Here is a 69,336-nt window from a genome sequence, read left to right as displayed (position 1 = left end):
GAGAAAGTGGGAGGTGGGCCTGGGCCGTTTCGTGCTGGGAAGTGAGGACGTGCTTGGGCAGCCCTGGCCCGCCGTCCAGTGGCCGTGGGGGCCTCAGGGCTTGCCCCATTTTACAGAGGCTCCCCTCCTACCCATCACACCCACAGCTCTGCCCTTCTGGGGCCCCACCTCGACGTGCGGCCAGTGGGGACTGAAGGCTGGACCTTCTGTTGGCTCAGGGCTCCCCTGGGAGGGGACGGGGGGAGGGTGAACAGGGAGGCACTTCCTTTGGTGGTGTAGTGACCCTGAGAGCATGCCTGAGGAGTCCTTGGGACACAGCGAGGCACGGGGTGCCCTGCTCAGAGAGGGATGCAGAGGGAGCCTTGGGAGCCAGCGGCCTGTGACCCCTTGGCCTGGGCTGGGTCTCCGGCGGGGCAGCCTGGCCAGTCGGGGGTCAGCTTACACTCTGAGCCCCGGGTGCACTGCAAGCCACTCTGACCCTCGGGCTCCTCCACCAAGCAGGATGCGGTGCCCTGTGCCTCACAGGCACCAGGTGAGGTGGCATCTGGGCAGCACTTGACAGGAGGCTCCTCTGCACACAGGTGCCCCCCACCGGGTAAAGTCATCCATTTGCAAACGAATGTCCAGCACCTCCTGGGTCTCAGCGCCGGGAACACGGGAGTGACCCCAACGGACAGAAGCCCTGCTCCCCGAGGCTGTGGGGCTGGGGACCTGGGTGCATTTGTGGGTGGAATTCTGTTCTTCCGTGACTGCTTGGTTCTTTGGCCAACACTGAGGCCAGGGTCCCCTCCCGTAAGTCAGTCTATGGTCAGTCACCCCAAGGTGGCTTCGGGGGACCGAGGCTCAGGGCTGTGCTGTGATGAGGCCTCTGTAGACTCCACACTCGCTGACTGCTGCCCCTCCCCGCTTGCCCCAGTGGCAGAGCCCTGTCCAAGCCCCGCTTCCCAGGCCTGCCTGCATCCCCCGCCCACCCACGACTCCGATGGCTGCAGCAGGCACCCCGACCCCAGACCCCCACCCCAGGCCGCTGTAGCTCAAATGAGTGCACAGCGCAGGACGAGCCGCTGACACTGTCCTCCCAGGGGCTGGCGGTCTTCTAGCTGAGTGTTGCTCATGGTGCACTTGGGGCAGGGTCTGGGCTGCCCCAACTGGCCCCGGTGGGGTGTGGAGTTAGCAGGAGTTCCTGTGTGAGCCGCTGAGGATGGGCCAGGCACACGGGATGCCGGGGATGCAGTGGTCACGTCCGTGCCCCGGGCTGGGGCCCTGCCACGGCCCAGAACCCAAGGGGCCTGAGGGGCATTGGGCTCCAGTGGGACCTTCCATTTGTATTCTGGCCAAGGGGCTCTTGAGGCTGGGGCAACAAGAGCTCTTTCAGGTGGGGCCCAGTGTGTGGGGACGCCCATCTCCTTGGGAGCACCCAGACCTGGCGTGGAGTCTGGCTCCTCAGGGGCTGGCCGGCTGACAGGCACGCGTTTGTTTGCTGGTCTGTACCCTCACCAGACGTTGACTGAGGGCCAAGTTCCTGACAGACGCCACAACCCGCACACAGGGGCTTCCCATGTCTCTGAGCTGAGCCCTGCCAGAGCCCTGCTGGCCCCTTGCCCGCCCGCCCTCCTGTCCCAGCACCTCCTCCCCGTGTGCCCCAGGGCCTTTGCACTGCGGCTCCCTCTATCTGGAGAGCTCTTTCCAGGCCAGCCTCTTCCGGTCTCAGGTCTCAGGGAGAGCCCCTCCTGACGGGGCCCCGGAAGGCCTGGTCGGCCCTGCCTTGTTTACAGTCTTGGCTCCTGCAGAGAAGTAATTCTGCCCCAGCAGACAGGGATTTGCCCCGGGAGTCCTGCAGCCCAGAGTCTGAGGAACGCAGCTGTGAGCTGCTGCCCACCTGCCCGGAGACCTCGCTCCCTCCCTCCTTCTCACCTCACTCCATCCTGGGTTCAGGTCTCTTAGCACTTCTGATTGGTGGGGCCTGAGTCAGGTCAGGGAACCCTGGGTCCGGGAGGCACTAGGATGTGTGCTGGGCGAGCTGAGGCCCCCAACGGCACCCGGCTCCCCGCGCTCATGCAGGGAGGCCCAGTGGGGGGGCCTTGCTGCTGGCTCGGCCTCTGGGGGTGTCACCCCTGCGAGCAAGCCTGGCTTGCAGAAGGGCCAGGGGAGCCAGGGCTCTCGCCAAGCCTCACCTTCACAGAGGAGGCCTCCATGGCCGCCGACCGCAGGCCTGGGGGGAGATATGCCTCCACCTGGCTGTAAACATGAACGTTCCCTCCTCTGCTTAGCAGCCGGCTTCCAGAAACACAGGACTGTCTGTGCAGCAAAATTTGCCGTGTCTCCATCCCAGTTAAGATGCCAGGACCTCAGCAAAAATGGCAGAATGAGGACCTCTGAAAACACTGTCTGTTGTAATAGCAACAAGAAAATAGGCAAAAAAGGTCAGAACCAACTTTTTCTGTACTCTGGAAATTAACCAGAAGCTTGCAGCAGTCCTTGGAGAGCTGTTTTTTGTTTTCTGTTTTTCAATCAAGAAAATTAGCTGAATCTTGGTAAGGGCAGCTGTGAGGTTTTTTTTACCATCTTAACCATTTTTCAGTGACAGCTCAGTGGCATTAAGCATATTCACATTGTGCCGCCATCACCACCATCCGTCCACAGAACTCTTCATCTTCTGAATCTGAAACTCTGTCCCTTTCCAGCAATAGCTCCTGGTCCCCTCCTCTCAGCCCCGGAAACCCTCACTCTACGTTTTGTCTCTGTCATTTTGATGACTCTAGGGACATGATCTGAGTGGAATCATACGGTGTTTGTCCTTTTGTATCTGGCTTATTTACTCAGCATGATGTTCTTAGGTTCATCTGTGTTGTAGCAGGTGTCAGAATTCCTTTGTTTTTTTAATGTCCCTGTAATTTTTTTTTCTTGTAAGTCAATGATTACAAAGTGTAATGTACATAAAGAAAATTATATTTTTCCTTGCATATAGCTCAGTGGATTTTCAGAAATGGAAGGCATTCATGTAATCAGTAATTGGATCAAGGAATAGAAATTTAAGAACACATGAAACCTCCTCTTTTGTTACCTTCCAGTCACTACCATCCCCAAAGTGAACACTGTCCTAATTTCCAACTTTATCAGTTATTTTTGCCTCCTTTTATGCTTGATACAAATAGTCACATAATGTACTGTTGGTGTTTGACTTCCTTCATAGAATTCTCTTCCTTTTTAAGGCTGAATAATAGTCCACTGTACGTACTTACCACATTTTGCTTATTCATTCATCTGACACTGGACACCTCCACATCTTGGCTATTCTGACTAATGCTGCCGAACAAGATGACACAAATATCTCTTCAGGACCCTGCTTTCAAGTCTTTTGGGTAGAAGTAGAATTGCTGAATCATATGGAAATTCTTTTTTAAAATTTTTTTTGTTGAAGTATAGTTGGTAGCTCTGTTTTTAATGTTTTGAGGGACAGCCACATTGTTTTCCACAGCTGCTGCACCATTTCACATTCCTGTTAACAGTGCACAGGGTTCCAGGTTCCCCGCATCCTCTCCAAGCTGTGAGGTGTTTTAATTTGCCCTAGGCCCATGCCCCACCCTCCAGCTCTGTAGTAGCCTTGAAAATTGACAACCCAGATTCATGGTGAAAACCAACAACTCAGCGCCACTGGAGAGATCAGAATGGAGCCGAGCACTTTCAAAGCAGTGTCCCCCAGAAACTTGTCATTATTTCACCTGTCTGGTGGTTTCCTGGAAGACCCCTACTTGCAAGGCTGTCTGTATTTGACTTGATTCAGAGCCCACCCAGGATGAAAAGCCTTTTCCCCAGGGCTGATTGTTGAAAACGGTTACAGACGATTAATGAACTTTGCAGCAGCCGAGGTGATGGATAACCATGGGGTCAAATAAGAGACTAACCAAGGAGCTTAGAAGGAAAACCTGAGGATGCAGACTGCCTGGCTGCATGTTGAAAATGTGGCCCAAGACCCACAGAGTCCCGCAATAAAGACTGGGAGACTCTTTGGTTCCAGGCATTTAAGGAAATCTCTGTCCAGTCATTGACCACTAAGCTGACGAAGCTGAGACTTAGTGACCACACATGGCAAAGAATACCGATTCAACAGAATTAATTCAGAAATGTCACTAATCAAACTACAGCAGGCAGCAACAGCAACAAATCCCAGGGAAACCACTAGGAAAATAACCGAAAAACATGGTAAAAGAAACAAGTGGGGACTTCCCTCGTGGCGCAGTGGTTAAGAATTTGCCTGCCCATGCAGGGGACACGGGTTCGAGCCCTGGTTCTGGAAGACCACACATGCCGCAGAGCAACTAAGCCTGTGCGCCACAACTACTGAGCCTGCACCCTAGAACCCATGAGCCTGCGCACCTAGAGCCCGTGCTCCACAACAAGAGAAACCACCGCAATGAAAAGCCTGTGCACTGCAACAAAGAGTAGCCCCCGCTCACCACAACTAGAGAAAGCCCGCGTGCAGCAATGAAGACCCAACGCAGCGATAAATAAATAAATAAATAAATAAATAAATAAATAAATAAAATTTAAAAAGAAAAGAAACAACAGTGAATTAAAATGAGATACTAGAAAATATCCCTTTAACACAAAGGGAGGCAGCATAGAGGAATAGAGGAACAAAAAAATATAATACAGGTGAAAACAAGTAGCAAATGGCAGATCCTACCTTACAGTTAAAGATTCAATATGAATTAAATATCAATTAACTGATAGTGAATGGCAGAGTGGACAAAAACAAAACCTGATCTTACTACATGCTGTCTGCAAAAGACCGGCATTCTATTCAAAGACAGAAAGAGGTGGAAATAAAAGGATGAACCAGATGAACCAAACGGTAAACAAAATCAAGTGAGAGTGACTCTACCATATGAGGCAAAAGAGGCTTCAGGGCAAATATGGTTACAAGAGACAGAGAAGGGCGTTTTATAATGATAGCAGGCAAATCCATTAAGAAGATATAACCATTATAAAGTATATGCATCTCACAATAGAGCCCCAAAATGCGTGTAGCAAACCAGACAAATGAAGGGTGAATTGGACAATTCAACAGTAATCATTGGGGACTGTCAACTTTCAACAGCTGTTTTGAATGACGGATAAAGCAACAAGACAGCAGATCAAAAGGAAACAGAGGACGTGAGCTACTCTGTAGAGCCGGTGTAGACTCGGCCCGGCAGGTGTCTGAGAAGACTCCACCTAGCAGCAGTGTACTTCAGCACATGGAGCGTCTCCAGAATAGACCATGTGACAAGACGTCTCAGTAAACTTAAAATGATTAACATCATGCAAAATATGTTCTCTTGCCACAACAGAATGAAATTAAAATCAGTAACAGGAAGACATTTGGGAAGTTAAAAAATACATTGAAATTAAACCTTATACTCCTTAGTAACCAATGGGTCAAAGAAAAAAATCACATTATAATTTAGAAAATACTTTTGAGATAAATGAAAATGAAAACACAACATATGGAAACTTATGGGATGAAGCAAAGCAGTACTTAGAAGGAAATAAATAAGATCTCAAATCAGTAACCTAACCGTCCACCTAAAGAAACTAGAAAAAGGAGAGCAAACTAAATCCAAATCAAGCAGAAGGAAATAATAAATATTAGAGCAGAAATATATGAAATGGAGAATTTCAAAAATTGAGAAAAATCAATGAAAACAAAAGTTGGTTCTTTGAAAAGATCAAGAAAATTGACCCGCTAGACCAAAAAAAAAAAAAAAAAGAGGAGATTCAAATTACTAAAATCAGGAGTGAAATAGGAGACATTACTAATGACCTTACAGACACAAAAAAGAATTATAAGAGAATCCTATGAACAACAGTATGCCAATAAATTAGATAACCTACATGAAATGGATAAATTCCTAGAAAGACACAAACTACCAATGCTGACTGAAGAAGAAATAGAAAATCTGAATAGACCTATAATAAAGAGATTGAATTAGTAATAAAAAAAACTTACCATAAAGAAAAGTCCAGGATCATATGGCTTCACCAGTGAATTTCACAAAATATTTAAAGGAGAATTAACACCAATCTTTCTCTAAATCTTCTGAAAAAATAGAAGAGGGAACACTTCCCAACTCATTCTACAAGGCTAGTATTACCCTGATGCCAAAACTAGATAAAGTCATTGCAAGAAAAGAAAAAGGAAGGCTTTCCCCCTAAAATTAGGAACAAGACAAGGTTGCCCACTCCTGTTACTTCTATTCAACATTGTGTTGGAGGTTCTAGCCAGGAAAATTAGGCAAGAAAATGAAACAAAAGGCAACCGGTTGACAAAGTAGAAGTAAAACTATCTCTGTTTGCAGATGACATGATTTTGTATACAAAAATCAAAAGAAATCCATACAAAAAATATTGGAGCTAATAAATGAGCTTAGCAAGATTGCAGATATAAGATCAATACACAAAAATCAGTTGTATTTCTGTACACTAGCAAGAAACAATCTGAAAGTGAAATGAAGAAAACAATTCCATTCACAATAGCATCAAAAATGATAAAAAACTTAGGAATCAATTTAAGCGAAGAAGTATAAGAGTCGTACACTGAAAACTATAGAACGTTGTTGGAAGAAATTAAAGAAGACGTACAGACATCTCACATTCATTGATTGGGAGAGTTAGTATTGTTAAGATGGAAACATTCCCTAAATTCATCTACATATTCATTACAATCCCTATCAAAATTCCAACAGCTTTTTTTTCCCCTCCAGAAATGGAAAGGCTGATATTAAAACTCATTTGGATTTGCAAAGGGCCCTAGATAACTAAAATAACCTTATAAAAGAGGCACTAAGTGGGAGAACTCACACTTAGCAATTTCAAAACTTATTACAAAGCTACAGGAATCAAGACAATGTGTCACTGGCATGAGAATAGACATAGAAGCCAATGGAACATTACTGATAGTTCAAAAATGAACCCTCACATTTATGGTCAATTGATCTTTGTTTGACAAGGGTGTCAAAACCATGTGCTAGAGGAATAGAACAGTGTCTTCACAGATGGTGCCGAGGCAAATGGACGTCCACATGCAGAAGAGAGAACTTGGTTCCCACCTCACACCATATACAAAAATTAGGTCAAAACAGATCAAAGACCCAAACGTAAAACTAAAACTATAAAACAATAAAAGGAATCTTAGGTATAAATTTTGTGACCGTGGATTTAGGCAATGATTTCTTAGCTTTGACACCTGAAGCACAAACAACCAAAGGAAAAATAAATTATGCTTCATCAAAATGAAAAACCTTTGTTCTTCAAAAGACACCATCAAAAGACACCATCAAGAAAAGACAGTCAAGGATTTCCCTGGTGATGCAGTGGTTAAGAATCCACCTGCCAATGCAGGGGACACGGGTTTAAGCCCTGGTCCGGGAAGATCCCACATGCCGCGGAGCAACTAAGCCCTTGCACCACAACTACTGAGCCTGTGCTCTAGATCCCGCAAGCCACAACTACAGAGCCCACATGCCACAACTACTGAAGCCCCTGTGCCTAGAGCCCGTGCTCCACAACAAGAGAAGCCACCGCAATGAGAAGCCTGCACACAGCAACAAAGAGTAACTCCCACTCGCTGCAGCTAGAAAAAGCCCACGCACAGCAACGAAGACCCAACGCAGCCAAAAACAAATAAATAAAATAAATAAATTTATTTTAAAAAAAAAAAGAAGAAAAGACAGTCAAAACAATCAGTGACTCCTGTGTGCCAGGCACAGTCCTCAGCACCAGACATGTCAAGGGGTAGAGCAAAGATGCCAGCCCGGGTGGAGCCTGGTATTCAAGACGAGATGCAAAGGAGAAAAAACAGAGGAAACCAGACAAGCACACGTGTTCACAATAAACTGCTGGTATTTTCAGAGAGAATAAGACAGGGAAATTTGTCTCAAAGATACAGTATAGTAAGTTCCCTACGTACGAACAAGTTCTGTTCCAAGAGTGTGTTCGTAAGTCCAGTTTATTCGTACGTCCAGCAAAGTTAGCCTAGGTACCCAACTAACACAATCGGCTATATAGTACTGTACTGTAATAGGTTTATACTTTTCACACATATAATACATAAAAAAGAAAAAATAAATAAAACATTTTTAATCTTACAGTACAGCACGTTGAAAAGTACAGTAGTACCAGCTACATCACTGCTGCTTTTACTCTTGCTACCGGCCATCCTGGCCCTGAAATAAAGATACTTTACTACCATACTCTATACAGTGCTATACAGTAAAGTACACAAAAGCACAACCACTGGCAAAGGATGAACACACGTGACAATGTATGCCAGGCACGTGACCAACTTGCGTGATTGGACATGGGAACACATGTTCGCATCTTTGAAAGTTCACAACTTGAAGGTTGGTAGGTAGGGGACTTAGTGTAGAAGAAAATGCTCCTTCAGCGAAGGAAGTTCTGGATGGGCAGATTCACACAGTGGTGCCCGCCAGGAGTAACCGAGAGTCTGGACATCTCAGGGGTGGGGGAGTTGGTGGATACGTGGACCCCGAGGAGAAGGAACCCAATAGACCCGTGAGCAACAGTCCTGGGGGAAGGCCCGACTGCCTATACCATCCCTGCAGAGTGTTCTGGAAGATGCAGTCATGGGGCTTTGGATTCAGGGCAGGAAGACTTTTGGGGCTCCCGTGAGCACTCAGACCCCCAGCGCTGCAGGGACCACGTGCCTCAGAAGGGTCTGGAAGGAGCCCCGCTGCCAGCAGGCAGCACCCAGGGCCCCGCGTGGTGTCTGCTCTGGTCATTGGCCGGCGCTTAACCAGCCAGCCCAGGACCAAGTGCCTGGAAACCACCGCACCGTCTGTTTTGCCCACAAGCCTGCATGTGGGCAGGGCTCAGTGGGAAGCTGGTCCCTGCTCCTGTTGGTGTCACTGGGTGGCTGGAAGGCCACGGCCGAAGTCATCCAGAGGCTCTTGCGCTCACTGCCAGGGGTTTCATGCTGGGCTAGGACCTTGGCGGGGCCTGGAGCTCCTGCACGTGGCTTCTGCGTGCCCCGTGCTTCCTCTCAGCGCGGTGGCTGGTTCCCGGGCAGGTGCCCTGGGAACACGAGCCAGGGGGAAGCTGCACGGCCATTCCCAACCTGCCCTCGTGAGTCATGGAGCCACAGGCCCGGGTCACGGGACAGGCAGCAGACCCCACCTCTCATGGGGAGTGGTGCCGTTCTGGAAGATGTGAGGCTGGAGGGCTTGTGGACATTCGTGGGACCTACGAGCTGCCCTTGGGTCTTTGCTGTGGCTCATGCCTCTCAGGAGCTTCTAGGTCTCTGCAGGGACACACCAGTTACAGGGTCATCGCACCCAGGGGCCAAAGCGTGGCGTATTGAAGAGGATCAAGTGCCCCAGGTTTCTTTGCAGACCCCGGTCCCAATGCAACCCACCAATCAGAGGCGGGCTCCAAAGGTGACACTGAGTGACCAGCTGACCAGCGTCGAGCAGGGAAGCAGCTGCAGAGCGGCCGAAGGTCAGGTGCTCAGAGAGCAGGTGAGAGCCTTGTAGGAAGTTTACCCAAAGGGGGCGGGGCTGAGATACAGAGGAGGGCTGGGACCCCACCCCATGCTCCCTTCATGCCCAGGCCCACGACAAGGGGGCCCAATGTGAGCTCCCACCCAGCAGGATATGGGGCGGGTAGAGGCTGTGCTTCCCCATCTGCTCTGGGTCTCGGCCACGAGTGTAGACAGACAGTGCTTAATGGTCGCACACGGGAAGGACCCAGCAGGGCCAGGAGGGTCCTCACTGCTCTCACCCGACACCTGGCCCGATGGCCTCTTCCCGGGCCGTGTGCTCCGCTACCTCTTACACCCTCTCTGGGATCCTGTCTAGCAGAGCTCGGCCTTGGCAAGGGCTCTGAGATCTGCAGGGACGGCCTGGGGGTCGGGGGAGGGGAGCACTGGCTGGAGTGGGCAGCAGGGGACGGTGCTTGAATGTGTGTACAGCCCAGAGGGGATGCTGAACCCATGGGCAGGACCCCAACACACACTCCCGATGGGGTTTGGACCAGGGCAGGTGGAGGGGGCGGGGCCCCCAGGACAGCAGCCCCTGCCTCTGGGCCTGGGCGCCCAGCACCAGGGTGGTGGCCCTGGGCTTCTGGGCTCTGATGGGGTGGCGGACGCTCCGCACCTGGGGGTAAGCTGGGCTGAGGGATCCCCGAGCCAGAGTTGCCTCGGTGTCTCTGCAGAGTGTGGGGTGTGACCAGCTCCCTGATGGCCCTCCAGCCCCTCTGGCGCCCAGTGCTTTCCCACAGAGACGACCCCTGTCCTCATGACCCCACAGGCCAGCACAGCGGCTGTGCAGGAATGGAGCTCCGTACAAGCCCTGAGTCAGAGGCCCTCCCTGGCAGCCAGGCTGGCCGTGGATCCTGCAGAGAGTTTTGGGATTTGGGGATTTACGCTTTAATTTTCACATTTTCTTCCGCCCCCTGGATTTTCCTCTGTTGCTCTCCACGGGGTTGTGAAGTCATCTGCTATATCTGAACCTGGAAGCCAAGTTCTGATGGTCTCAGGGAGCTGAGTCTCCACAGGAAAAGCATCTTTCCTTGGAAGGACATGTGAGGAGAGGGGCAGCTTTGGAGAGAGACAGCAGAGGGGTGCTCTCAGCAGAGGGGGTGCTCCTAGCAGAGGGCTGCTCTCTGGCCAAGCAGGGGGCCCCAGGAGGCGCCTCACCCCTGGGGCAGAGAGCACCTCCGTCGTCGCCTCCCTCCTTGTCTGCCAGGTTCACAGGACTCACAGTCTGGGTTACAGGCTGGGGAGGGATGGGACGTAGAGGGGGAGGCACAGCCTGTTGCTGCTAAAAGCCTGGGCGTGTCCCGCTGTCCAGGGTGCCCCGACCCCAGGGCATTTGCCTCAGCGCTCCCTGTGCCGCAGCCTCACCTGGTCCAGCAGGTTCCCAGGAGCCACGCCACACACTGATCCTGTCAGCAAGGAGACAGAGCCACGGGGAAGGGGCTGGCTGAAGCCGCAGACCGTGGGTGACAGCCGGGGCTGAACCCTCGGGCTGGGCTCTTCTGCGGAGCAGAGCCGGCCCAGCACCGGGGGAGGGAGGCAGGGGGCCGAGGTGTCCGGGGAAAGAATCCGCAGGCCGCAGGCCTCAGTGTCTGGCGGGACAGGGGCTGCCGGGGCTCTGCTTCACTCCCCCTGCGCCGGGGCACGGGGCGGCACACGCGTACACACTCCACGCACAGCCCTGCGCCCCCGCAATCGCAGCCCGCATCCCAGGCTGACCCTGCAGCTGTGTTCGAGGACGCACCTGCCCCACGCCCCCTCTCCCCTGTCACCTTGCTGGGGTAGCTGTCCTGAGATGGGTCCACCCGTCTGTCCAGTGGGGAGAGACCACACTGCAGCTCAGGGACCTGGCCCTTCTCCCCAGAGCCCCTGCAGTGCCAGCGACCCCAGCCTTGGAGCCGGCAAGTGAAGCCGTGACACCCCTGGTGGCCTCACTCGCTGTGGCCCTGAGCATTGCTGGGGGGTCCTGGGGGGAAGCGACAGTTAGGGCTCCCCATCGTGGGGGAGACACACTGCCTGGGCTTTGAGCACAGCAGGCAGGGCTACCGGAGGGCAAAGAACCCTCCCCAAGCCGTGCCCCCTGGCCTCCATCCACCCCTCCCTCAAGATGGGGAATGGCCCCTCTTGGGGTCTGTGTTGCAGCATCCAGACCTGTCCTGCCTAGTCAGGGTGTCAGGTTCAACCAGAGGGAGTCCGGTCAAGGGGCCGCCTTCAGACGGGGGACATCACCGGAGGAGCCAACCCCAGGGTGGGGGCCCCCGGACCAGCCCTGCTGGGGAGGGGTTGCCGGGGCGGAGTGCGAGAGCACCAGGCTCTGTCCCTTTCCCCCTGCCCGGGCGGCCTCCCCGCTTCGCCCCACAAGCCTGGCGGGGCCGGCACCCCGAGGACTAGGGGAGGCCTCCCTCCTCCTCGGGACCCACTTCCCAGCCTAGAAATTCTGAGCCCACAGCCTTGCGGCCAGACGCCCCGGCTCCAGCCTCGCGGTGGCCTGCTTTCTGCCGGGCGCGGTGGAAATGTGGGTCAGCGTCAGCTCACGTGGCTGGGGGCCAGAGCCACTGTCAGGAAAAACATGCGGCGCAGCCCTGGCCGCCGGCGGGGCCCCTGCCCTGTGCATTCCTGCTGCCGTTGCTCAGACTGGGTCAGGCTGCGTGTTGGGGGTCAGGCTGGCCCGTTGCCAAAAGAAGGTGCTGCATCCCGCCCTGGGGCCCACTCCTCCCCCAGGGGCACCTGACGGGGCCTGCCCGCCCCGTGGGTGCCCCTACCGCCCCTGCAGGGGGTCTGCAGCACCTACTACAGGGCCCCGATCCTCCAAATAGCTCTGCTCGCGGGGAGAGGAGTACCCCAAGTTGGGAGGGCGCCCCTGGCATGGCGCCTGCTGTGGCCCCTACAGACCGTGGACAGCAGAGACGGTGGGGGGCTCGGAGGATCACGTGCACCTTGTGCAATGCCCCCCTCCTTCTGGGACTTCCCAAAGGACGTCTTACAAACGTGGAAAGTGGGCCTTGTTCTTAGTGATTTAAAGAAAGCATCAGCTGCCCCCGCCCCCAGCCACAGAGGAGAGGAATGGGCAGGGGCCCAGCAGACGCTCATCGGCTGTGGGGGCACAGAGCCCGCCTCGGTCGGGTGACAGGACGGGGGTGGGGACGAACGTCCACCCTCTGGGGAGCCAGCATGCGCTGCGGGCTTCCGCAGGCAGACCACGAGCCCTTGCCCCGCACCACCCCGACTGCAGAGACACTTGTGAAGGAAACGTTTGTTTCTGAACTGACTTTAGGCTGACAGAAAAGTTGCCGAGACAGTCTAGTTGCTTGTCCCGTCCACCGTTAAGGCTTTAAGTGTCCCAGAGAGCGGTCAGAACCAGGACACTAACACTTAACACCTGTTGCTAGCCAAGCCGCAGACCCGCCCAAACGTCAGCAGCTTTCTGCTGGCGTTCCTCCGTGCAGGACCCCCTCCCGGACCCTGTGCTGCCCTGCGGACCTGTGAGTCCTGGGCGGTTCGAAGGGCGTGATCGGGCGTCGGAGGCTGGCTTGGGCAGGAGTCCCATGGGGGCGGCAGGGCGGTCGTCCCCCTCAGGGGTCAGGTCAGGGTGCTAATGTGTAGATCCCTGTGTTCAGGCCGGGGCGAGAGTCCCCAGGGGTCGGCATCTGGGCCCCAAGTTGCTGGGGTGAGGCCCCCAGCCAGGCACAGGCCCTGCGGGTGCAGATGGGATTTGTGGGGAGACAGACGGTGGCTCTGGCCAACCTTCCCCAGGTTCTCTGCAGGGCGACCCTGTCCTGTCTCCATACTCCTGGCTCCCCCTGTCCTGGGGGTCCTGCCCTCTGTGGGGGAGGGGCTGGCAACCAGACCCCTGATGTCCTGGACGTCCTGACCGCAGTGGGCCTGGGAGGGTGCCAAGCAGTGTGGGCTTTGGCTCGGCCCCTCGTCAGCTGTCTGGGGGGCAGCCCACCCTGGGGGACGCAGTGCAGGGAAGTGGGTACACCTGGGTCCTGCAGGGCCTGGCGGGAGCTGTCCACCCCTCCCCTCTTAAGGCAGTAAGTTTCCCCTTTGCTGTGGTGATCTGAGCTGGGGTCCTGTGACTGCTGTGAGAGGGGGCTAATTTGGGGAGTTCTTGGCACCCTGGCCTCTTAGGAGGCGTGTGGAGGCTGGAGGCTGCCTGCCCTCCCACCGACCTTCCCCCTTCAACCCCAGTGGGCCGGGAAGCCGCACCCAGAGGGAGCCCAGGCCAGGGGACGTGCCCAGGGAAGGAGCAGCCTCTCCCACTTCCCCATTGGGCCATGCCCGCAGGAGGCCCTGAGCTCCGGGGAGGGGAGGCCATGGAGAGCCTTTACTCACTAGCCATGAGCCCCCAGGGAGGTTCTGTGCCTCTCAGGGCCTCGCCTCTCTCCGTCTGAGCACAGGGTCTGCAAGGCACTGAAGGGCTGCGGGGCTCTGTCTTGATCTCTCACCTCTGCCACTGTACTGGGCAAACCCACAGGTGTCCAACGGGGTCGCCAACGGAAAGCACAGAGGCGGGGGTGGCGGCAGCACAGCGGGCGCAGGCAGGGCCTCGCAGAAGCTGCTGCCATGATCACGGCCGCAGCAGCCCCAGCGCCCTCCTCGCCCTCCCAGACCCTCGCGGGCGGGGAAGGTTCCGTGCTTGCTGTCAGAACGAACACGTTACTTCAAGGGAGAAAATGCTAAGGAGGGCTGCAGTTCTCATTGGCAACCCTGGAAGTGGAGGACAGTGAAATGTCATCCCTGGGTCTCAGAGGGAGGAGGACACCGGCCAGCATTGCACACTAGCCCAGAAGTAGTGGCTGTGAGCGTGGCATCCACACATCTCCCCCCAGGAGAATTCCAGAAACAGACCAGCACTGACCATGGATCAGAATAGAGGGTACAAGCTGATGTCCAGACGCGGCCAAGGACAGGAAGCAGGTTGGGCACGGAGGCTGACGTAAGCACTGGACACACTAACACAGGCGTTCGACGAGCAAGCAGATGGCAGGAAGCCGTAAACATATGTGCCAGATAACACAGGGGCTAAACACATAAAGCCAGCTGAAAGGTAAAACAAGGACTGTGGAGGCAGACACGGGACTTCTCCCCGGACCTCTTCAGAGTTAGGTCTCGTGGCAACTGAAAAACAAGCAGATGTGGGTGTAGACACGGATCTTCATGTTCCTCAGAGAGAAAACATTATACTTTCTATGAGGCCGTGACGTGGACTCACCCACAAAGGAAACCTCAATGAGCAAAAAGTAGGTTAACAAACATGATCTTATTATAATCCAACAAAATTTAAAATAAATTTTAAAAGGTGTCACATACATAGCCCCAATCTTGACCACTCAGAAACTAAGACATTCCTAGGTAACACTTAGATAAAAGTGGGAAGTCAAATCTGAACGTGCAGGCTCTCTGGAAAGCCCAGCATCTCAGCTGAGCTCACAGACTCAACCGACCAGTGCTCAGGCGCTCCAAGGAAAGAATAACAGTGAGGGATTTCGTGCCCATCTTAGGAAATTAGAATGAGAGCAATAAGATACAGTTTAGAAAGTAGAGAGGAAATTATGAAGGTAAAACCAGAAATTAGTTGAGTAGAACACAAATAAGAAAAAAAGAGAAATGATAAAAGTGTTTTTTTCTAAAAGAAAATGGAGCTGCCTGGCCCTGCCCAAAAGCCTGATGAAGGAATGGCAGTCTTGATTTAGAATTTACATATGAAATGTAGAAACCTGCCTATAATTAGGAACGAGGAAGGAGACTCAGGGACAGAAAAGGTGGGAAGTATGACACACACCACAACTTTCAAATCTGGGACAACTGTTCAGAAACCTGAAGCAAACTGGTAATTTTCTAGTGAATGTAAGTCACCAAAATAACTTAAAATAGGGAAAACATGAGCAGACGAATACAAGAACCTGGGAAGGTGATTTAAAATGAACAAATAGGGAAAAGCACCAGGGACAGATGTTCACAGCTGAGTAAGATCTAACCTTAAGTTACAAGAAAAGTTATTCCAGTGTTATTTTAACTTTTCCGAGACACATAAAAAGATGGAAAACTCTGTAATTCACTTCATGAAACCAGTATAATTTAATACAAAAACCTTATGTAGTACAAAAAAAGAAAACTATAGACAAATATTACTTACAAATGAAGATGAGGAAAATATCTAAATAAGAGAGTAGCAAAGAGAACCCAGTAAAAAGTCTGCAGAATTATGTACTACGACTGGTCTAGGCCAGGCTTCCAAGGGTGGCTCAATGATTCACCTAAATAATTTAATGGACAAATTAGCACAGAAAATTCATAAAACCAAATCAATAAGTACTGAAAAGAAATGTGACAAAATTCAGCAATTATTAATAGCAACAACATTAATTAAAATAGAAGGAGAAAGTGAATACTTTGCCCACAACAGAGGCCAAGATCATGCTACATGGAAATCACAAAACTGTCTCAAAAATGCAGGAAAGAGCAGTGGCACTCCCCTTTGTCTGTTGTAATTCACCATTTTCTTGGAGGTTCTAGCAAATGTAACAAGAGAAGAAAAATAAATGACATCAACCTTAGAAAAAATAGATAAATTTTTTAGTGTTGGTGATGTGATCATAAATCTAAAGACTCCCCCATAGCCCCTAGTTTAAAAAATTAAAAATGAATAAGAGAATGATACTAGATAAATGTACAAAAGCGAGTAACTTCTCGAGCAATGAGCACCTAGAAGCCAAGGCAGCAGAGATTCTGTTCAAAGCAGTAACTGTGGTCAAGCGGCCCCAAGAGTAGAGGTGACGTTAATGGCCAAAGGCATTCACAGCTCTCCCCCTGACGGCCGCTCTGCTCCCGCAGGCCTAGGAACCCTCCCCTCCACCATGTCTCCCCACTGGCCTCCGGGGGCTGCCTTCTGGGCTGCGGGATCCAGCCTGCGGGAGGAAGCAGCTGCCACCTCTTCCGAGGCCATATCTGGAGGTCCACGTCAGCCCACCTGCTCTGCGTGGCCACTGCTCGGCCAGGCCTTGCCTGGCTGCCAGGGGCCCGCGTGCAGCCTCGCCGTGTGTGTGGTGAGGGCACGATGCCGCGCAGGGGCACCAAGCGTGTCAAGCAGCAGTCTCCCCACGAGAACAAAACGGCAGGAGCAGAACCACACCGCTGAGTGCAGAGCAAACAAGACCTAAACAGATGGAAAAACTCCAGGCTCTCGGAGGGCTTGAAACCCAGATGCAGCAGGTGCACATGCTCCCGGTGGGATCCCAGCTTTTCCCGTGACGGACACTTACAGTTGCCGTGGAGGGCACATGTAGAACACATGGAGAGATGGAGGTCGAGGGGCAGGGGCGGCCACTGCGCCTCCAGAGCCCGGGCTCCATGGCTGTTGAGGGGGGTGTGGCGGTGGGCTGTTCCACGTGAAGTATGGGGACCCGCGAGAGCACATGGCTCCTGCCAAGCGCTGGGCGAAGGTCAGCTCGTCTTGGTAGCGGTATTTGCACGACTCAGAACATACCTACCACCACGGAAGCCCCGTCCGTGCGCTAGTGAGACGCAGAGTAAGTCGTCTGCTGCCCAGAATGGAGCCCAGAATAGGATTCTGGAATATGTGAGCAAAACCAGGTAGATAGTCGGTGCAGAAAACGGTGGTCTGATCAAGTCATAAAGAACCTCTTGGTGAAGTAGCCCAGAGCAGTCCTGCAGCAACAGGGCTGGGGTGCTGAAGGGGCCCCGGATGAGGGGCCGAGGCCACCGAGAGGAGGTGTGGCCTCAGAAAAACCAGCCCCGGCTGTGCCAGGGCCCCGGTCTGAGGAGGAGGCTCTGGGGGCGTGCGCTGGCTCAGCACCCCGGGACCCGTCCCCTCCCAAGACATCTCATTGGTCTGCGGAGAACGTGTAGCCACGAGCTAACTGCCAGGGGAGTGTGCTTCCTGCTGGGCCCGGGGCTGACAGCTGCTCCCCACCAGCCCCCCAGCAGGAAGCCCGGGGCCCCACGGCTGCGGGCCGGGTGTGGACGCCCCTCCTGCCACTGCCCTGCTCCAAGCAGCCCTGTGGGGAGGATAGACAGGGCCCCGGTGAGGGGGTGAGCAGGCCTGGGCCCCACAGTCCAGGCAGAGTATGGGATGACCTAGCAAAACCACAGGGGAGGATGGAGGCCCTAAAAGAAAAGAGGGGGAGCCCTGACGGGCAGAAGGGCAGAGGGCTCACACAGCTTCAGGGGAAGCCACCCTCCACGCCATCCTCACGGAAGGGGGGCCACACTCGGGACGCAGCGCGGCTTCCTGCTGACCCAGCTCGGGCCCCACCATTGCCCCCGAAGACAGATGGAGGAAGCACGCTGGATTTTCTAAAAACGAGACCTTTCCTGAGACATAATTCACGTGACATAAATTCACCCTTTTAAAGGGTGCAATTCAGTGGTTTTTAGTTTCTTCACAAGGTTGTGCAACCGTCACCTCTAATTCCAGAACATTCCGCCACTCTCCAGAGAAACCCTGTGCCCATTAGCAGTCACCCATTCCCTCCAGCTGCCCCCGGAGTCCACCTCTGCCTCTTGGAATCTGTCTGTGCTGGGTGTTTGCACGCAAGGAACCTGCAGGTGTGGCCTTCAGGAGCCGCCCCTTCACGTCACGTCACGTCTTCAAGGTTCATCCCTGTCCCTACAGGTGTGAGGACTGGCTTCCTTCTGGGGGCTGAACAGTCCTCCCTGTGTGGATGGACCGCGTTTTGTTCATCGCTTCATCCAACGTTTATCGCTTCATCCATCAACGCCACTGGGCTGTCTCTACCTTCCAGCTGCTGTGAACACCTGTGTGAACATCTGTGTACTAGCGTGCACATCTGCTTGTGTGGACAGGTGTTCAGACTCTCTCGGGTTTGTGCCGGGGAGTGGAACTGGTGGGCTGGGTAGCGACCATCTAACATTCTGAAGTGCCCACCTGGGCCCCCAGAGGCCGTGTCCAGGTGGGCGTGAAGCCCTGACTCACTGATTTGCTTTCCTTGATGACCACAGACGCTGAGCATCTTTTCACGTGTTTGTTGGCATTCCTATAAATTATCAGGAACCCGTGTGCACGTGTGCTTCGCCCGCTCCCTCTCTCAGCTGTTCATCTTTTGACCGTTGACTTGTAGGAGGTTGTTAGCACGTCGGTTTATAACTGCCTCACCCTGGGGTGACAAACATTGCCTCCGTCCAGAAATAGTCACATGACCTCTTGAACCCAGCTCGAAGGGGGCGCAGGGCATGTTTTAGGGGTGTCGACTGGGTTAGAGCCCGGGAAGGGGGTCGCCTGCCCCCCACCGGGTGGAGAAGCTGCCCCGCCGCCCAAGTCCCTTGTGTATCAGGTCCACCTCCTCTCCCGGGCCAGGAATGGGCGTTAACATCTGACAGAGGCAGAGTCCCCAGTGCCCTGTCCCTCCAGATTCTTCTCACCTACTCTCCCTTTGTTTTCCAGCAACTGAGAAGTTCTTTGGTGATCTCAATGGCCCGAGTCACGTTTTAGATGAGCTCAGGGTGAAATGTCATCTCAGGGATGCTGGGACTCCCCACCTCGGGCAGTGTGGGTGCGGGTGGAGGGGTGGTGCTGCCTGCCGCCTTCCAGGGGTTTTCCATGGAGACCGGGAGTGAAGTTTGAGCTTAGACAATGACAGCTTTTATCGCTGTCGTAAATGCCGTGTTCTCCTTATCATCTCTTCTAACTGGAAGCTGCTCTGCTTTCTGAACATTGGTTTTGTGCACAGCTGCCCTCCTGAATTCACCTGTGGCTTCTGTGGTTTCTGCTTGTTCCAGGGCTGGCACGAAGTTGCAGCGGGGCCTGTGTGTGTGCGTGTGCATGCGCGTGGTCTGGGGGGCACATGGACGGGGCATGGTGGGCTCTGGAGGACAGGCCAGGTGAGGCCTGGGCCCGAGCTGTCATCACTGGGGGAGGGGCCGCCAGGCGGGGGCCCCATTCATCCTGCTCCTCATCCCTCGTTCTGAGGAGAACTGCGTCTGTCTGTGCGTCTGTCTGTGCGTCTGTGCGTCTCTGCCGTCTCTGCCGTCTTTGCCGTCATCTGTGCGTCTGTGGCTGTTGCCGAGAGTGCCTGGCACTTGGGGGCACTGGATGGGTGTCAGGATTTGGGGTCACTAAGAGGAACTTGAGTCTCCCTTGGCGAAGCCAGGACACAGCCCAGGGCCCCCACCAGCACCTGCTGGGTTCACCCTGCCTGGCCAGGCATCCTGAGGTGTCACCTGCAGGGATGGTGGCCTCAGAGAGGGTGGGGTGGCCGCAGGGGGCCGTGCATCCTCACTCACCCAGATGCCTCCTCCGTAAGAGCCCCAGGCTGCCCACCACCCAGGCCCCCGCGAGGTGCCCCCTCCCCCTGTCACCACGGGTCCAGCAGGGCAGCTCCCACCTCTGAAGCCAGGTAGCCTTTCACAGGCTGGGGAGGCTCGGGGCTCAGCGGCCAGCAGGAGTGGTGTCCGCAGGCCCCAGGAGGCAGGGTAGCAGGAAGCAGCCTGGTCCCTGGCCCCACCTTGAGCTTTCCCGGGGGCACCAGGTGGACTTGAAGGTCCTCCCCGGCCCCTCTCTCCTTCCAAACCCCGCGCCCCGGCCAGGGAGGGGTTGGGAGCAGGAATGCAGCACGGGGATGGCCTGGGGGACGGCCAGGCCCCAGCGTGTGGTTTTGATGTCAGGTGATGGTGCCTCCCGCCAGAGTCTTCCTCCCCCAGTCCCTAGACTGGGGGCCACCAGGGTGACCCTGCTCTGCCCAGGGCCGGCACAGGGCCCTGAGTGGGAGGTGTCCCTCTCTGGTGTCCCCGTGTCCCACCATGCAAGCTGGCAAGCAGCTCCCAACCTCGGCCATCTCTCAGGGTGCCTGCCTGAGGGCCGGTCCAGTCCAGCCTCTGGAACTAAAAGGGCCCAGCACAGGGTGGATCGGCACTGCCCACCCACTTATCCCATGGAGGGCCCAGCCGCAGACTGCGGCGTGTCCACCAACGCCAGGCCCCAGATCCCCTGGGCTGACCATGGGCCCACGTGGAGCTGCTACAGCTCTGCCAGGGCAGAGGGGCCGGTAGCCAAGGTCACCTGGCTAGTGTGTGACCCTGGCCAGTGTGTCACACAGCCACCGCCCACCCCTCCGACTGCTGGGCGTCCCCATCTGTCCATTCACACTTGCCACCCAGGGTGACCTCAGTGGGGACCACATCCCAGGGGCAGAGACCAACGATGAGAGTCAGCAGGTGACGAGGGGCCTGAGGCCTGGGACCCACAGCAGGCACCTTAGCCCTGCACCTGGGTGGGGGCCAGTCTGCCCAGTGGAGGGCTGCTGGCCTCCTGGGGGAGGGGGCACCTGTTGCCGACAGGGGTCTCGGAGTAAGAGGGGTCTCCTTCAGAGACGGACCCCAGCAGCGTTCACGGCGGCTCAGGATAGAAGGAGCCCCCCAGCAGCCCCGCCTCTGGGCTCAGTGCTTGGCCTAGCTCTGCGGAGAGCAGGGGAGGGTCCCTTGAAGGGGAGCAGGCCTGGCCTGGGGGGCTCTTGGTCACGGGGCAGAAGGGCTGGGGCATCCCACGAGGTGGGTGGTTGGAACTCCGCCAGGAGCACAGTGGGTGCACAAACTGACGCCCAGCCCTGGGTGTGGGGGTGAGAGCAGGTGGCTGGGCCACTGGTGGAGAGTGAGGGGGGGAGGGGAGGGGGAGGGGAGGAGGGGCACTGTTGGCCAAGGTCAGTTGGGGGAGGGCCCGAGAGAGGACGTGAAGGTCTGTAGGGTCATCGTTGCTGGCCTGGGGCAGGTGGGCCCTGAGCGTCGGGCACAGCTGAGGAGCAGCACAGACCTGCTTATCCCAGGCTCCCTGAATGGGGCCCCAGGGGGAACGGCTGCACCAGCCCCACTCCTGGCTCCAGCTGGGGGCGTCCAGGGTCCGAGCTTGCCGGGCCCAGGGATTCCATTCCAAAGAAAACCAGTGTCCACAACGTGGCCTGGGGTAGGGGCAAGGGCCAGCCCCGTCCTATCTGCGGCCATCTGCTCACCCCTCTTCTCCTGTGAGTCCAGGGAGCCCAGGGCGGCTGCTCCTCTCCGTGGTTGTCCCAGCCAAGCCTGATGGGCCCAAGGACTGGTTTTTTCCTCAGCAATTTCCAGGACCTTCCATTTGTCAAAACACTCACTGCTTTTACTGGAAAGCTGGCCCCCAGCCCTGAGCTCGGGCTGCCACCCCTGGCCTGCCCCCACCTGGGTACCAGGTCCCCCGGGGACGGTGCACTGGGCAGCCTGCCACGGCCCTGAGGGGGCAGTGACCACCCACTGCTCAGATGGGGACACCGAGACTTGCGGGAGGTGGGGGTGGACGTGGGCGGGTCTGGCTCCTGGAAATCCATGTGTCCCAAGAGCAGGATGGAGGTGGCCTCTCTCCCCAGCCTCGCGTCCCCAAGGGCCCGGCCTGGCCCTCACCAGAGGGACCTCCTCTGCCTGCCCTCTGCCCACCTAGCCCCAGGCCTCCTTCCTGTGCCTGGGTGGGAGGGGACAGGACTAACTCCGGTTCTGTCCCCCCCACCCAGCTGCAGCTCCGCACCCAGGGGACAGGCTCAGCTCACACCAGATGGGACGCACCGGGGTCAGCTGTGGGCCAGGGGCAGGCGAGGAAGAGTGTCTGGGAAGAGCTACTTCCTGAAGCAGGGCCATGGGGCAGGGGCAGGCTGCTCTAGAACGATCAGAGGCTGTGGGTGTGGGTTTGGAGGAAATGCCCTGGGACAGCCAGGAGATACAAGGCAGATGGGGACCTCCAGTGCCCTGTGAGACTGGACATTTGCCGAAAACAATGCATTTCATCCTCAAAGACAGGAAGGAGGGGGTCTGCCCCGTCCCCACCTCCAGGACGGAGGGCTCTGTGCTCTGGGCACCACACACCAGCTCTGACCCTGATGTTGATTTGGGGTTGTTCTCCGTGGGAAATCTTAGTTTCTGGACCCAGTTAGGACCATCAGACATCAGCTGCCCTGGACCGAAGGCCTTTATCAGAGTGAGGAGGGTCTGTCCTCCCGAGTGGGGGCCTCCTAGGGGGTGCACTTCTCTCCTGACCCCCAAGGGGCCCGCCAGCCTCTCGATCTGGGCCCTGCCCTGGCCTCCACTCCTGGCAAAGTCCAGGGCACTGGGTAAGGAGAGTCTCACCTGAGCCTGGGCACCAGGTCTGGGTAGGCCAGGCTTCCGGGTGAAGAGGACATGGTGCCGGGGCAGCCAAGACACTCCCCCCCAGGGCTGACCTTCCCAAGGAAAGTCAGGAAATATGTATGTAAACAGACAACAAATGAGGAAAGTATTTACAACTCATGTTGTAGATAAGTCTAATTCCTTAATATATAAAGAGCTCTTACAAATCAATAAGAAAAAGGCCAGCCATAATTTCCCAAATAGAAAATGAACAAGGATACCTTCCAGGACATGGAGCCATGGGCAGTGTGCAATTTCACTAGTACCAGGAGACAAGCACACACAGAGGTGCCATTTCTCACTGTGACATTGACGTGAATTGTGAAGTTTGATAACCAGAGTGTCTGGGTGGCTGTGGGGAAGTAGCTCTCGTATACGCAGTTGGGAGTGTAAATTGGCCAGTTTGGGAATATCTCCCCAGATTACACAGGGGCGTATCTTGCAGGAGCTATTCCACTCCTAGGAATCACCCAGGACAATGACCGAGGACAACCCCAGGCTGAGCCACTGTTTGTAAGAGCAAAAGAGGGGAAGGCACGTGGATGGGGAATAAACAGTGACTCATCCCCACGCTGGAGTCCCATACAGACATCACCAGATCCCTGGCCGTGTGAGAGGGACGCAGGAAGCATGGGTGCCCTGGTGGGGGGGTGGCTGCTGGGCTGGGGGTCTTGTGCCCCTCCCTTCTCTCTCTCTGAGCCTCTCGGAGATGGTTCCAAGCCGTCTGGGATGCCTGCCAGAGACATCCCTTAATTCTATGACGAAGCCCCTCTGGCTTCTGTCGGAGGTAGCCCGCGGGGGCCGGGAGCCTGGAGCAGAGGTAGACTCGTGCTTGGGCCTCGGTGCTTCAGGTCTGAGGCCAGAGGGTCAGGGACACAGATGGGGTCAGTGTGTCCCTGCCAGAGCCACTGGGCGAGGCGGACTGGGCTCCGTGCCATGACCAGGGCAGGCCTGGATGCCGTGTGCCAGGGGAGAGGCCGGCAGGGCAGCCCGGGGAGCAGGGCTGGTCACGGGGGACTGAGGTCCTCCTCCGGGTGCCGGGCGCCGGCCCAGAGGACCAGATGGTTCTCTTTACGAGGGGAGCGCTGGCGGCCGGGGGCAGAGAGCCCGGAAAAGCCTGCAGCTGGCCCTCGTCTCCATGCTTCTCCCTGATGTTGTTTTTTGCTGGAAAATCAATTCTGCAAATCCAGCTGGGCCCTGGCCCAGAGCAGCTGGGGGTGGTGCAGCCGGTGCTTTGGCAGATGCGGACCCAATGCCTCTTCCTGCCTCCTCTGAGCCCTTTCTGGGCCCAAAGCGGGGAGGCGGGGCACGGGGGGGCCAGCTGGGCATAGACTCAGAGGCCGCAGGGAGAGAGCCTGCCCCCCACCCCGTGTCCTACTCAGGCCACCCCCAGGACAAATGTCCCCTGAGCTCTGGCCCAGGGCCCGGCGCATCCACAGACCCTGGCAACGGGCGCCCACTCACTGTCCCCATGGCCCTGAGCCCCAGATCCAGGGCAGAGGCCTGAGGGTGGCCACCACTGGGTTCCTCGAAGGCCCACAGTGGGGGCAGCCCTGATGGAGGGGAGGCCAGATGGCCGGGCCTGCAGATGGACGGGCAGTCTGACCTTGGCCCCCACTCCTGCGCCAGGTTCTGCTTTGCTCTGCAAATCACAGGACCACCAGCGGGGTGTGCCCTGACCCCCCGTTGTCTCGGCCCCTCCTTGGATGGAGCCCACGACGGGGACACGCAGATCCAGCCGTTTTCTCCCTCGTGGGCTGTGCTTTTGCAGTCCTGATGTTTAAGAAGCCATTCCACCCCCATTCCGGCCACAGGGAGATGCCGTCCATAAAAGGGTGTCCTTTCCCCTTGACTGGTGTCCCCATGACATCTCAAGGTTCCACGCACACACACACAAGCACACACAAGCACATGCACCCCGAGCCAGCTCTCTCTGGGTTCTCTTCTGTTTGGCCCCATCTCTGTCTCTGTCTCTTTAAAGTGCCTTCAAGTTTTATAATCCCAAATTCACAGACCCTTGTTAGTCCATATACATTTGGAGATAAGAATTTGCTGACAATAAACAGCTGGCATTTTGACCAGGTTGCAGTGAACCTGTGTTCCTATGCAGAGAATGTGTGTTTCACTGTTACTCCCCTGACGCCACCCACCAACAGAGACTGGTGGTCGTCCTGATGGGTCAGTGTCTCCCCAAAGGCCGGTGGCCTTTGCTAATTCCCAGGCTGCTCATCAAGCTTCTTTCTTCTGGAGTCAGCGCAGTGTGTCACACACACTCTGGATTTTAAGATCGGGGAGGTTGTTGAAGAACCTTTGCTCACATGTCTTTCCGTGGGTTCATCAAAGCCATTTGTGAGTCGCCGGCAGAGCTCTTGGTGTGAAATGGCCCTGCCGTCTTCTGATGGGTCCTGGTGGAGTCGGGATTTCTGTGCCGAGGCCTATTGGCAAACATCGGCAGGCTTGTGTCTTCCTTTCCCGTAGCCCGACCCCTTCCTTCATGTTCCCGCCTCGCAGCTGCGGCTGTGACTGCCAGTCTCAACCCTGCGACCTCCATTCCCAGAGGGAAACCCTGGCTGCCAGGGTGGGACCCGCTGAGGTCACAGGGCAGCGCAGGGCAGCGCAGGGCGCTGGGTGTGCAGAGGAGCTGTCCTGGGCGCTGAGGGGCAGCTGGGGCCCACGGGGGCCCGAGGTCAGAGGGGAGCTCCTCGTCTCCCCACCGCCCTCCCTGCAGCCCCCAGCCCCTTCCAGCCTGTGCCCGAGACCCTGGAGTCACCCTGACCGCCCCCTTCTCTAGCCCACACCCCGAACCGGCAAGGCCGGCGGCTGTTTTCTCCAAACACATCTGGAAGCCACCCCCTTTCCCACTGCGGTCAGCCACCTTTGGGCTCTCGGGTCCCTCAGTAGCCTGGGCAGCCAGGCAGGGCTGGAAAGGGGCTCCTGTGGCTGCTGGTGATGAGGTGAGGGACCCCTGCTCCAGGGTGCGGGCCTGTGGGAGGGGATCCCAGGACTTGGTGCAGGGCCTGAGGACATGGGGCCTGGTGACTCTTGGGCTCCTGACTTAGGCCCTGGAGCCAATGGGGGCTGCTCCATGAGGCAGTGACGTGTCACAGGGGCCACCTGCGGGGTTGGCCTCGAGACCTCAGGCACTGGCCACACCTGCCAGTGACCTCCGAGGAGTTGGGGACAGGAGTTCCAGGTGGGGTACTGTCCCCTGAGACCAGGCACCAGGTCAGGAGGGGCAGGGCTAGCAGGGAGGGGGCAGGAGAGGTTTCTCTTTAAAGATGGGGGTGATCAGAGGCCCCAGGGTGAGCGCTGAGAAGCCTCCAGGCCCGGAACCAGCCACTGGACAGAGCAGGTGCAGGCCAGGCCCAGAGCGGCAGTGCCATCCTATCCGTCACCCTCGCAAGATGGTCTGCAGTGGGCACTGGTCCAGATCTCACCCAGTGGAGTCGGGCTGAGGTCCAGAACTTTGTCCCACCCGCTGCAGAGTGGCCATGCCTGCAAGGCCTCCTCCCCGCCAGGTGCTGCCCCACCCAGCTGGGAAGGGCGCTTGGGGAGGGGTCCCGGAGCCCCTGGAGCAGCACGTTGGGCCTGACCCCCCGCCTCCCCACCAGTCAGTGTGTGGGTGACAGGAGAATATTTCAGACACATGAGGTTTTATGAAATCAGCTCCCTTGAGCCCACTGTCAGGAAGCTACTGAAGGATGTGCTTCAGCAAAATGAGTGTGAAAACCCAAGAAGAGGGAGTCATGGGCTCGGGAAATAGGGCCGCCAACACGGGGAGGTCCGAGGATGACCTGTGCCTCCAATCTGAGGAAAGGCCCAGATTCATTGATTCATTTCCACCCTCACACACTGGGCACGGGGCAGAGAACAAAGTGGACGAAGGGCCGGCCTCCGGAAGCTCACACTTCTGCAAAGGATGTTAGACCAAAAAAGGGCTCAAATTAAAATATCAAGTTTCAGCTCTGACATGGAGAGAGCTCAGAAGCGTAAGCCCTGTCCTTACAACAAGGAAAAATCAACAGGGTTTCCTGGACCCATTCCAGAACCGAGGTCACAGGGCACAGCGCCACCCTGAAATCTGGGGGGACAGCTGACAACAGCATCCCAGCCGAGAGCAGATCCCCTGGAGCTGAGGCCATGGGAGCAGAACCTGGTAGGAAGCGTCCCAGGGGGCAGGGCGGGCCAGAGAGATGACGCCTCCAGGAAAGAAGCCTCGCCACCCCCGTCACCGGACCCCCGACCGACATGTGCGCTGTGAGCAGCTGTCCCACCGAGCTCCGTGCGCACACCCGGCGTCTGGCTCCGACCCCCACTGGGCAAGGCCCACACTGACCCGTCCAGGCCAGGGCTGACGGACAGGAGGTCCCTGTGCTGATCATTATGATGACGCTGCTGTAAGATTCCTGGACGCGTCTCCCAGCCTCTGTATGTCGCAATTCTGTGGCGATACCGAGTAGAGATGCAGGGACTGGGTGATAACTGGGCCCAGGGAAGGGACGAAGGGCATGTGTCCACACACAGCAGACGTACACCTAGTGCTCTCAGCAACCCTACAAGGCCCGGAGGGGACATGCTCGGGCAGAGGGCTGGTGTCTCTACGGGAGTTCAGGGCTGGGACAACCATCAACACTGTCCTCTATGGAGGACACCTGGGTGACCTGTCCCTATACGGCCACCCTTCAGCCTGAGGGAGACCTGGGGCTCCTGGTCCCCATAGAGCACCCCCCTCATCCTGGGGGAGACCTGGGGGCCCTGGTCCCCGTAGAGCCCACCCTTCATCCTGAGGGAGAACTGGGGGACCTGGTCCCCATAGAGCACCCCCCTCCTCCTAGGGGACACCTGGGGGCCCTGGTCCCCGTAGAGCCCACCCTTCATCCCGAGGGAGACCTGGGGGCCCTGGTACCCGGAGGTGGCCCCGTGCACCACCTGGGCTGATGGTGTAGGAGTCGCCCCACCTGCACTCACTCCTGAAGATGAGGCTGGATTTTTTTTTTTCCTAGGAGATTTGAATCAGAGCTAATCTCATAAAATGATTGGAAGGTGCACCTCCTTTCTTTCTGTCCTGTGGAATCAGTTGGTAATTAGTGTTTTTTCTACTTTAAATATTTTTTAGAACTAACCATTGATGCCATTTGTACTTTTCTTTCAGGAAGTTTTTTTTAAGTTCAATTTCTTTAAGTTATAGAGCAATTCAGATCTTTTACTTTTTGTCTGTTTTAGCAAGTGTATTTTCCTTTTTTTCTAAATTCTCATCAGAAAATGTCATCACATTCTCTGTCATTTATTGACATCGCCAACTGTTATAACAGGCTCCTTTTCAGTCCTGTTCCTGGTGGTAAATTCCTTTATCTGAATTTAATAATTTTACTAATTTAAAGAACCAACCAGTGAATTTGACACTCTATATTTGTATTGTATTTGATTAATTCCAATCTTATATTTATCATGTACATCCATCTATAATTTAAAAGTTTATTTTTTCAGTGTTTTTTCTAGTTGCTAAGATACATATAAATATGTCCTTATTCCAGCCTTTATATTTTTTTCTCAAATTCGTACCGCCTCTCAGTTTTCTTCTAAGTCACTACTCCGCCAGCTCCCAGTTACGTTAGCTGCTGCCCACTTTGTGCAAGTTGTACTTTCGCTGTTGTTTAGGATTCCCGAGGGGGACCACTGAAGACAGAACAGCTGAGAACCCTCCACAATCAAGTAAAGACTCAAGGGTAAGCGGCTCTAGAAGCAGTAATGAACCAAAACCCGGCGTGGACCCCAGTGGTGGGGGATGGTGGCCGCGGGGAACGTGGCAGGTGGCGAGTGTGGAGTGCAACACAGCTCCCGCCCCGGGTTCCGTGCCCACACCCAGGCGGGGACGTGGGCAAAACCAAGGCACTTTTCCCAGAAGTTTCCCGTAAGCGAGTGTTTGCCCTCGCAGGACCCAGGGAGGAGTCCAGGGGCGAGAGGCCGAGGGGCCGGGGACCTGCTGCGGCAGGTGGCAGGAAAAACACACCCCGTCCCCGCCCTCAGGCCCCCGTCTGGCAGCAGCTGCTGAGCAAGCGCAGCCACGCATCCCAGCCACGCGGTGCGGTCTGACCCACGGGCGCGGCGGGGCTTCCGGAGGCGGCGGCGTGACGAGGACATAGTGGTGTCCCTGCAAGCCTGGAGCCAGCGGTCTCTGCAGCCCCCAGGGGCCCGGGTCCAAGGCTGCCCGAGGGCGGAGGGCGGGGGTGGCAAAGGCCAGCACTCAGGCCGCAGCGCCCCTCCTGTGGTGACAGCGGGGCTCACTGGGCCGTCCATCCAGCCCCAAGGCCACCAGTGCTAGGAGAGAAGAGGACTGACCCCGCCTGTGTCCCGGTGAGACGAAGCCGATAAAACAAATGCTGGGCGTGCCGGCTCTTTCTGGGACTTTTATTTCTTTAAAATAATTCATACAAATGGTTACGGTCACAAACATGATTTTAACCAAAATATTGCTAGCCTACCACATCAGCAGGACGGCACCGCGCAGCCAGGCGCCGCAGCCCCGCCGCCCGGGACGGAGGCCCACGCGCTCCTCTCTGCACCGCTAGCGACGCCGTCTTCGCTTGGAACAGGGGGGTTCATGCCAAAGTTAGGAAAGACAGCCTTTGTTTTGTTTTTCTAAATTATTCTAAAAATAAGACAAGCAGGTAGAAAAAACAATGCACTGTGTGGCGTAAAAAGAAAACGGGAAGGATTCATTGTCCTGAGAAGTTTGCCAACTGCCTGGTTCGGGATGCGATCCACACACAAAAGGGAAAACGTCTGAAGCAGACCCGCTGAGCCCTGCCTCGGGCTTCTCCTGCCGACAGCTAAGCAAACAAATCCTTTGTGATGTTCTAAAGACTGTACACAGACGGGGACATTCATGATAGAATTAACTACTGACTTCCGCTGCTGAACGAGGACACAAAGGACACGGCAGCGGCCAGCCCTCGGGACGGGACAACTACAGCTGATGCGGGGAGAGGGTGCCACCTCTCACCCCTGGCGCTCGGACCGTCCCGGAGGCCGTGGCCACCTGCGGCGCCGCCCCTGCACACACCTGTCCGAGGGCTTGGCCGGTGCCCAGGCTGCGGAGCTCTGCCCGGGCTACAACTGGTCGCTCGCATGGTCTCTATCCGCCTCGGGCTTGACGGTTTGGCCAGGAGAAGGCGCGTGGGGTGGGTGGGACACGGGGGGCAGGCCGTGGGACAGGGACATGGCGCTGGGGACGATGCCTTCGACTGCGGCGGGGATGCCGCTGGGGGCCACGCCCACAACGCCTGGGGGGTACCTGCTGGGAGAGGAAGGAAACAGGTGAGGCCAGCGGAGCAGGACCCCAGGCTGCTCCTGAAGGCCGCCTGCTGGGAGACGCCATCCCACTCCCTGTGTGGCCACCACCCGGACAGACAGTCTCATGTCCACCAGGCCCTGAAGGTCGCCCCCGCTCGGGCGCTTACGCCCCAACCGTCCGTGTGCACGGAGGCCGCGTGAACACACGTGCAGGCCGAAAGCCCCCGCTCACCTGTAAGCGGCCCCGTTGAGCTCGGGGTGCACCACGGCCGGGTCCACACTGGCCCAATGAGTGGCGGCTGCCAGGTGGTCTTTGTTCACGCAGTTCTTCAGACTGTCGGGGATCCGGCCTGGGGGAAGCCGGGGAGATGGGAGGGACGGTGCCTGCGTTAGGCAGCTGCCACCAAGGGGACCCCAGAGGCAGGGGCTCCACTGGGGACACGGGCAGTCTCCGCAGACTCGCTCCCCTTAGGAACGGCGGGGTCCTGTCTGGGCAGTGTTGCCCTCAAAGCTCAGGGACTCCCAACCCCAAGCAACCGACCTCAGCTCAGCAGTGCCCCCAACCCCATCTGCTTGGCCCGGGGATTTCAGACAGAAGCTGACAGGGCCCGGCCCGGAAGGCTTACACGTGTAAGTAAGTGACTTTTTACAAGGTGGAGGAAACACCCCACGAGCTGGCACCCCAAGCAGGATAGCCAGCGAGCGCCACACACGTGACGCGAGGGCCTGGGCTGTGCTCGGCCCCCTCCATGTTTGGGGTCTGCCATGCCTGGCCCTGGGAGGGTCCATCTCCCTACCCACCCCGCAGAAGATGCCGCGGCCTCAGGGCCCCCACCCGGCCCACCTGTGACGGCTCTCCGGATCTCCCGGGCCGCCTCCTCACGCATCTCGATGGAGGCCTGTTCGCTGTACCAGGCTGCGTGCGGGGTGCAGATGAGGTTGGGCGCGTCCTTCAGGGGGCCCTGGCTAAAGCTGCGCGGCACATAGGAGGTCAGAGGCCCCGCGTCTGCCCGCAGCCACACCCCACCCTCCGTCAGACTCGGTGGCTCCCCCTGAAAGATAAACCTGCCCACGGGCTCCTGACTGCAGTGGGGAGGGGCCTTCACTGGGGTGGGGGGAGCTGTCCGCCCCTCCCTGCAAGTGGCTGTGAGCTCTAGACCCCAGGCCTTCCGGACACTGCTCTGTCCCGGAAGGGTGAAGACCCACCTGGAGCTGTCCTGTTGCCCCAGACGGGCGTTTCAGCCGTGAGGCCTCTGACGTGGCCACATGGGGGCCAGCCGCCTTGTGCCCCCGGGCACTCAGCAGGATGCCTGGTCTGAGCCCTTCCCACCAGGTGCAGGGGACTGGGTCGTCCTGGCCCACAGTGGTGGCCTCCCCTTGCTCTGAGATTTGGCCAGGGAGGAAGGTCTGACCAATGTGGGATCTCAGGCTCCCTTGTCCTCGGACCCTCAGCTGCCCGAGGCCGGGGCCTGGAGGCTGTGTGTGGGTATTGGGGCCCACTCCCTCGTGGCGCCGTGGCCACAGGGTCAGACCCGCAGGCTAACGTGGGCCGTAAGCTGGACGAGCACCGGCTCGGGGACCCCAGGGCACCACCGCAGGCACCTGAATGGCTCCGACTCATGCACGTCAAGGGCCGCACCGCGGATCCGCCCCTCCTTCAGGGCCTGGGCCAGTGCCTTCTCGTCCACAAGGCCGCCCCGGGCCGTGTTCACCAGGAAGGCCCCTTGTCTCATCTGGGAAGACACGAGACAGTGCGGCCTGAAGACACTCCCCCGCCGGTTCAGGGAAGTGGCTTCCCCTGCTCCCCGGTGAGGGATTCCTTGTGACCCCTATTTCACCCCAACTAAGCCCACCCCGTCGTGGGGCTCAGGTGGCTGTCCACCAGCTTGGGGCAGCTTGTGCCTGTCCGGGCCTCACTGAGTCCTCAGGGACCACACAGCTCTGATCAGCGCCCCCGGCCACGCCCTGTCCCCCAGAGGCCCAGACCCACTGGGTGAGAACCAAGTAAGGTGTCTGGCCTCACTCTCTACAGGGCTTCAGGAGCCTAGGGCAGACAGCAGTTGAGGCCCCAGGTGGGCACACTGAATGTACAAGCATGCCCACCCACACGTACACGTGCACATGCGGACGTGTACGTAATCATACGTGCACGTGTGAGTGCACACCTACGTGCACACATCAATGCAAGCGGCTACCCCACACTTAAATACATGTATACACACGTGTGTGTACAAGCCCACGTGCACACACACACGTGGGAAGGGCACTGTCGTTGAAACTGACCCACCCCCACATATATACACTGTGCATGCTTGCAACACAGGTCTCTGCGCACACAGGTACTTGAAAGGCCCTACGCCGCGGTTCGGGGAAGAAAAGGCCCCGTGGGAGGGCCTGCGTGGTGGCCGGTGACTGGCAGGCGTGGCGGGCAGGCAGGCAGCGGCTTGGGCCCCACAGCCCAGACCACGCCGTCCCCCGGGTCCCCGGGCCGCAGACCTGTTTGACGGTGAAGTCATTGATGAGGTGGTGGTTGTGCTCGTTGAGGCCGCAGTGCAGGGTCACGCAGTCGCTGTGGAAGAGCAGGTCCTGCAGGGTGCTGACCCGCTGCAGCCCCAGCGCCCGCTCCGTGCCGTCCGCCAGGTAGGGGTCGTAGAACAGCACGTTGAAGCCAAAGGCCTTGGCCCGCAGCGCCACCGCCTGCCCCACGCGACCTGGGGGGCGACAGGGTGTCACCACGGCACCTCTCTGGCCGCCCCGCCTCAGGTTCCCCGTCTGCCCGGGGTGACCCTGAGGCGTCTGCTCCCAGAGGCCAAGCGGCAGGACGTCCACAGGACGAGGCTTTGCAGAGAAGGGACGGGGCTCCGGGGAGCTGGGGAGCACCAACAGGGGGCTCCGCGGATGCACGGGGGGCGAGGCAGGGGCTGCACTGTCAGGATAGGCCCCAGTGCCCCGGAGGCTGAAGCCCTCTGTCCTCGGCTCCCGAGAAGACAAAGCAGGGAAGCAGCGCAGGCCAGGAGCTGGGGGCGGCAGGCACGCCAGGGCCCTGAGCTCGGGGCCACGGGACACCGTGGGGACTGGTGAGGCGCCAGCGCAGAGGGCCCGGGGAGAACGGGCACCCAGCGGTCCTGCCGACCAACCACGGTGCCAGCGCCTCGAAGCAGTCACTCACACTGCCCAGGCGGCAACACTGGCACGGGAGCCCCTGCTCGGCTGGCCTCGCCTTAAGCCACTTCACCTATGACGTCAGTCCCCAGTTCCAGGAACCAAAAGAAACCCGAAGAGAATTTTCACTTTTATGAAAAAAGGCAAAAGCGAAATTGCGTCCAGTGTGCCTGGCAGGTGCCATTACAGAGCCCCTTCCATTCCCGGGAACCGCACACCGTGTCTCAGTGTGGAGCTGCCATAACCTTGGCCTCCACAAGTGACATGGATCCAAAGGTCGCTGCTTCTTCCCTTTACACCACTTGGGCCACAGAAGGTTTCAGGGGACCACTCTGCTTTGGGGCAGTGGGGAACCAAGACAGAGACTCTCGGAGTCCCGAGAGGCGCGGGGAGGGCCGGAGCAGATGCCCAGGGGCCGTGGTCCCCAGGGCCGTCGGGCGCTCGTTGAGATGCAGCCTCTGGGGCATCCCCACCCCACTGAGCGTCTTGACCGACACTGCCTAGAGGTGGCTGCCCCAAAGGCACTGGCCAGGCCCAGCCGCTCCCCATCCTCGCTCCTTCCTCCCAGCCTGCATCACACCGCCCGGGCCAGGCCATCTCTGCCCTCGAACCCGCCGAGGGCGCTGGGGGCCTAGGTGTTGGGTGCAGGGCACTCACAGGGCTACAGGGCCCCGGCCAGCCCTGGCGTCTGTGTGTGCACATCCAGCAGGACAGCAAGTCGTGTTGGGGAGGGACACCCCTGTGCCCCACGGACGCCCGTGACCCCGACCCCCTGCACTACTGCAGGCGCGTCTCTGCCCTGCAATTCTCCCACAGCTGCACGAGGCGGCGCCTTTGCCGTGGAGAACCTCTGTGAGACAGCTGATGGGGCCGCAGGGAGCTATGGTCCCGCCTGTGCTGGGTGGCCCAGGTGGACGGGCAGGCCCCTCCCGCCACACTGCCCTCCCCTGCTTCCCCAACCCCTAAGGCCCACACCACCCCGGCACCTCTGCCCCCCGGATCCTGCCTGCCCCCCACCCGCCATGTCTCTGTTCCCTGGTTTGCTGTCTGAGCGCAAGGGGCCCAGGGTTGGCCCAGGACACCGGCCTGCAGGGCATGCGAGTGAGCGGGTGAGTGGAGTGAGCAGCCTCCATCCACCCAGGGCAGGGCTCAGGGCAGCCTGGCTGGCCATCACCTGAAGGTCTTGTGCGTTCAGTCACAGGGCAGGGGAATGGCAGAGTGAGCGTGCGTGAATGTGCGTGACCATACGAGCACCTGTTTAACATCTGTGTGTGTGCGTGGGCCCCACTAGGTGTTCCCGGGGCAGATAAGGGCCAGCACGGTCTCTGGGGCAGAGACCCCTCACCCCTGTGCTGCCCCCTGGCTGGGCAACCATGCCAGGTGGGGGCACCTGCCAGCAGCACAGCACAGCCCCAGCCTCAGGGTCCGCAGAGCCTGCGCACGGGGGCAAAAGCCATCGCACCTAGTCCGATGATGCCCAAGGTCTCCCCGCGGATCCTGGCGGCTCCAGAAGCCACCTCTCGGATTTGCTCGACGCTCTGGACCCGCGTGCCCTCCCGGAGCGCCTGGTGCAGCCACGTGGTCCTGCGGTACAGGTTGAGGATGTGACACATGGTGGAGTCGGCGGTCTCCTCCACGGACGCGGCCGGCACGTTGCAGACGGCGATGCCTGCGGACGTGAGATACGTGGGGCAGTCACTAGAACGGTCCTGGGCCTCGCCTGGGACAGGCCAGAGGACACGTCCCTGCCCCGGGATGCTAGGAGACAAATTCAGGTTACCTGCCCCGTGCTGCGTGGGAAAGCCACCCATGGGTCCAGTGGGCAGACAGGGTGGGGGACAGGAAGAAAGAGAGGCCGCCTGGGCAGATGCCCACACCTGCTTCTGCCCCTCCTGGACCACTTGCCACTGGACCTTCTGGAAAGGGGTCTTGGCCAGGCCACACCTCCCCAAGGCCCTGCCCTCCCCATCCCCTCACCAGCTCGACTTGCGACAAAACGTTAAGACAGGGTCAGGAAGTCATGCAGGGGAGACTGAGCGAGAACAGAGCTGGAGGCCCTGTCAGACTCGGGAACAAGGCTGCCGCCTGACAAAGGACCAGGCCCTGCGGAGGTCTGGCAGGGATGACTGCACGGCATGCCCCAGACTGTCCCTGGACGAAGGACGGAGCCCCAGCCCGTGAAATCGCGAGGCAATGAGGACCCGCTCCGCGAACAGGGATGAGGCCCGGAGGACGTCCCAACTCGAAAAGTGCCCAGACCGCAGCCTGACACTGCGGTGCCTTCCTGGGGGCAGGTGATAGCGGGGTGAGAGAGCTGGGCCGGCAGAGCAGAATGAACCCTGGGACGCGTGGCAGCTGACAGCGGGAGCCGTTTTCACGCTGCAGGTCTGAGGCTGCCGTCGGTGACCGCGGGCCATGGCGGGGCGTGTCCTCAGCTGCCCTTAAGCCGTGACCAACACAAAGGATAAGGAGAGACTAGACCAGAACGTCACAAGAGGCTGAACACTGTACCCGGAGAAGCATGCTGCAATCTGTTTCCGTGAGTGTGAGTCACACACCTGTGCGTACACACTCCTACGTGTCCTAAATCACAACACAAACCTCCTTTCCCAGCAAGTCTCGTGCACAGGGCTGCGCAAACCCCGACACGGATGTGCTGGCCGCCCCCCCCGGGCTGCTGTCCCTTCCCCACGGTCCCCAGGAGGCAGTGCAGGAGGGCGGCAGACACGCTGCCCACAACGCCCGGGCTTTCTGAGGGACGCTGCTGCCACCCTGCGCCTGCCTGAGGGGACCTGGCGTGGGGCCCACACACTGCCAGCCCCCAGGCCACCTCCAACCAGGCAGTCGGCTGCAACAGGACTCTCCTCTTCCCGGTAAAACCAACGGACAAAACGTGATGAGGTCACAGCAAGGGAGCAGTGTGCAAAGTTGCAAAGAGAAGAATCCAAGACCGTCCTACCTAAGTCCCCAGCTGACTTGATGTCGATGTTGTCAAAGCCGCTGCCGATTCGGACGATTATCCGAAGGGCCTTGAACTTCTCCAGGTCCTCCCTGGTCAGTGTGATGGTGTGATACATCAGCGCCCCAACGGCCTCGTTCAGCACCTGCAGTGAAGGGGGCACGTGAGCCGGTGTCGCTGCGGGAGAAGCCACGCGGGCACTCCCCCCAAGGGCAGCCCCCGCTAGGCGCGTCCCAGGGCTCCAGCAGGTTCCCGCCCGAGCGGACTTCTCTCCAGTGAGCATGGCAGGCCCTCTCCGGGGGGAAGCTGCCCCATCCCCGTGTGAGCGGTCTGCAGTGACCCGAATGTGACAGATCAGCAAACGCATGAAGCACACCGAAGGTCCCTGCCCCGGTCGACACAGGGGACGGTGCTCTGCCTGCCTGACAAGGGGATGGGCGGGGGCTGCCTTCTCCTTGGGCACCAGACGCTACGACAGACGAGAAACGCCGGGCACTGGGAGGACCCGGCTCACCCAAAACCTCCAGACCCCACCAACAGGATGAGAAGCCAGCGGCCACTTTGACAGACCGCTCTCAGAACAGAGCAGCCGCAAGGGCGCAACGCGCTCGGAGCGTCGGATAAGTCCCCAGGGACGGTGAACGCGCCGCAGTGAGCAGGGCACCCCTTTCAAACAGGGAGCAGGCTGATGTGCCGACCCCCGCTGTCACCATGCACAAGGCCCGGCTTCCAGGTCAGCCCTGCACGGCCCAGGGTTGGAGGGTTACTCCCCCAGACAGGGGCAGGGAGCAGCCGCAGCCCCTGCGCACTGTCCACTGTGCCGCGGACCTGGGGGGCCGCCTCCCCCCCACCCCCCGCCACTGGGAGGGGCATCAAGGTCGGGCACGCGCTCCGGGTGCGCTTGCACCTGAGGTGAGCCTCGCCAGCTGCAGCCCGCAGGAGGGGCCCACCGGCTCTGTCTCTGCACCCCTCGGAGCGTGGCCAGGGCCGTCGCCCCCAAGTGCGGGGCTCCAGGACACCTGGGGGCAGCCCGCGTGTCTCAGCGAGTCCGTTCCAGGCGAGGCCCACACGGGCAGGTTGGTGCCAAGCGCACAGACCTCGCCGTGGGCGACGTCTGCCCACCATCCCGCCCCACGCAGAGCCCCGCCCACGGCCCCCCTCGAGGAGGCCCCCCCACCCACCTGCCAGCTTAAGTCCATGAGCTCTGCCAGGGCCACGCCCACCAACATGCGACGCACCTCGCTCCTGGGGGTTGGGGGCGGGGAGCGCGGGTCGAGGAGGGCGGGGCCCCAGCCCAGGACTGTGAGCCGGGGTCCGCACCGGGACACAGTCTGGCCAAGGCCAGGGACGCATGACCTGCCATCTCTGGGCCCAAAGGCAGGGGCTGCGGAGCGGGCCGACACCGTTCCAACGCATCATGTAATCCAAAACCTGCCATACTTGGGGACGAGGTTTATTCCTTCCTAACGGGACGTTATAATCGATGACGTCTCGAATTCAGTGAAACACAGAGTCCACTGGGAACCTGTGGTGATGTGTCTGCGGCCCTCTCCTCTGGACCGAGCTTCCAGTGCTGACCATAGGTCCCCCGGGGCGACAGAGGCTGCTGGACCACAAGGGGCCACACGAGAGCTGAGGAAGCAGCTGGCCCGTGGCAGATGCAGTAAGCAGAGTGGAGCGGGCTCTGAGCGTGGGACGCAGGGCAGGGGACTGCAGCCTCGGGGATACTGCTAACGGCCTCAGGCTCGCCCCTTCTACGATGACTGAGTCCTGGTCCCAGCCGGACACGTGGCCACCCGGAACGCAGTTTCCTCTGAGGCTGGCCTGGCCTCCCTTCCCCTCCTGCTGCCTGCGGTGGCCTGGAGGACACGGCCACAGGGGACCTCACAGAAAGGACCAAGGCAAGGACAGCTGGGCAGCAAGGCAGAGGGGTCCTGGGTTCCTGATCCTGCAAGTAAGAGACGGGGTGCTGCCAGCCCTGCTCTGGCCCCAGCTCGGAAGATCTAGGAGTCTCAGCTCTGGGAGCAGGGGGCTGCCAGCAGGCGCGTGAATGGACTGGCTGGATCATGCCCGAGTCCTGACAGCTTCCCCGGCCTCCTGGGAGGGCCACAGACGCAGGCGCAGACTTCCGGTGCCATGACTCGACGGGACCCAGCGTGGACGGGGTGAGGCCCGGCGTGTGACAGCGGCAGAGGGCATTAACCGGGAGCACATGGGGAGGGTGGGCGGAAGAGACAGGGCAGTGGACATGGCGAAGGCCCCGGGGAGGTGCAGGGGAGAGGGGAGGCCCCTCTGGCCGCCCTGTGCTGTGTGGATAAGAGCTGGTGAGGAGGGCCCCCCTGGGGCAGGTGGGCAGGAGCCGGGGGGCAGGCTGCATGTAGACAGAGATCTGTCGGTGCCCGCGGTGTCCGGCACAGCTGGGTGCTAGAACCAGAGAGACGGACATATCCCTGCCAGCACTGGGAGGGGCAGCCCCGGATGCAGGGGCAGATGGATCGGCTGGACGCCCACAGGGCCCTCGGCTACAACGGGCGTGCGGATGGGCTGTGGGCAGGCGGGACGGGGCAGGTGGTCCTTGCGGCTCAGGCGCATGCGCAGGGCCGGCTTTTTCCTGAGCACTGCCCCCAGTTGTGGTCCTTAAGTGTCCCAGGCTGCACTTTTAAGCAGGGATGGTCCACGATGGTCTGAACGTTTCTAAAGCTGGAGAGACTGTGTGGCTTCTAGCGCCGGCTGTGCTGCAGCAAAAACCCACGTGTTTGCTTGTTTCCTTGAGGTGAGGAGTGGATCCCTGCAAACCCTCTTCAGGCTCCAGTCCTGCTGCCACTGCCCCCGGGGCACAGTCTGCCCATCAGCACCGACCACCCAGTACCAGGCATTCCCAACTTCCAGATACTCCGTTTGACACATGCAAACTGGAATTGTTATTTTAGCTTTCATTTGCATTTCTGGGTGTGACTCAGTCACCCAGGTACGTTTCTGGGTAAATTATTTTTTTCACACCTGGTCCTTTTTCTACTGAGCATCTCTCGAATCCCAGGGTACCAGGCGAAGTGTTCTCAGAGGGGAGCCCGGGCTCCTCTCAGAGCAGCGCCCACCCTGTACCAGCTACAGGATGAGACCACTGCAGGGGCACCACGCTGCCCCGTCCAGACTCCAGGTCCACGCTCCTGCTGGCTCCTGTCCCCTTTCCTGGTTGCAAAGTGGCCGTGACACCCCCAGTATGGCACCGACCTCCCAGCGTCCACTGCTGCCAGCCTCTACCTGCTGTGTAACCAGCTAGTCACTGACCTGGTGTCCTCAGGTCCACAGGGGGTAATGCGGCCCACCTGGTCAGGAGCTCAGAGCAGAGGGCCTGAGGGGTACTCACTGGGCACCACACCAGAGGCAGGCCACTGGTCAGGGCACCTCCTCGGCCCGAGTCTCCTCTCCCAGCATCACACACACACACCCTCAGCGACTTCTTATCTTTCCAGATGGGCATGTTCTGTGAAAACTGCCAGAGGCCCCAAGGGTGACACTCCCAGACGGCTCCAGGGATTTCCCTATGGCAGATGGCCCAGGTGGAGGGACAGCGGGCTGAAGACCACAGACGGGATCTCACAGGCCTGCTGGAGCGCCACCCAGACCTGCAAGCTGACAGCCCGGCTGCCCCTGGGTGTCTGCTAGTCCCTGGGGGGGGGGGCAGTGTCACCTGCTCCGCGGTCGCTATTTTGTCCACACACCCCTTCCCTCGCCCACTTTCTACTGGGATTTGTCTTTCTCCTGTTGGTTGAGAAGTCTGAGTATTTCAGCTGTTCACCCCCCGACTGTTACATGCACTGCAGACACGTCTCCTTTGCCCCCCCATTTTCCTGTTTTGTGTGATTTCTCTTGCAGGGAGATTGTTTTGATTGCCTCGTACTCGGATGACCCCTCCTTTCCACGCCGTGCTTTCTGCAGAACTGCCCACGTTTGGTTCTGTCCTGACCAGGGGCAAACACGCTCCCTGCAGACGCCCCCTCACTCTTGGTGACAGCGGGTGCGCATGAGGGCGCCGGCCAGCATCCCCAGGGCTCATGGGCTGACCCGTCCTTTCCGCCTCCAGGGTCCTCAGGTCCCACCGACCGGGAGCCACCCCACCACTGGCTACAATGCCTGTTTCTGCATTTTCCCTGGATTTTATTTCATGTCTTACCCGGCCTCGGCACATCCCTCCTGGGACTGGGCGCTTCACTCCGAGGCCCCCGCTGGTGCCCTTGGAACCCCAGGCGCGTCCCCGCGTCACTCCCACCCTGGCCCGGCCCCTCAACGGGACCCCAGGTCTTTTTTTCCACGGCTGCCCCCACCTCATGGGCACCTGACTTTTGCTAAGGAGCTTCAGAGAGAGCAGCGGAGGGGAGAAACGCCTCCGCCAGCCCCGCGTGTGGGCGGGCGAGCGAGCCTGGTTAAACCCCTCCTCTCAGGAGCTTTGACACACCCAGCTGGGGCCGCTCTGGTTCTTGTCCCCCACCCCTGGCGCTGGTGAAATCTGGATCCTGAATGGCAGGGCCCCCGACATTCGTCCTGGGTTCGTGGCAGGAGCATGGGAGCCTCCGTTCAGCTTTGGTAATTTTCCTCATGTTGTGGTGAAAACGTCAGTCTCTCCTCCTTAACGCTCAAATAACGTTGGACGGTCGTCCAACCAGCTGTGAGGAGGTAGAAACCCCTGATCAGATGTGACACAGAAGACACGCTGATATTTCCCTTCTAGGGAAAAAGCCTGCAGCCAGGTGGTCCACGGACCCCGTGTCAGCTCCAGAGCCATCGCGGTCCTGGGCTCCTGGTCTTGCTGCCCCGCCATTACCAGGCTCCCCTGGCTCCACATGGTTTCCTTTTGTGGTCTGGGTGGCTGCCCAGGCTCCAGCCGCCACATCTGGTTTCCAGCCAGCAGAAAGAGAGAAGGTGGCTCTGCACACAAAGGCTGCTGTCCTCTCCCTGGCTGGACTTAGTCATTTGGCCACCCCTGGCAGCAAAGAGGGGGGAAGGAAGTGCTTGTCCCGGATGAGAAACGGGAGGCTCCTGAGAGCGGCTGCACTGGCCAGCTGAGCACAGCACCCCTGGGGAGTCTGCGAATCTCTCCTCGTTCCTCATCGCTTCCATCTTTCCTCTGGGCTTCCCTTGACTGTGTCTTCTGAGCTTCCTATTAAAGTTTAAATCTTCCGCTCCCATTTTAGTTCCCAGGAGCTCCCTCTAGTTCTCCTGTGATTCCTTTCTCGCTGCATCCTGCTCGGTGTACAATCAGGCGTTACCTCAGGCCTAAGGACACCAATTACACAGTCCTAACGTCTCTTCTGTCAGGAGCGTAAAATTCTGTCCCCAGGACACTTTTTCTACCTGTTTTTCTCTGGCAGGCAAGGCCTTGGCTGTGGCTTCCCATGGGTGTCAGGAGGCATAGGGCTCGGGTGGGGCTCTGAGGGCCCTATGCCCCTCCCCAGGGGTCTGTCAACTTATTTGTTTTTTTAACACTCATTCATTCATTCATTCATTCATTCATTTATGGCTGTGTTGGGTCTTCGTTTCTGTGCGAGGGCTTTCTCCAGTTGCGGCAAGCGGGGGCCACTCCTCATCACAGTGCGCAGGCCTCTCACTATCGCGGCCTCTCTTGTTGCGGAGCACAGGCTCCAGATGTGCAGGCCCAGTAGTTGTGGCTCACGGGCCTAGTTGCTCCGCAGCAATGTGGGATCCTCCCAGACCAGAGCTCGAACCCATGTCCCCTGCATTGGCAGGCAGGCTCTCAACCACTGCGCCACCAGGGAAGCCCTGGGTTTTATATTAACTTGTTGAAATAGTTTTGGTAAGTCACAGTTCTGGAAAAAAACAGGTTTTGTCTTAGTTTTCAAATTTACTGGCAAAACTTGTTTTAGTACTGCTTACAATTTTTAAAAATTTCTCTCAGTATATCTCTTTTTCATTCCACTACTGCTTTTTTAAAAAGTATCTTTTTAGTTTGAAACAGTTTAAGATTCACAAGAAGCTGCCAACGAGAGGGATCCCGTGTCCCCTGGCCCGGCCCCTGTGGTGGGCAACGAGCTTGTGCCCGGTGAGGTACATCTGTGCACCCACGTCCCCTTGGCCATCTTGTCCTTGCTCATGTGTGCTGTTCTGTGTAACTTCACTGTGAGTCTGTTCCAGTAGCCGCCTCACAACAGGACACAGAACGCAGGACTGCCGTCACCACAAAGAAACACCCGTGTTAGCAGCACCTGAACCCAGCACCTCTGTCTCCTTCGCTGTCCCCGTCATGGTGGCTGGCCAGAGTGACAATGCACGTGACCCTGACGAGCTGGCTGCTCTGGCCCGGCCGACGCCGGTGCCCGTGGCTCACCCTTCCTTCTCTTGCCCAGTGGGGCTCCTCGGTACCCATGCCCTGGCTGAAGACCACCTGGTTCCCTCTGGTTCCAGCCACGAGGAACAAAGCTGCTGGGGGGCTCGCGGGCAGGTTTCTGAGCGGACGTGTGTTTTGCTTCTCTGGGAGAAACACCAGCACTGGGACGGCCAGGCAGGTGGCCCAAGCCTGCTCAGCTTTGGGAAACTGCCAGCCCGAGTTCCCGGAGGGGCCGCCTGGGCGTGCACGCTGCCACACTTTTCTCACCCGCTTATTGCTCCCTTCCCTCGGCTCTGGACCATCGTCAGCCTTTTTCTCATCAAATTTTGCCCGTGGCCCATCCCATCCCCTCAGTCCCTGAGACTTCTGTCGGAGGCTGGCTCCCCACCGTGGCCCCCTCACCCCAAGCCTCCCTCCTGCCACTGACCCAAGTGGCTGTCAAGTCTGCCCAGTGAGTTCTCACTTTCAGCTTTGCTCTGTTTCAGCTCCTAGATCTTCTAAAAACTCCCCCGAAGCCTGCTGTCGTCACGTCTTCTGCTCTCGGCTCCTTCTGAAGTGCTCAGGCTTGGTTTTCACATTGTGGTTGTAGCAGCAGACACCCCACCAGCCCCGTGGGTCCCTCTAGTCCTTTGTCTCTGCTGGTTTTCGCTCAGTTCTTTCTTATCCTACTATCTTGTTATCTTCGACTGTGCGATGAACATTGTGCTAGGAGGTGATTTGCAGAAACAACTTGGGGCCCAGGTCTACGGTCTCTTCCCGTGAAGAGTACTGTTCTCCCTTGTTTCTGCCAGCCACCTGAGCATAGGGCACCGGGTCACCTACAACCCAAGTTCAAGGCTTGATGTGGACGTTGCTGGGCCGGTGGGTGGACATGTGAGGGTGCATCTGGTTCCAGCTCGTCCTTTCTCCGAGGGTCCAGCCCAGAGCCAGGGTCCAGCAGGGCTCCAACCTCACCAGCACATGAGGCTGCCAAAGCCGCCCCGGCCTCTCAGCCACCTCTTCCAGCACAGCTGATGCCCCGGCCCAGCGGGCAGGACCTGTCCACCCCTGCGGCATCTGGGCCTCTCCTGACCCTGTTGGCTCTCCGAAGCACCTAGGTTTTATAAACCTTGGTCCAGCTTCCTCAGCTGACTCAGGGGAAAGGTGCTTCTGAAGTACCCGGTTGGCTGTGACTACAAACAGAAACCAGATTAACATACTACCTGTCCCAGGGAACCTGAGAGCTGCAAACCACGCGGAACAGGCTCGGGGTGTCCTGGCAACTGCCGCGGCCTGAGTCGTCAGGTGATGGAGATGCAGCCTGCCCGCCCCCAGCACCGTCCACTGCAGCCACATCCCCAGACGCCACTTTCTGGGAAAGAACTGGTTGTAATGGAGACGTCCCACCCCCGCCTCCCGACAGGCCAGGTGGTGAGGCAGCACCGCACCTGCCCACTCCGGCAGGAACCCTGGGACACCTGCCTCAGTGCTGGCGAGGACATGGCTCCCCACCTCCCCGCCCCCACCCCTGGTACCTTCTCGTGGATCTCCTGTGTAGACTGTGCGTCACAGAAGGCCACTGTGGCCACGTCCTTCAGGATGGGCATCTCCACCGTGCAGTCCCGGCCATCCAGCAGTGCCACCAGGGGCCGGGGGTGCAGGGGCCCGTTCATGATCGGAGGTCGGACGCCTGCAACGACAGGGCCGGACGCTCAGCTTCCTGCGGCAGCACAGCCCCCGCTGAAACCTCAGCCCACCCCAAGGACTTCCAATTCTACGTGTCCAGCCACGAGGATCTTTGTCAAAAATAAGTTAAAAATCAGGAAGGAAAACACACTGGTGTTTGCCACAGCTCACTGCCGCCTGAGTGGACACCGACGGTGGTGACTGCCCCCCTCCACGGATCAGGGCCTCAGGGATGCAGAGCCCCAGGCAGCCCCGCGCTCCAGCTGACGTCCAGACACGCAGGTTGGAACGACGGGCTCGGGGACGCACCCAATGCTTCTCTTCCACTCGATGCTGTGGTGTTGCCACCCAAAAACCCGACAGGGACCCACCCAGCACCAGCATCGCCTCTGCTTGTAGGTTTGAGGAGCAACAAACAGTGTAAAGGTAGAAGAGGGTTAGGACACCGGAAGAAGGCCAGAACCCCTCACCTTCCCAAAATGAGACAGCGAAGAATGATTAAAAACTCACTCCTTCCACACGAGGCCCAGGTGGAGATGGGAGGGCTTCACAGGTGACACGCGAGACAGCGGTGGCCGCATCAGCCCGCCCCCTCACCACGGCCCCGCAAGGCTCGCCCTGGGACGTGGCAGCCGGCGCGCGGGGTGCAGGACGAGACCGCCAGCGCCCACCACTCCCAAGAGCGCACAGCCGTCAGGACAGGCGGCAAAGGCACCAGGACCGCCGGGAGGGCTCCTGGCGTGGGGTCCAAAGGACAGGACCTCCCTGGTCACCTCCCCCTACATCACGAGCAGAGCGTCCAGGCCCCCTCTGTCTGCGGTGCGACGGTGGCGGTCCTGTGCAGACGGTGCCCTGGTCTCTCCAGCTCCACTGGGAGAACAGTGGCATTTCACTTAAAGACATTACTCATTTTAGCGTGTGACAAACACCCACTCCCAGCCTCGCTCAGCTGGAACTTTGCCCAACATCGATCCACACGACCTCAAGAAACCGAGCCCTCCGGGTCTGCGAAGGTGTCTTAGCTGAAAGGTGCTTGCAGAGCCTTGTCTAAAGCGCCCAGCGGTCAGAGAGGACGGGAACCCCCAATGGGAGACACCGCGACCGGGAGGGCTCCCAACTGCAGCGAGGCCACGGGAACATCCAGAGAGACCCCGCGCCGACCTGTGGCCTGGCCAGGCGCCCCTCCCTCGAGACCCTCGACAGAAGCAAACCCCATGGCAAACGTGAGGCCCGACCGAGGCCTCGCTGGCCCGGGCGACTCGCCCACTCGGGACGTCCCTGTCCTAACCCCACCACACGCAGGGAGCCCAGGAGCAGCGCCTCCTCCGCGGCCGCGGGGACACCAGCCTCGGGCGGCCTCACTCTCCCGAGCCCCGACCAACCTGACATCTCTTAATATGGGCTCGGCTTCCACGACCATGAATTCGACTGTTCAAAGCGTCTATCTTCAGAATCCCCCTGCAGAACCGCGTCCTGTCACTGGATCCTCATCCCACGTCTTTAATTGTCTCGAACCAAAGCTCCTAGGCTCCTGTCCACGGCGACCACTGAAGCCCACGCCGGGTCAAAGTCTGACTAAAAATTAAACACAAGAGACACGTTAAACACCACTGAGGGTCAACTAGACTCACGAACCTCAGGTCCATGGAGGAGGGGCTTCCCTGCACCTTGACCCCAGGCCTGTGGCTGCCGGGCTGGGACCAACCTGGAATCAGGCCCGGCCCTGCGTGGGAGTGACCGGCGGGGCCACAGCTCGGACGCAGAGGCAAGAGGCTCACCCCGAAGGTCGCCGCCACGTACCCGGGACCCCGCCCGGATGCCACCACGTGCACTAGCTGGGAGGCCTGGGGACAGGACGGCCGAGAAAGCGGGTCTGTGGCCAGTTCAGCAAGCTCCTATCTCACGGAGCCGATCGCTTCCTGGGTCCATGACAGGGCAAGGTGACTGGACTTCTGACAGGCCGCAGGGGGAAAGGGCCCCGGGACACAGACCCTGACCTGGATGCTTCCTGCATCCCATCCGCAAGTCCCGCGGGCGGTGTCCCGGGACTGGGGCTAGATTCAGGTGCAGTCCTCTCCAGAGAGCTGCCTAGCCCTTCCCAGCGGGCAGGACGACCTGGTCATCACCCAAACCTCGGGCGCACCCGAGTCCTCCCTGATCTGGCTCAGCTGCGGGAACTGGCCAGCCGCTCCTAAAAAGCTCCAGCCAGCCAGCCAGGCACAGCCCACGACCCCAGGACACGGGCAGCAGGGCCAGGGGGCAGCCTACAGCCACGGGCCATCGGCGGCCCTCAGTGCCTGCCACCCAGTGGGTGTCCAGCACCCGAACTGACCTCACCACCGGCTCCCAGGCGGCCTCGGCCCCTCTCAGCCCCATGCGGCCACATGCGCCAAGGCCCCCCACGCTCCCACAGGTGGGGGTCATGACGCCCCGGCCCCGGTCCCCGTCCCGCCGCACCCGCTCCGCCTCCCGGGCCACGCAGCGTGGACAGCAGCCCCACCGCGAAGGGACTCCGTGCCCGAGGGGTCGCACTACCAGAGCTCCTGCGACTCACGCCGGGGCCCCCCCCACGCAGCCACGCTCCTCCGGAATCACCAAACATGAGAAAGCAAAACGCTTCCACGCTGCAAACAGCGGAGGCTCCTTTGATCTGACTTCCTCCGGTGAAAAACGTACTCAACGAGCCGTAAGGCAGCAGGTGTCACCCCACACCCCAGACACGGCCCCGGGGGCGGCCCCAGGACAGGACGACACCCCCAAAACCTCAGGGACCCTCAGTGCCAGTCCTCAGGCCCTCCTCTCACTCCAGGCCGACCTGGAGGCCAGCCTCACCTTCCTACCCTGAACCTCACAAGAGGGGCTCGGGGACAGTGACGGGGGGTGGGGTGCCTAGGCTGGGCGGCAAGGACGCTAGCCTCGCCTGGGGTCTCGCTGGCTCTGGGGCCCCAGCCTCGCTCCCGCTGACCGACCACACTGCAGCCAGGGTGGATGCTGCCGACTGCAAGTGGGCACCCCCGCCGTGGCCCCGACTGGGCAGAGGCAGGAGAGCGCGCTCCAGGACCTCAAACACCTGCAACCCAGGTCCCACTGATCCCATCGTCTCTTCCAAAGTTGGCCCCAAGCTCATTCCAAGATGCAGTGGCAGCACCGGGCAAGGCACCACATCAGTCACCTCCGCACAGCCAAGTCGGGCCGACCTGGGTGCCCTGCCCTCCTACCCAAGGGTCCCCAGGAACCACACATGAGGATATCGGTGTGTGCAGGTGATGGGGACCCCAGAGAAGTCACAGCCAGCCATCTGGTCACGAGGCTTTCTTCAGTCCCCTCTCTAAACCCTGGAGGAACCAGGGCCAGCTGCACTGGGAAAGCGGGACAGCACCCAGCCAGGCCTTCCCTGGCTCACTCGCGGTGCCACCGGTCAGCAGCGTCCCTACACGCCCGCGACATGCCGACGGTTCCCTGTCCCCCGAGGGCCCGGGGCTCACGCGCCTCAAGTGCGGCCCAGCACTGTGTCTTCCCAGCCCTGGTGAAACAACCTGGACCCCTGGGCTCTCCCGTGTCCACCGCCCACCAATCCTTTTGTGAAAATGGTCTCAAAAGGAAGCTTTGCTTTGCCAATGCTGAGCAGCCTAAAAGGAGCCAGATGCATCCCTGCTACCCCGTGGGGGTGGTGGGTGCCCACCCAGAGGAGCGGTTGGCGGGCCTCGGAGGCCAGCCTGGACAAACGGAGGGCCCTGGGCAGGCCTCAGGCCCAACGTGTAGATGGGAGGCGACCTCTGGTGGGCACTGCAGACAGACAGGGTGAGTCTGGCTCTCCCCTCCCCAGCCCCAGTGCTCTGGGGGCAGGACGGCAGCGTCCAGCAGTGGCCAAGACACAGGGATTCAACCGTCCAATTGTGCTTGAAATAACAGCAAGACCACAGTCGCAGGAAGCTTCTGGGCTCGTGCTGGGGACGCTCATGGGTGAAAACACTAAGGTGCACCTTGTTTCTAGAAATAAGCCAAACAGAAGCTCCGTAAGTGACTTCACTGCTCAAGACACCGATGGGAGAGCCCCTGGATGCACAGGGCAGCAGGGGGTGCGCTGAAGGGTTGACAAGGTCAGGCCAGGGGAGGGGAGGGTCATGGTCAAGCCCAGAGCAGGCCAGCAAGTAGCCCCAGGGACCCCAGGGCCACCAAACCACCTTCTACAGCCACCGCTGCCCCAAACACCCTGCACAGGAACCTACAGAAGGCCTTCTGCCCTCCGGGGGAACAGCCCCATGTTTAAAGAGGGAGTGAAGGATGGCTGGAGAGAGCAAGGCCTGTGGCCAGCAGGCGTGGACCCTGGGGGTGGCGCACAGGCCATGTCCCACGCGTCTGGTGGGTGCAGTGCGGCCAGCCTGGCCCCCCCGACCCTGCGCTGACTGGACGAGTCTCAGGGGCTCCGGCCCTCTACTCACCCGCCTGTCTCTCGGGAGCCACAAGGGTCTGCACTCCTCCCCCGCCAGGTGAGCCAGGGGCTTGGTTCGTGGTCGGGGGCGTGGCAGGGATGGGGTTCTGGCCGGAAGCCCCCCGGCCAGATTCCAGACACACCTGCCCCTCCCCCTTACCAGAAACTGGACCGCATCTAGGAGGGTGGGACACAGGGCCAGCTCCTTGCAAAGAAACTCTGGGGACCAGATACGACAGGGAGGGCCCCAGCCCCTTGGTGATCTCAGTGACCGTGGTGAGGGGCCACCCTGGGGAGCGGGTGGCTGGCAGCCAGGACACCTGTCAGGGCGGAGACTCTGTCCCCTCAGCGATGGGACAGCCGAGGAGCAGACGGGTCATCTCCCGATGGTGTGAGGCTGGCCCCAGGTTCCCGGGTGTCCAGACGCCCTCCCTGGTCAGCCCCAGACCCGGGGCTCTGGGCGCAGGAGGGCCCGTCCTGTCCTCACGTGGACCCTCTCCAGCACCCACCGCTCTCCCCGCACCTGCTCACCACGCGGAGGTGCTGTCGGGGTGAGTGTGCCCGCGGGGCCGCACCTGCTGCCGGGAGCACCTGCCGGGGGCCACAGCCCCGCACTTCCAACACGTGACACTCCCGGGCTCTCTTCTCCTCCGGGCCTCACCTCCTCCCACCACCCCCAGCCAGCTTCCCTGGTCCCCTCCCGCCTGCCCCGTTTCTGCTCAGGGATGGACGTGGGTGCCAGCTGACCACTGGGGCCGTACGGCCAGAACACGAGCTCTGCCAGGACAGGCTTCCGGGGGCACCCAGCGAGTACGTGGGGAGGGAGGGATTTCTGACGACCAGCCTGACGCACAGACGGCTCTATCCCACGTCACAGAGGCGCCAGGTGCCCGCCATGGGGAGAGGCAGTGCGTGCCCGCATCCCAGCGGCTCAGTAAAGGGGGGAGGGGAACGCAGGGGCCAGCGCGGCTGCCGAGAGAGGAAGCCCGTGCCAAAAGCTGGCAGCGCCACGGCCCTGGGCTGCCCCGGCTCCCGGGCAAACGCCGGGAGCGGGCAGTGGCCAGACCTGCAGGGCCGAAGTGGACGTCCGTGCCAGCCGCCACCCAGCTCGGGCCCAACAGGAGGGCGCTTGATGAAGGCCCGGCAGGCGGCTGCCCTAACACCCCGCCCAGACCCTAGGACTGGCAGATGGTTCCCTTGAGCCTCGCCACCCAGCAACAAGAGGGGACGGCAGAACGGGAGGGAACAAGAGGGGACAGGAAAGGACGAAAGGGGACTTAAGCTGCGACTTGCATTCACGCTAAGGGAAGACGCCAACGACGGGGAGCTGCGTGGGGGGACGTGGACACTCTGGCACCGTCTTCGCGCTCCCTCCTGCCCAGCTCCACGCACTGGCCGCGTGGCCCTCCTGCCGGGTGGCCACTCCTTCCCTCCCCACCCCACCCCCACGCACCTAAGACGTGTCCTCGGCCACGGCTCCCCAGTGTGGGGCTACCCTCGGAGGGTCCACGGGCTGCAGCTGGCACACTCTGGGGTCACCCAAGTCGCTGAGCCCCCCAGACCCATCACAGCGCATCCCTGGCACCAGAGCCTGCAGGAAGCCCGGGCTTCCCGAGAACCCGGCCCTCGGCCACACCACGCCCTGAGCACCGGGTCAGCGTCCCGGGCCAGCTCCCGCCTCCTTCTGCAGCACCGATGAACATCTTAAGCTCAGCGCACCCAGAACTCGCCCCCAAAACGGCCTCTGCTCCTCTCCAGCCCCAGTAACTGCCCCCCCAACCCAGGCCCCAAATGCGGCAGCCACGGACAGGGCTCTGGCCCCACGGCCCGTCCAACGGCGTCTCCCCGGGCCCACGGCGAGGGTGTGCTCTCCTGGCTCCACGAGGCCTCTGGCCCGTACGCCGCAGAGCCCCAGTCACCGCAGCCGGGGCCTGTCACGCGCACGGCTCAGCAGCAGGAAAGGCAAACTCCTTGGCACCGCTGGCGGCCGCTGCCCCTGCCACCTCCCCACCCTCCTGCGTGAAGCCAGCCCCTCTGCCAGCACCGGCCCTCCAGCTTGACCACCAGGCACGCCCTCCGGAAAGCCACCTCCTGAGATAGGAATCTGAGGACCCGGGGCGGCCCCGCGCCTGCCCCTGCGTCACTCTGCCTGAAGAGCCAGCAGCAGCCAGCCTTCTCCAGCTCGCCCCGCTGCCCCGCAGCCCAGCCGTCTGGTCGGGGTCCGCCATGCTGCCCCAGGCAGAGTCTGGCTGGGGTGGGCGCTGAGCCCCTGCAGCCAAGGCCAGGGCGCTCCTGGAGGCAACGCGTGGCCGCGTAAAACCTCCAGCAGGACCACCGGCCAGAGTCAGCCTCAACTTCTCAGAAACCAAAAGACACCCCACACACCTGCTAGATAAAAACTGTGACAAAAGGCGAGGATGCGTCACCAAGACTTCCCCACGCGTGTTCACCTCTTTCACCATCTTCATTTACGCCCACGTATGTGCATGTGTTCTGCTACCTTCGTGATGCTCAGAATCCCACAAACAAGAACGTTGTCCACGTCAAAAGAACGCAGGTTGGGGCGGATTCATCGTGATGCCACCCGTAACTTAGGGAATGTCACCTTCCTACCTTCCAGAGTGATGTTTCACAGCTGCTGCGTGGAGACCCTGTCCCTCAGCCCTGCCCCCGGCCCTGTCCCTCCATCCCCAACACCCGGCACACACTCACTAATGTGATCTCATGTGATCTCACCTCTTCACACGCTCCATCCCCACTTTACAGACATGACACAGAGAAGTCATGTAAGGGGCCCATGACCATGTGTTGGTCAGGGGCTCAGCCGGGATTCCCCCAGGGACAATTCTGTGCTCTTGGCTGCTGTGGTCACTGCCCCAGAGGCTGAAGGATGCTGCCCCATTCAAGAGTAGACAGGCTACACTGACCCACAGGGCACCCCGGACGTCCACACTGCTGGGAACTGGCTTTCTCCTGAGTATTTATTTGCCTGTGTATGTTTTTATAGAAATAAAGTTGCTCCTCTTGAAAAGGGGGGGGGGCTGGAGAGGTGGAGGACGCCCCCATGGGATACGACCGGCAGTCCCGGCTCTGGACACCCTTTGTGCAAGCCAACTCTCCAGCCACCCAGAGAAGTGGGAGCTGGGTGAGGGGCTTACCCTCGTGACTACTCAACTCAGAGCACCTGGAAGAAAACCTACCCCATCCCACTTCCCGAGAGCAAACCTGTCCTAACCAACCACGAAGAAGAGCATCACCAGAAAGGGTCTGCCCCGGCCAGGTTCCCGGCTTAAGAGGCTGCCAGCTAAAGGCCGTCCTCCTGGCAAGCCCAGGGCCGCTGCACCCTTCCGGGACAGGCAGGCACCAGACAGAGGAAGCTCCGTCCAAACCCGCGGCTCAGGTGCCACGGCAGCTCCTCCCTCCACAGGCCTCGGAGCCTGGGGCCCCGATCTGCAGGCGCCAGGGGCAGGGTGGTGGCGCTGGAAGCTGAGGGGGGGGGCCCCCCCGGCCGACAGGATGCGCCCCTACCACGAGGAGGCCCCAGCCCGGTGGCTGGAAGCCCGGAGAAGCTGGGGCTGTGCAAGGGTGGAAAGACAGGTGGGCATGACACGGAAGTGGCCTGACGGGGGCGTAGGGCAGCGGCCAGCAAACCAACACCACCCGTGGCGCCCCCCGCCCGGCCTGCGCCCCCCAGCGCTACCCGGGGCACGGAGAATGCCTGTTCCTGACACCTTTCAAAACAGGAAGGGCACAGGTGCCTGGGGACAAACAAAAGTGGGTCACACCTGTCCCGTTACTCAGGTGGAAACGGACTCATACAGAAAAGGGCGCCCTGCCGCCACCTCTGCCGGATGAGCGGGAACGGCGCGCCTCCCAGCTGACGCATCACTTCGGTCATTTCAAAAACGAGTAAAAATCTCAAAACGGTCATTTCATTTCAAAAACGAGTAAAGATCGACTGCGGGAAGACCGGGCGCCGCGGACCCGCAGAGAGGCCGGTTCGGGTCCGAGGCTGCGGCACCGCACATCCCCCGGCTGCGGTCCGAGGTCCGGCCCCGAAGGACGCGGGGTCACCGGCGCGCCCGGCCTCCCTGCGAGGCCCCGTCAACGGGGACCCGGCCAGCCCGGCCCGAAGGACGGACGGGCCGGGGGGGACTGCGCACCGAGTGCGAGGTCCCGGCTGCGGGGGTCCCGAGGCCCCCGCGCCTCTTTGTGTCACCTGCGCGGGCGGGGCGGCGGCGCACGCGCACGCAGCAGCACGCGCACACGCACAGCGCTCCCGCGGTCCCGCCCCCATCCCCGCCCCCGGGCGCCGGCGCGCGGACGCCGGCGCGCACGCGCACTCGCACACAAAGCCGGGGCCCGCGCCCGCCCCGCCCGCCCCCGCTGCCCCGCCCCGCCCCGCCCCCGCGGCCGGAAATGCGCGCGCGCGGCCTTACCGAGCGGCAGGCCCTTGTTGAGCAAGTGCGAGCTGCCCATTGAAAGGCGCGGGCGGCCGCGGGCCCCGACGAGTCCGGAGCGCTCCGCCGCGAGCCCGGCGCGTGGGGCGGCCTGAGCACCGTCCGCTGCTCCGCCCGCTCGCCTGCGCCCGGGCGCCGCCGTGCCGAGCCGCCGCGCCGCGCCAGCAGCCGCTCCACCGGGCGGGGACAGGGCGCGCGCGCGGGCGGGGCTTCCGGCGCGGCGGTCTCCTGTTTCCAAGCGCGGGCGCCGCGCAGGACCACGCGGGCGGCTGGAAGCCGCGCCCGCCCGGCCGCCAGGCTCCCCGCCCCCGCTGGCCGCACCTTCCCGGCAAGCGCACAGTCACCTGCCCGCACACACCAGGCCCCTCCTGCCCGAATGACCACATGCACTTGCTGAGAACCCCCAAGGCCCCACTTGCCTTACACATGCACACGCACCTGCTCTGAACCTGCCAGGCCCCACCTGCCTGGAACCCACTGGGCCTTAACTGCTGGGCTGAACCGTCCCCTTATCCTCACCCTCCGGCCGCACCCATCCCGCACCTACCCTCCGGCCGCCGAGCGGGCTCCTGGGCACCGGTGGTTTAAATGTCCGGCCGGCCGCAAGATCGGGGGAGGCAGCGGCGCAAACCCCGGAGGGTTTTTCTGGGAAAACCCGCCCTTATGCTGGGCGGGGCGGCCTACACAGGAGCCCCCAGGACAGCTTCCCAAAGCCAGCGGCAGGGACTTCCCTGGGCCTGGGGCGGTGCAGGTGGTCCCTGAGAGGTGGCCAGGTGTGGCTGAAGTGGGTGTCAGTCTGACCACCGCCGCAGCCCCAAAGACAGCACCTGTGCTTAATGCCAGAAGTCCAGAGGGGACCTGGCACCCGAGGGTCATGAGGGCTCTCCAGGGTGGGAGCTAGCCAGGCCTCAAGGGCAAGTTGATCCGGTTATGGGGAAGGGCCAAGGCCAGCCCTGGGAGAACCTGATCCCCAGAGCAGGGATGTCCTGGGAGTTGGAACGCTGTCAGGTGACCCTGAGGATGGGCGATGTAACTGTCCTCTTAGGTAAAAAGCACATCATTAAACACGACAGCAGTGGGTAGCACTAAACTGTTGGTATGGTTGGTGAAACATGATGGACCATCCTGAAATCAACTGTGTTATCTATATATCCTTAAAATCCATAATCAGTGAGATAGTGTGGGTGGTTTCAATAAAGGATGATAGGGAACTGGGTGTCTATTTGCAAAACAAATGCTTTTAAATTCTCACTTGGTACTCACCTGTGAAAATACCTCCCAAATTGGATTAATTAGAACATATGGGGAAAATGAGAAAATGGGTTGTAAATGAGCATTCAGCAAATCTCTTAGAGAACTTTCCTAAACACAGACGCAAAACCAGTCACGAGGGAAAGATGAAAATTCCGGACCTGGGCGCGTCTTGCCCACACACCCCTCTCATTTTCTTAGTTAACGTTGTCCGGGAACAGAGCCCCTGACATGGCCTGGACCAGCTCCTCCAGCCCTTCCTGTCCTGTCTCAGCATCTCAAGTGCTGAGACCCGAGGTGCCCCTTGATACCTGCTCCCTCCCCCACCCAGCCCCCAGCCCAGGGTCACCTGCCTCGCTCCATCCCTGTGAGCAGCACAGTGAGTGGTAGAACAGAAATCAGATTCCATTGAGTCCTGCTCAAAGCCTGCAGGCTTCTCATCGCACTGGGCCAGTCAGAGAGCCCTGGGCCCGGGCCACCTGCATCTCCCCCAGCCTCTCTTCCATTCCGCGGCCAGGCGCCCCTCCCTCCCCCACCCCCCATGCTCCAGCCCTTCTTCCCACCTGCCACAGGCCGTTGCACTGCCGTTTCTGCTGCCTTCCCCAGCTCTTCCTGTGGCCACTTTCTCCTCCTTATCCTGTGCCTGCTCTAGGATTTACCTTTCTGTCTGGGCGTCCTTCAGCTCCCTGAGGGCAGGGCATCTGCTCCCCCGCCCTCGTGCATCCGAGGTGGGAACCACGGCAGAGGTGTGGGAGGACTGACCCGCCTTCCGAATGTGCCTGTCCCACGCTTGCCCCCTCCATCCTCGGGACCGCTCAGAGGCACCCAGGCCACAGGCTGCCGCCTCTGCTGCCCTCCATGCCCGCTCCCCAACCCGCTCCTTCGCACATGGCTCTGAAGACCCTGAATCACCCTCAGGGAACTACTGGCCTGCAGACCAGGGCTGGGCGGGCAGACGAGAGGCCCAGAGAAGCTCATCCCCGTCTCCCCACAGACCGGGGGAGGCGGGGGCCTGGACTAGGACAGAGCTGCCCACCCCGCCCGGCCAGCTATGCTGCCACCTCCCGGCGAAGCCCCCTCCCAGGAGGACTCACCACCCAGAAGGAAGGACTGGAGGAACCCCAGCCCTTCGCTCTTGGGCTGGACCCGCGTTTGTATCCAAAGTACGTCCTGGGAACTTAGCCTAACTCTGCGGACGGCAGAACGTGGCCCTGAGCCCAGGAAGACCAGAATATGTTGCTCCAGAGACCAGCCCCCCCCCGCCCCAGGTCACCAGAGGTGTTGCCCCTGAAGCACAGGCTTCTTGAGGAATGCGAGAATTTTTTCTAATGCCAGAAGTTAATGTTTTACTTTTCTCTCCGAGGACAAGAAAAATCCTTTGTCTTTATTCTGAAACAGTGCTCAGATACCTGCATAATTTATGAAACAATGGTCAGTGCGGGCATCCAGCGATGCTCCCTGGTCTCATCAGTTGCTGTGGGACATTCACTCTCCCTGTGTTTAGCGGTCCCTGAGGGCTCAACGTGGGCGCCCCCAGGAAAGCTGTCTCTCCTGCGGGCGTTGAGAAGTGGCCTCGGGATCCAGCTTCTGGTTGAACAAAGGGGCTCTGAGGCTCTCCCCGGCATCGGGGAGCACTGGCTGCTCCCCACTTTCACACCACTGGGGCTGGTGTGCTGAGGGTCTGCTGGCTTCCCCGTGCCAGTGGGCTGCGCAGAGGGGAGAACCTGGGAGACGATGGGCCCACGGTGGGCTCAGTGGGGTCCCGGAGGAGGGGAAAGGCGCAGTGTCCTGATGCAGGGAAGGGGCAGCCCTGCAGAGATCTGGGAAAAGAGCATTCCAGAAAAGGGAGAAGCAAACTCTAAGGCCTGGAGGAGATAGGGGGACAGAGGGCCGAGGCCAGGAGAGGTGGGAGACTGTGGGCTCACAAGGGCAGGGGCAGGGGCTTCTATTCCCACTGCTGGATGGTGGGGTGCACAGGGCAGGGACCCCATATGGCAATCCAGGAGAAGGCCTGGACAGCTCTCACACTCTGAGTCGGACTTTGGACTCCACCAGGGACCACCCAGAAGCAGGCCATCCCAGGCAGAGTTAAAGTTCCTTTCTAGGCTCCCTTTCACCCGCAGTTTCATTTTGTAGCAAAAGCAAGCGCCAGGGACTTCACAGGTGCAACTGAGACTGAGCGATTCTCCCCCAGCCCAGCGCCGCAGCTGCGTCGTGCTTTCCCACGGCTCCTGTTTGGCCCCAACCCCTGTCCCGGTGTCCCCGAGCCCATCTTCTGGCACTGGGGCTCCAGCCACAAAGTTCTGTGGCTCCCCGCACGTGCCCCCAGATGTGACTGCATGGCCCGCGAGGGCATCCCTGCTTCCTGCAGTGCAGGTCTGCTCCGGCTCTCCCACTGCGTCCTTCCCTCCATCCCCCATTCTGGCCTGGGACTAGCAGACGCTGTGTGTGTGCACGCGCACGCGTGTGTGTGTGTGTGCACGGGGCGTGTGTGCCGGCCGCCTTGGCTCCCCTTCCCTTCTCCTGTGCCTGGGCCCGCCACGTGCCTGAGCACAGGAGGCCCTGGAGAGTCACCTGGGTGGGGAAGCCGTGACCAGGGAACAGTGGGGCTCGGGGAAACCACATCCCATCCGTAAGGAGCCATAAGCGAGCGTTTTGATTAAACAAGTGTTCTTCATGGGTCCCCGTGTCTGTGGCCTTGAATTCAGTTTAAATACTCATGCTGGCCATGTGTGGGAGCTGTGCTCCGTTCCAAGTCATTTCACGCTGGGACCAACCAGGAGGGACGCTGCATCCACAGCTCCCGCTGCCCGAGCATGCTTCTGAGGCTGAGGGTCAGCGCCTTACCCAGTGCCCATCACTTAACCCCAGGCTTCAGGCTTCCTGGTCAGTAAAGTCTCAGCATCTTGTCGTGGTCCACAAACGCAGGGCCTGGAAACTGTGATGAGGTGCTGAAGGAGAGCACCCGGCTGCCAGCCGGACGCATGGCCAGAAACGGCTGCTCAACAAAACCACCCGCAGGTGCACTTGAAACAGAAATGGACAAATACCTACAATAACTGTTATCCAGACTGAAAACTGCCATACAACTTATATAACTTCTGTGACACTCAGGAGTTCAGCCATAAGATGAGAAGAATAATGACATCTACCTTCAAGGTGATTGCAGACTATGAAGTGCTCCCAGGGTGGGGAGGTAGAGGGGGGCTGCGGCAGCTGTTCTCCACGCCCCCCACCAGGTCCCAGTTTCCTTGATCATAAAGAGGGAATAAAAAATCGCCTGTCCAGCAGGCTGGCTAAGACTCGATGAAACACGTTACCTGAAGGCTGCTTCTTACGCCCTGATGTGTGGGGCTGGGGAACGCATGGAGGGCCCACTCCCTGCCAAGCTGCCAGCCCTGAGAAGGCTCTCCTGGTGAGTGTGTGGATGTGACCTTGGACGTTCAGGGAGAAAGTGTCCCACCAGCGCAGAGTTCCTCTTGAGACAGGTCACACTGGTGACTTCAGTAAAAACATGGAACTTGGGAGTCATTCGTTGAGTTCCAGGTAATAGAGTCTGTTATGGGTTGACTCGTGCCCCCAGTACCTCAAATGTGACCTTATTTGGAGAGAGGGGGCTTTGCAGGTAATCAAATTAAGATGAGGTCAGTAAGGTGGGCCCTAATCCAATGACTGGTGTCCTTATAAGAGGAGGAAAGAGATATTGGGACAGAGAGAAGGCTGGGTGAAGATGGGGGCAGAGATCAGGGTGAGGCCAAAGGTTTGCAGCAACCACCAGAGCGAGGGGAGAGGCCTGGACAGATTCTACTCAGAGCCTCAGAAGGAACCACCCTACTACCATCTTGAACTTGGACTTCTGGCCTCCAGAACTGAGACAATAAACTGTTGTACAAGCCACCCAGTCTGTGGTGCTTTGATATGGCAGCCCTAGAAAATCGACACAGAGAGAAATGGCAAATGTTCTGAAGACAAGACCAGAAAGTGATCTTAAAAACAAAGCAGGGGCCTCCCTGGTGGCGCAGTGGTTGAGAGTCCGCCTGCCGATGCAGGGGATACGGGTTCGTGCCCCGGTCTGGGAGGATCCCATATGCCGCGGAGCGGCTGGGCCCGTGAGCCATGGCCGCTGGGCCTGCGCATCCGGAGCCTGTGCTCCGCAACGGGAGAGGCCACAACAGTGAGAGGCCCGCATACCGCAAAAAGAAAAAAAAAAAAAACAAAGCAGAAGGAGACTTCCCCCTCTGGCGTTACCCATGACGGCAGAACCCTAGGCCCCTCCCACTTCAAACTTGCAAAGACAAGATGGAAGCAGCAACCTTTCCATGTGGAACCAGCTCATGAGGAGGCCAGGATATTCCAGCAGCTGGACACAAGCAGAGTGAGAGCAGACGGGTGGCACCCAGGAGAGCTGGTCTCAGAATCCCAAGGTGTCCGTCTTGACATCCACATCAGCCCTTGCAGGCAGGAACACGAAGCAGGAGGCCTGTGTGCCTGGACTGCTCAGACACAGGGCTCAGAGCCTCACTGGAGCTGAGATACTGGATCTTCATGGGTCTCACAGTCCAGGCCCCGTCACCCCTGCAGCAGATAAACTGACATGGAGCTTGGGCCTCTGCCAACGACACCCGCGGGGCCCAGGACAGAGGCAAACATATCATCACTGCAGGGAGAAGCTCTCCTTCCAGCACCGTTGGATTCTGACCAGCGAAGATGAGCTCACAATCAGAAGTGGGAGAGGGAGGCCAGGGGCAGCAGGCTCAGCCTCCAGCAGGCCGGCCGGTCAACACGGCGACGCACTGCAAGGGCTCAGGGAATAAGAGGGCAGGCGAGCAAGTAGGGACGAGACCCCCGGTGGGGAGAATGGAACCTCCAACAGGAAGCCTCACTCTCTGGAGGGAAGCGACTGGTGGGTGAGCGGCCGGGAACCCCCTGGACGTTGAGTTTGCCAGGTGTGTGCACACCACCTAGGACGCGGCGTGGAGTGCGGGGGACACAGAAGGGCAGGCAGAGTGTCCACAGGGCTGCCATTCAGGGAGAATGAGAGGGTGAGGAAGGAACGATAACGCCTGAGAACATTCCCCCGGCTGAGAGATGTAGCCCTTGGACTCCGGGGCACCTGAGTCTAGAGCTGGAAAAAAGGAACCTGCACTTCTACATGTGGGAGAGAAACCATAGAGAACAAAAGACAAACAGTTCAGGAGAGAAAAGCACCCCAGATACCTCAAAAGTAGTTGTGACAACAGCAGACTTATTAAGATGATAAAAGCAAACAATAATTATATACCTATTTTTTCAGTCTCGAGATAAAATAACTATCGACTTGGTATTTTACGCATAGCACGGTTATCTGCTGTGGTGTAAAAAAATTACCCCAGGGCTTCCCTGGTGGCGCAGTGGTTGAGAGTCCGCCTGCTGATGCAGGGGACACGGGTTCATGCCCCGGTCCGGGAAGATCCCACATGCCGCAGAGCGGCTGGGCCCGTGAGCCATGGCCACTGAGCCTGCGCGTCCGGAGCCTGTGCTCCACAACGGGAGAGGCCACAACAGTGAGAGGCCCGCGTACCACAAAAAAAAAAAAAAAAAAAAAAAAAATTACCCCCAAACTTAAGTTAGAACAAAACACATCTAGTATCTCAGCTTCTGCCGGTCAGGAACACAGGAGTGGCCGAGGTTGGCCTGATGGTCTCACGAGGCTGCAGTCAAGGCGTTGGCCCGGGCTGGGGTCCTGCCTGAAGGCGTCCCTGGGGAAGGGTCTGCTGCCGTGCTCACTCAGTGCTTGGCTCCCCCTGGCTGTTGGGCTGAGGCCCCTCACTTGCTGGACTCACGGGCTTCTCCCAAATGGCATCTTGCTTTCCCGAAGCCCGTGAGCCAACGAGGTGCCAGGAGTCTTCCAGCAAGGTGGAGGTCACAGGCGTTTGTAACCAAATCGTGGATGTGAGCCCCATTTGCCACATTCCGTTGGTTACCAGTTACCAGGTTACTATGTTGACACTGTTACTAGGTAACAGTGTGTGTGTGTGTGGGGGGGGAATTCCACAGGAGCCGGGGATCGTGAGGGTCTCAGCAGAAGTCGGTCTAACTCAATGATCAGGTTATCACTTGAGAGACAGGGCTTAAACCAAAGCATCTTCCAACATGTGTGACTAAAGAGTTTCTCAGTGGCAGGTCCTTGCCGAAGACACGGCTAGAGGAAGCACTTCAGGAAGAAAGAAGTGGGGCTGAGAAGGAAAGGGTGTGAGCAAGAAGCAACTGTGAGCTACTCACACAAGGTAATAATAATGACAATACTTTGGGGAAGAAAGGCAGAAAGGAAGTGAGATATTGAAAAATCAGAATGGAACTTAAAACATGTAGAACTTGGCAATAAAGAAAATGCTTAGGATGCAGCTAAACACATACTTGGAAGGGAGTTTCTGTTCTGAAACTGCACATGTGGGAAAAGAAGAGAAGTGGAGAAGCAGGGACCTAAGTGTCCAACTCAGGAGGTTAGACGTGGATAGCAGAGCAAAGCCATGGAGAGAAGAAGGAGGAAAACAGTCAGGACTAGAGAAGCGATTCATAGGACTAAAGATCAGAAAGAAAGCAAACATTAGGCAGGATGAACAAAACCAGAACTTGCCTGGACTACCTGATGGTCCCACAGACTAGAATACAGCAGAAGCAATGGGATGTCACCTCCAAGGTGAAGATACAAGAAGGTTGTGGCTCCTGTTTCTCTCTCCCTCCTTCTCCAGCCCTATCTCTATCCCCACCTCCACCTCCATCTCCATCTCCATCCCCATCCCCATCCCCATCTCCATCTCCCTCTCCATCTGCATCTTTATCTCTATCTCAATCTCCTTCTCTCTATCTCTCTCGAGCTCCTTGCTCTGGGAAAAGTGGTTGCTCTGTGGTGAGCTGTCCCGTGGAGGGACCCCACGTGGAGACACTGACGTCTCCAGTCAACGGCCCTGTGAGTGAGCTGGGAAGTGGCTGTGACCCCAGTTGAGCCCTCAGATGACTGCAGCCCCAGTCGACACATTGATGGCAGACTTGTGAGACCCTGAAGAAGAAGCCCCAAGCTCATCACATCTGGTTCCTAACACTGGGAAACTGTGAGGTGATACATGTTTGTGGTTTTCAATCACTAAGTTTCGATGTAACGTGTTACACAGCAATCAATAACTAATACAAACTACAGAAGTCATAATGTGGCAAGATTGAAAAAGAAAGGAGGAAAGACGGCTTTACTAAACAATATTAGCAATGAACAGTGAGATATAAACACAGATAGAACAGAGATTTTAAAATCAAAAGAAGATATTATAACCAATTTTGCCAAGAAATTCAAAGCTTAAATAAAATAAACAATATTCTGTTAAAAATTAAGCTAATCAAAACTCACTCAAGAAACAATAGAATACCCAAATAACCCAATAACCACAAAGAAAATGAATCACTTTAAAGATGGACCCCCTGCAAAAATGCAGATGGTTTAAAGAAAAGTTCTGTCAAATATTTAAAGAGCAGGTAATCCAAATCTTATAAAAGTGTTTCAGGTAATTAAGAAGTAGGAAAGCTACCCAAATAATCTTGAGACATCAAACTCAGATGTTACAATGAAAAATTTTAAGATACAGACTAGTCATATTTAGAAACAGATTATCAAATAAAATATCAGCAAACCAAATCCATCAATATGTATAAAAATAATTACACCAAATTAGGTTAATTTCAGGGATGTAAAGATGATTTATCATTAGAAAATATATTAACATTTAACACATTAAAAATCAATGGAGGGGCTTCCCTGGTGGTGCAGTGGTTAAGAATCCACCTGCCAATGCCGGGGACACAGGTTCAAGCCCTGGTCCGAGAAGATCCCACATGCCGCGGAGCAACTAAGCCCCTGTGCCACAACTACTGAGCCTGCACTCTAGAGCCCGCGAGCCACAACTACTGAAGCCTGTGTGCCTAGAGCCCGTGCTCTGCAACAAGGGAAGCCACCGCAAAGAGAAGCCCACACACCACAGCGAAGAGTAACCCCCACTCGTCACAACTAGAGAAAGCCCGCGCACAGCAACAAAGACCCAATGCAGCCAAAAATAAATAAATTTTTTTAAAAAGCAGTGGCACTTTTTCATTGAATCATTGCAATAAATACAAGAAAAATATTTGGTAAAATCTGGTAAAAAATTAATTTTTCATCGGGGTGAAATTGACACAACATAAAATTCAATTATTTTAAACTGGACAATTCAGTAGCTTCTAGTACATTCACAGTGTTATGCTACCATCACTACTATATAATTCCAGACCATTTTCATCAACCCCCAAAGAAACCCTGTGTCCATTTAGCAGTCACTCCCTATTTCCCCCTCCCCTCAGACCCTGACAACCATTAAGCTGCAGATTAACATCCCCATGAATTTGCCTATAATTACATTTAAATTGCATCATGCAATATATAGATTTTTGTGTCTGATTTATTTCACTTAGTGTAATGTTTTCAAGGTTCATCCATGTTGTAGCATGTATCAGTACATCATTCCTTTTTATGGCTGGATAAAATTGCATTGTATAGATATACATTTTGTTAGTCCATTCATCAGTTGATAGACATTTGAGTGGTTTCCACTTTTTTGCCTGCCTTTTTATCAGAGAGGTCAATCCACTTATATTTAGTGTAATTACTGATGAAGAGGGACTTACTTCTGCCATTTTGCTACTTATTTTGTATTTGTCTTACATATTTTTTGTTCCCGGAAAAAATATACATATATTTGTTAATTTCTTAGTGGTGGTTCTCTGGATTACAAGTAATATCTTAATTTATAATAATCTCATCTGAATTAATACACACTTAGTTTCAGTAGTTTAAAAACTTTGCTCCTATTTAGTTCCATCCCCACCCCCTTCTGTTGTTTTTGTCACAAATCACACTTTTATACATTGTACGCCCATCGATATCATTTATAGTTATTGTTTTATGTAACCGTCTTTTAAATCAATAGGAAATAAAAGTGGACTTAGAAACCAAAGCACAATGATACTGGCTTTTATATTTACCCGTGCTCTTTACTTCTTTGTATGGATTTGAGTTACTGTCTAGTGTCCTTTCATTTCAACCTGAAGGAGTCTCTTTAGCATTTCTTGCAGGGCAGGTCTACTAGTGACAGATTCTCCCAGTTTTTGTTTATGTGAGAATGTCTTAATTTCTTCTTAAATTTTGAAGGATAGTTCTGTGGGTGTTGAATTCTTGGTTGATAGATACGTTGAATGTATCTATCATCCCACTGCCTCCTGGCCTCCATGATCTCTGACGAGAAATCAGCTGTTATTATTATAGACGTTCCCTCATATGAGTCAGGATTCTCACTTTGTATTTGGTTTTCAGCAGTTTGATTATTATGTGTCTTAATGTGGATCACTTTGAGTTTATCCTACTTGGAATTTGTTAAGCTTCTTGGATGAGTACATTCATTATTTTCATCATATTTGGAAAGATTTTGGCCATTGTTTCTTCAAATATTCTTTCTGCCCCTTTCCCTCTATCTTCTCCTTCTGTGACTCCCATTATGCATATGTTGGTTCACTTGATGGTATTCCACAAGTCTCAGGCTCTTTTCATTATTCCTTTTTCTTTCTGCTTCTCAGATGGTCTAATGCCTATTGACTTATTTTCAAGTATACTGAGTCTTTTGTCTGCTCAAATCTTCTGTTGAAACACCTCTAGTGAATTTTTCCTTTCAGTTACTGTACTGTTCAACACCAGAATTACTATTTGGTTCATTTTGATCATTTCTATATTTTTACTGATAGTCTCCATTTGGTTAGACACTGTTCTCATGGTTTCCTTTGGTTATTTGTACGTTTCTTTAGCTCTTTGAGCATATTTAAATAGTATATTTAAAGCCTTTGTATAATAAGTCTAATGTCTAAGCTTTCTCAGGGGCAGCTTCTGTATATTTATTTTGTATGATCCATACTCTCTCATTTCTTTGCATACCTCATAACAATTTTTGCTGTTGGAAACTGGACATTTTGAATATTATAATGTGGTAACTTTGGAAATCAGATTCTCCTCCTTCTCCAGGATTTGTTGTCATGTCTTGTGGTTACTGTTGTTTTCTTTAGTGACTTTTCTGAACTAAATTTGTAAAGTCTGTGTCCTTTGTCATGTGGCCACTGAAATCTCTGGTCAGTTAGCTTCATAGTTAGTTAGTGATTTGACAAAGACTTTTTTTAAAAGCCTGGAACAAAAAAAACAGATAAGTAACAGAAACACCAAAAATCCTCCCAGTCTTTGCAGAGGGGCTGTGTGTGTGAGCTCAGTGCCTTCATCTCTCACCCAAGGAGCTGACAGCTCTGCCTTAACCTTCACTTCCATTTACATGGAGCCCAAAGGTCACACAGAGGTGAGTGATTAGGGCCTCTCAAGTCTTTTCTGAGGATGTGCCCAGCCCTGGCTATGCACATGCATGCACCTCTAGATTCCCAAGGATATGTGGGAGGTTTTCAAAACCTTATTCCCCAAAGTACCTCACTGCCCAGCTTTTCCTCCCAAGCTTTTTAGTGTGTCTGTTGTTTGCCCCAGTAGCAACAGCTAATACATTTGCCTTTAAATGTTTTTGATAAATGTTTTGACAAAAATCAGCCCCTTAGGTAGCTACTTCTCCATGCTGGGACAGTTCCTAGTTAGGTAAAATAAAGGCAAGCCCCTTGCAACAGTCCTTCAGGGAACCACCAGAAGGTCAAAACAAAGAACCACAGTTCCTTGGGAAGAAGGTCCACTCTGCTGCCTCTGGCACCAGACACCCACACCTGGCACATGGGCTACCATTGTCAAGACTGCCAAGCCAAACCAAGCCAGGGATGGGGGCGGTAGGCCAAGGGTGAGAAAAATGACACAAAGCCCTCATGCTGAGAGTGAGCTGCCTTTTTCCTTATTATCCATTCACCTTGTTTCTTTAAATCTTTGACTGTATTCCAGAGTTTTGATAAAGTTTATTCTGATAGTTTCCGCCAGAGTATTTGCTAGTTTTTGGAGTCCCTTACTGCACCATTTTCACTGATGTCACTCCTTAACAAACATTCTGATGAAACCCTGTGAGAAAACTATGAGTAGCTGGGGAATTCCTTAACTTGATAAAGAGTATTAACCACAAGTCAACTGCAAGCATTGTAAGCAATGGTGTGGCAATGGTTACACAACAATGTGAGTGTTCTTTTTTTCTTTTTAAATTTATTTATTTATTTTTGGCTGCATTGGGTCCTCGTTGCTGCACACGGGCTTTCTCTAGTTGTGGCGAGCGGGAGCTACTCTTTGTTGCGGTGTGTGGACTTCTCATTGTGGTGGCTTCTCTTGTTGCAGAGCACGAGCTCTAGGCATGCAGGCTTCAGTAGCTGTGGCTCGCGGGCTCTAGAGCGCAGGCTCAGTAGTTGTGGTGCACGGGCCTAGTTGCTCCGAGGCATGCGGGATCTTCCCGGACCAGGGATCGAACCCGTGTCCCCTGCATTGGCAGGCGGATTCTTTTTTTTTTTTTTTTTTTTTTTTTGTGGTACGCGGGCTTCTCACTGTTGTGGCCTCTCCCGTTGCGGAGCACAGGCTCCAGACGCGCAGGCTCAGCGGCCATGGCTCACGGGCCCAGTTGCTCCGCGGCATGTGGGATCCTCCTGGACCGGGGCACGAACCCGTGTCCCCTGCATTGGCCGGCGGACTCTCAACCACTGCGCCACCAGGGAAGCCCCGGCAGGCGGATTCTTTACCACTGGGCCCCCAGGGAAGTCCCAGCCTAATTGTTATTGGAAAATGATAAAGGACATTGTGCACTTGAAGATAGTGTGGGGCTAGTGATGGGAGAGCTGAAGGGTGAAGGAGGCAGTCCCTGTGGCTGCACGGGGAGCTGCCTGGAGAGTCCCTCTGGACAGAGGCCGTGGCCCTTGTGCAAGGAGACAGCTGGCCGCAGGTAACCCAGCTGCCCCCTAACCTGATGCCCTGCCTGGATCCTCAGGGTCCAACTCAGCCAAGTGCATGGGCCATGGGGTCTTCCCGGGGCTGGGGGCACGGTGAGGAAGGGGAGAAGGGGTGCTGTCTGATGCATCTCCTTAGTCATCTGACACCAAATCACAACCCCACAAAGGGTCACACAAGCCCGGGGCAGACTCAGCCAGTGCCAAAAAGAAGACAGAGCAAAGCCAGAGCCACCCTCCCCCAAACCCTCCACCAAGGACCGAAAGCCCTAATGGTTGCTTGTTTCTTCTCTCTGTTAACCAAGAACAAAGACCTGGTTGTAATAAATAGGCGCTTATTTGGAGTTTGTTAGGACCACAGCCCAGATCCAAGCACTGGAATTGTGTTCCACCAGCCTACAAGATGGAGGGCTTAGAAAGGGGACACATGGCCTGGTGACATAAATTGCTTTTCAAGAATCAGGATTGGAGCTGGAAGAAGTTAAGCGAGAATGGATTGGGGAACTTTGAAGTTACAAGGTTGCAGCCGGCAGCTGCTTGCAGATGTTGTTTTGAAAAGGGCTGGTGGAGGACTTCCCTGTGCAGTGGTTAAGAATCCGCCTGCCAATGCAGGGGACACGGATTTGAGCCCTGGTCTGGGAAGATCCCACATTCCGTGGAGCAACTCAGCCCTTGAGCCACAGCTACTGAGACCGCGTGCCCCAGCTACTGAAGCCCACGTACCTAGAGCCCGTGCTCTGCAACAAGAGAAGCCACTGCAATGAGAAGCCCCCACACCTCAACGTAGAGTAGCCCCCGCTCACTGCAACCAGAGAAAACCCACGTGCAGCAACAAAGACCCAACGCAGCCATAAATAAATAAATAAATAAGAAAAGGGCGGGCTTCCCTGGTGGCGCAGTGGTTGAGAGTCCGCCTGCCGATGCAGGGGACATGGGTTCGTGCCCCGGTCTGGGAAGATCCCACATGCCTCAGAGCGGCTGTGCCCGTGAGCCATGGCCGCTGAGCCTGCGTGTCCGGAGCCTGTGCTCCACAACGGGAGAGGCCACAACAGTGAGAGGCCCGCGTACCGCAAAAAAAAAAAAAAAAAGAAAAGAAAAAGAAAAGGGCTGGTGGAGTTTGATACAGTTCAGAGAAAATCCAAGTTCTCAGTTATGCAGGAAGTGTCTGAAACCACATCCACACTGGCCACCTGGCTCCATTTTGGATGCCTGAAACACAGCTACTCCATTTTGATTTTTTAAAAAAAATCATCCTAAATATGTCATTACGTCCCACCCCTCCTTCCCCTTTGCCTCCCTCCTGCCCTCCCTCCCTCTGTGACAGGAGTTTGGGGTGTAAGAGCACCCCAGCACTGCGGCTCTGGTGACACAGTTTAGCAATCTCTTGGACGATCCTGCCTGCAGGGTGGAGGTCAAACCGTGAGCAAGAGAGAGAAGCATCACCACGGCAGCAACTAATGTCTCCACCAGGAGGACAAATCCGAACAGCTCAGCAGAGGTACTTTAGGCCATCTATGAAAGGAAAGACTGCATTTCATTCTTTGGGTTGTGTTTGCAGGAAAGGGGCCGTGGCAGCCTGAGGCGAGGACTCCCTTCTCAGAGCCCGGCCGATTCGCGATGCCAGTGCTCCTTCACCAGCACAGGCACGCCAGGAACGCCCTCAGACCCGGCTGGAAGCAGAGAGCCGGTTCTCCCTGGGTCGGGCAGCACCGTGGCCCCCAGGCCTGGCTCGGCTCAGGATCTCCGGGCCCAGGAGTCGTGGAGAGCAGGTGGTGGTGAAACCAAACCCTCATACAAAGAACCAAAGGCAAAGAGTTGTCAAGTCGCGGCTGCAGAACAGGCCGCGGATGCCCCGAAGCTGGCAAATGAGAAAGAGCAAACCACACGAGGGGGTGGAGGGGGGACGACACAAAGGAAGGGGGGTGCAGGCTCCAGGTAGCACAGAAGGCCCTTGCTCACAACCACCTATGGCAGAAACTCGTCTGTAAGAAAAGTCCAGAATGATTGGTGTGCTTTGAACTGTGTCTCCCCCAAAAGACATGCTCAAGCCCCAGTGCCCGGGCCTGCGGAGGCAACCTTGTTTGGAAACAAGGTCTTTGCAGATGTCATCAAGGTAAAATGAGGTCGTTGGGTGGGCCTTGATCCAACCTGACAAGTGTCCTTATAAGAAGGGGGAAATTCAGACACAGACACACAGAGAAGCCCATGTGACGATGGGGGCAGAGATGGGAGGGGTGTGGCCACAAGCTGGGAATGCCATGCCCTGCTGGGCACCCCGGAAGCCGGAAGGGGCAGGAAGGACTTTCCCCAGGAGCCTCCGAGGGAGCATGACCCTCTTGACCTTGACTTGTGGCCTCCTGGACTGAGAAGGCACGCCCGCGCTGTGGGGCTTTGCTGCGGGGCTTTGCTGCAGGAAGCTGACAGAGACCTCAACCTCCTATTGGCTTTCATCATCTTTTTTCTTAATTTCAAAACAAATATCTCTGGTAGTAAAAAACCCACATCTGACTTTCAGAAGTCCGTTCCATTTCCCTTGCTTCTTTTCCTTCTGTTAAATTGATGGAAAACGAAAATGAACACTATTAAAATAGCACCTGCCTTACCGCTGTGCTATGATGGAGTTGCTTCTGTTTTTATCTGTCCCCCCATCCCTCCGTTTCTCAGCATCTCTCGCCCCCTGAATGTGTGCTCAAGTGGCATCGAAAAGGATGGTCACCAGATGGTCTGCTGAGAGATGGATGGCAGGATAGGGACTGGTTTGTTGCTTTTACAAGTTTTGTACTTTTCTCTGTTTCCTGGGTTGCTATCGTAAGATTGTATTATTTTTATTAAGAACAATACTGCTTAAGCAGATTTTAAAAACTCGAACAGACTTGGGAGCTACACGTATGGAACATGATACTGGGAAGTACAGTAGGTCATTTGGGAGCCAGCCCCCACGGAAGCCCCTCTTTCTCCCTGGTAAGTGTTATTTTGTAACATTTCTTTGTTTCAAGAATCTTGAGAGAAAACCACCTTTACCTGGTGTACTGGTTTCCTAGTGTAACCGAGCAGGATCCTGCAGGGCCTTCCTGGGGTGGTGTGTGTGTGGGGGTATCCCCCGCCTCTTTTTTGTAGAAAAGCTTTAGC

The 69,336-nt window shown here is 57.6% G+C and overlaps 1 protein-coding gene across 3 annotated transcripts; it reads right to left on the bottom strand.

Moving 5' to 3' along the window:
* Positions 1-29,087: 29,087 nt before the first annotated feature.
* CTBP1 (C-terminal binding protein 1) lies at positions 29,088-53,175 on the bottom strand. 3 transcript variants are annotated; one of them, XM_081229465.1, is made up of 10 exons: positions 52,987-53,145; positions 45,498-45,690; positions 43,965-44,119; positions 36,108-36,252; positions 34,611-34,817; positions 32,483-32,697; positions 31,589-31,719; positions 30,831-30,958; positions 30,219-30,336; positions 29,088-29,990 (listed from the first exon to the last, which is right to left on the bottom strand). In XM_081229465.1, exons 2-10 carry the CDS (start codon positions 45,502-45,504, stop codon positions 29,804-29,806), a joined length of 1,293 nt encoding a protein of 430 aa, XP_081085591.1. In that variant the 5' UTR covers positions 45,505-45,690; positions 52,987-53,145; the 3' UTR covers positions 29,088-29,803. The 3 variants fall into 3 exon arrangements, with proteins under 3 accessions (XP_081085591.1, XP_081085589.1, XP_081085590.1); XM_081229463.1 differs by lacking the exon at positions 45,498-45,690 and having other exon boundaries at positions 52,987-53,175; XM_081229464.1 differs by lacking the exon at positions 45,498-45,690 and having other exon boundaries at positions 29,088-29,987; positions 52,987-53,175.
* Between the last annotated feature and the right edge of the window lie 16,161 nt (positions 53,176-69,336).

Source organism: Mesoplodon bidens (genome assembly GCF_964165515.1).
Source record: "Mesoplodon bidens genome assembly, chromosome: 1".
Classification (NCBI taxonomy): Eukaryota; Metazoa; Chordata; class Mammalia; order Artiodactyla; family Ziphiidae; genus Mesoplodon; species Mesoplodon bidens.
The sequence above is the reverse complement of the archived record's forward strand: the minus strand, read 5'-3'. Positions and strand labels throughout refer to the sequence as shown.

What these genes read in the sequence shown, in the direction of transcription:
- CTBP1 (XM_081229463.1), bottom strand. Translation starts at nt 53,026, where the DNA reads ATGGGCAGCTCGCACTTGCTCAACAAGGGCCTGCCGCTCG. An exon ending in CAACAAGGGCCTGCCGCTCG is followed by an intron (nt 44,120 to 52,986) that starts GTAAGGCCGCGC and finishes CTGTCGTTGCAG; the next exon opens with GCGTCCGACCTCCGATCATG. An exon ending in CATGAGTCGGAGCCATTCAG is followed by an intron (nt 30,959 to 31,588) that starts GTGCCTGCGGTG and finishes TGTGCCGCGCAG; the next exon opens with CTTTAGCCAGGGCCCCCTGA.